The sequence below is a fragment of the Bos indicus x Bos taurus genome, chromosome 18 (assembly GCF_003369695.1).
Source record: "Bos indicus x Bos taurus breed Angus x Brahman F1 hybrid chromosome 18, Bos_hybrid_MaternalHap_v2.0, whole genome shotgun sequence".
Classification (NCBI taxonomy): domain Eukaryota; kingdom Metazoa; phylum Chordata; class Mammalia; order Artiodactyla; family Bovidae; genus Bos; species Bos indicus x Bos taurus.
The window spans coordinates 9,121,457-9,190,215 of NC_040093.1; the positions used below are offsets into that span (position 1 = coordinate 9,121,457).

The 68,759-nt window shown below is 55.2% G+C and overlaps 2 protein-coding genes and 1 long non-coding RNA gene across 7 annotated transcripts in view; 2 read left to right on the forward strand and 1 right to left on the reverse strand.

The window, feature by feature from the left end:
• Nucleotides 1–780: 780 nt before the first annotated feature.
• LOC113876149 lies at nt 781–15,904 on the reverse strand. The gene is made up of 2 exons (XR_003506428.1): nt 15,766–15,904; nt 781–1,025 (listed from the first exon to the last, which is right to left on the reverse strand). It is a non-coding gene; the product is annotated as an uncharacterized LOC113876149 (long non-coding RNA).
• A 433-nt stretch (nt 15,905–16,337) lies between these two features.
• On the forward strand, nt 16,338–59,443 carry LRRC4B (leucine rich repeat containing 4B). 2 transcript variants are annotated; one of them, XM_027515030.1, is made up of 3 exons: nt 16,338–16,601; nt 34,283–34,614; nt 56,876–59,443. In XM_027515030.1, exons 2-3 carry the CDS (start codon nt 34,318–34,320, stop codon nt 58,724–58,726), a joined length of 2,148 nt encoding a protein of 715 aa, XP_027370831.1. In that variant the 5' UTR covers nt 16,338–16,601; nt 34,283–34,317; the 3' UTR covers nt 58,727–59,443. The 2 variants fall into 2 exon arrangements, with proteins under 2 accessions (XP_027370831.1, XP_027370830.1); XM_027515029.1 differs by lacking the exon at nt 16,338–16,601 and adding an exon at nt 31,949–32,127.
• Nucleotides 59,444–62,424: 2,981 nt separating this feature from the next.
• Nucleotides 62,425–68,759, forward strand: part of ASPDH (aspartate dehydrogenase domain containing) — a 7,149-nt gene continuing 814 nt past the window's right edge. Inside the window, exons 1-9 of one of the 4 annotated variants that reach the window (XM_027515032.1) lie at nt 62,466–62,715; nt 63,091–63,235; nt 63,490–63,574; nt 63,663–63,812; nt 63,895–64,115; nt 64,185–64,339; nt 66,092–66,251; nt 67,460; nt 67,791–67,915. In XM_027515032.1, the coding sequence (XP_027370833.1) occupies nt 62,661–62,715; nt 63,091–63,235; nt 63,490–63,574; nt 63,663–63,812; nt 63,895–64,115; nt 64,185–64,339; nt 66,092–66,251; nt 67,460; nt 67,791–67,915 (1,097 nt within the window). In that variant the 5' untranslated portion in view covers nt 62,466–62,660. Of the gene's footprint in view, nt 62,716–63,090; nt 63,236–63,489; nt 63,575–63,662; nt 63,813–63,894; nt 64,116–64,184; nt 64,340–64,772; nt 65,483–66,088; nt 66,252–67,459; nt 67,461–67,790; nt 67,916–68,759 lie in introns of those variants that run through there. The other 3 variants (XR_003506429.1, XR_003506431.1, XR_003506430.1) reach the window with 3 other exon arrangements.

Genomic DNA, 68,759 nt, shown 5'->3' on the forward strand with positions numbered 1-68,759 from the left:
TATGAAATACTTTGGGACTTTCCAGGCAGTCCAGTGGTGAAGACTGCATGCCTCCAGTGCAGGGAGTGAGGGTTTGTTCGACCCCTCGTCAGTCAAGGAACTAAGATTTCATGTGCTAGGTGGCCTGACCAAAAACAAAAAAGACGTGGTATTTGAAAAAGTAGAACCTTAGGTTTATATTCACAGTATACCATGTACATATATTCACATATATTTCTTCCCTTTTAGAAAATTATTTATTTTTTCAAATGCACAAGTAATGTATAGAGTGTCCTTGCTTTTTAAAAACTGTGTAATAGATCAAGCTAAAATGCCCTTAGATCACCTCTCTGTAATTGCAGTTTCTTCCCTGGAGGTAACCTTTGTTATCCATTTATGGTGGGTCCTTCTAGATCTTTGTCTATAAGTGTGTGCATATATCTAGTAATATAGTGTGTGCATAGTATTGTATAGTAAATGAGTAGTATTGTTTTGAGCAAGCATGTGAGTGTGTTTTAACATAAATGGGATCATACTGTACATATTGTTCTGCAGCTTGCTTTTTTAACTCAACAATATGTCTTGGAAATCCATCCAGCTTTATTTAAATAGCTCTGTACCGTTTCTTTCAAGAGCTGCAGTGGTGTTCCAAAAAACTCATGTTTCTTTATCCGTTCTCCTGTTGCTGGACATTTGGGTTATTTTTGGTTTCTTTGCTCTTACACTGTTGCTGTGAACATCTATTTTCTCAGGTACATGTATGTTGCCTCTGGGTCAATAAGGACAGGCAGAATCATCAGGTTATGTGAGTATATTCATTTTAATGTTAATAAACACTTTCTATAACTTCCAACTACTGCCATATAGTGAGTATCAAAAGCTCAGGAACTTCAAATAATAATTCTGTGATGGTTGATGGTTGATGGAGTCTGGCTTATCTAGGGCTGGTCTGCAGTGGGCTGCAGGTCCGGCTGGCTCAGGTCTGCTCCAAGTATCTCATTATAGGGCCCAGGCCAAGAAGGGTTCACAACTACAGCAGGCATCTCCTGGCCAGAGAAGAGTCACAGAGAATTAATGGCAGCAAGCTAAGCCAATCACGTCCTAGATTTACACACCACTGTTCCCACCCACAAGCCATTGGCCAAAGCAAGTCACGTGACTGCACGCGGCGCTAAGGGACGGGGATGATGTCATGGCGAGGGCTTGGAGACAGTGTGACAGCAGTTTTCACTTCTGCAAGCCTAGGACAGAGGGCTTTCCACATCCTATCAACACTTACACACCAGTCAACTAAGTTTTGGCCAGCCCTGTGGGAGAAATGTGTGTTGACTTTCTTTTTCCCAAAACGCCTTTATGGCTGCTCCCAGCCAAGGGGCTGCACAAAAGCATCAAGTAGAGGGGCTTCCCTGATGACGCAGTGGGTAAGAGGGCGCCAACCTGGGTACCCGGGCTCAGTCCCTGGTCTGGGGAGACTCCCCGTACTACAGAACGACTAAGCCCGTGCACCATAACTGTTGAAGCCTAAGCTGTAGAGACCAAGCGCCATAGCTACTGAGCCCGTGCGCCTAGAGCCTGTGGGCTGCAGCCAGAGAAGCCACTGCAGTGATAAGCCCGCGAACCACAACAGAGACTCAGAGCAGCCCCCTCAAAAAATCACTGGGTGAAGGTCAAAAGAGCCTGCCACTACCCTAGATGGACGGGGAGTTTGGAGGAGAATGGATATCTGTATATGGATGGCTGAGTCCCTTTGCTGTCCACCTGAAACCATCACAACATTGTTCATTGGCTATACTCCAAAACAAAAATAAAAAGTTTTTTTTTTAAATGGTGCCATGCAGATTTCTCTATTGTGTAGGTACCTTTTTTCCTTTGTCAATAAGAACTTCTCATTTAAATGAGAAAGAAAAAAAAGAGAGCCTGCCACTAATTAATCTTCTTGCCATTCCCTGTGATTTTAAAGTTGCTTCCTTTGTACCGATCTCAGCTTCCACACCTGTCAGTGGGACACAGGACTTGGAGCCGTATAGCCCAAGGTCTGAATCCCAGGAGTTGTGTGTGCCTGTTTTATGTGATTTTGAACAATCGCTTAATCGCCCCCAGCTGCCATTATTTCAGCAGTGTGGAGTGAGGTCGATAAACTCTGCCTTCCCTAGTTCCTCTGCAACAAGATTCCTCTCAAGTCGAGTATATATGATCAGCATTGAAACACGAAGAGCCACTGATTAGACTCTTCCATTTTATTTATTTATTGACCGCACCACACAGCATGTGGGATCTTAGTTCCCCAGCCAAGGATCGAATCCATGCCCCCTGCAGTGGAAGCTCAGGGTCCTAACCACTAGACCACCGGGGAAGTCCCAGCTCTTCATTTCAGAGTTAAGTAAGCTGACAACCCATGGAGGGGAAATGAGAGCATGCTGAGCTGTATGAGAAAAGATAGCAGGAAGTCCCTCACAATACCCATCACTTCTGTCACACTTGAAAGTAACAGAACCTCAGTGGAAAATGGTTTAAGCAATAAAATAAAATGGAAAGAATGTGTATTTCTTGGTTCACATAACTGGAAAGTTCAAGACTAGTTCCAGCATCAGGAATGGCTGGATCAGGCACTCAGACATCACTGTTGGGAGCATGACTCCCCGTTTCTCCCATCTGCTTTCCTCTCTGTGGCCTTCATTCTCAGGCAGCTTCCTCTCCATTAGGGCAGCATCACCAGGTGTCGTATGGGAAAATTACAACACAACAACAGCAACAATAAAAGGCTCCTGGGATGGACAGATTACCAAAAAGCCACTAACTCTGGGTAGGTCATTTCAAAACGGCAGCCCTTCCATCCGGCTGGCACAGTCCTGAAACCAGGACATAGGTTTGGCAAGAGAAGCAGAGACTGAACATGTGCAGAGCTCAGATTGCCCAAGCATGTGCAGCAAACCCAAGGGAAGCAGGATGGTCATTGGCACTTTCGGATTTCATTTCTACCAGCTAACCCATCCCAGGATCAAGGCAAGTAACCCCAAAAAAGGTCTCGGGATTGGGAGTCACCAGACCTAGGTCATCCATGCGCCTGTGCTCAGTCGCTTCAGCCATGCCCGACTCTGTGACCCTATGGAGGAGGCCGCCAGGCTCCTCTGTCCATGGGATTCTCCAGACAAGAATACTGGAGTGGCTTGCCATTTCCTTCTCCGGGAGATCTTCCCCACCCAGGCAATGAACCTGGGTCTCCTGCATTGCAGATTCTTGACCATCTGAGCCACCAAGGAAGCCCCTAGGTCATGCACCTTTTCCTAATACCTAGGATGGGTTCATGCCACTGAAATCCCATAGAATGAATGTAGAACAAGGGAGAGTTCCCAGCGGAAATTACATTGCTATTACTAGAAAGAGGAGGAACTCCTTGCCAGGCTGACAAGACAGCAGAGACCCACTACACTCCCTCAAGGAACCTGCAGTCTAGCCTGGGGAGTAATAAACAAGCAGATTAACTAGAGGCTTGGAAGTTGGGTTTGTAAGAGCACAGATGGTCTCTATTCCAACTTCAGTGAAGTAGGTTCCTCACCTCGACAACACTGTAAGCTTCACAAGGGCAGCTTTTTGTTCCCCGATCTTTGGTTCATCACTGTATCCCCAGTCGGCAGCACAGACCTTAGTCCACATATGAGATGAATGAATGAATGATTAATAAATAGATAGGGCAAGAGTGATTCAGAAAGAAAACAACAGGATGCACGTACAGCAGCATCCCCAGGATCACACATCCTCCACTAATTTTTAACATTTAAGCTTTCAAATTTGGCTTTTACAAATGATGCTATGATACACATCTTTGCACGAATATTTTTGTCTCTGATTATTTCTTCTTTTTTTTTAAAGTCTTTTGTTTTATTTTTAATTGGAGGATAATTACTTTGCAAGATTGTGATGGTTTCTGCCATACATCAACATGAATCAGCCATAGGTATACACATGTCCCCTCCCTCTTAAACCTGCTTCCCTGATTATTTCTTTAATATAAGTCCCTAGGAGTTGAATTACTGGGTGATTAAGAAAACTGAAGCAAAAGGCAAAATAACTTTTCACATTAACTGTTTTGTTTTGTTCTTCTGATAAAACCCAAGGGCATAGCTTTAAAACAACTTTGTGGGTCGTTATTTTTTGCCCATCAGATGAGCAAAACAAATTTTTAAGGTTCTCCTGAATGCTGGTGAGCGTACAGCAAAACAGATATTCATGCCCATACTCCTTGGTGTCGGAATGTAAATTGCCACCACCCTTTTGGAAAGCAAGTTGGCACTAGATGTCAGTTCAGGAAAAATGTTCACACTCTCACAGCCTGAGGATCCACCTGCAAGTCAAGAGACTCATATACAAAGAGGTTCATCATGATGTTGTTTATAATGGTATTTTTAAAATGAAATTACCAGCATACCCAACTAGACGGAAACGGTTAACTCTCTGCCGCATCCGCTCGATAGAATATTACACAGCCATTTAAAATGACATTTAGAAGAATATGTATTAGCATGGAAATGCTGGTGAGGTAATGTTCACTGAACAAAAGCAGAATGCTCACATTTTATGTGAAGTATGAAGATAACTATGCTTTTAAAGACTAAGTGCAAATGCACCAAACTGTTAAGCAGTGATTTGGATGGTGGACATTTTTTTATATATATATAATTCTCTGTTTTCCACCCGTGCTCTCATGCTCATTATGGCAGACGGTATAAAGATGCCCATGTCCTAATCCCTGGATTTATGTAGCAAAAGGGACTTTGCAGATATGATGAAGTCGTGCTCAGTTGTTCAGTCATGTTTGACTCTTTGTGACCCCATGGACTGTAGCCCGCCAGGCTCCTCTGTCCCTGGAATTTACCTGGCAAGAATGTTGGCGTGGGTTGCCATTTCCTACTCCAATAATGAAGTTAAGGATCTTGAAAAAGAGAAAGGGACTTCGCTAGTGGTCCAGTGGCTAAAATTCCATATTCCCAATGCAGGGGGCCCCGGGTTCGATCCCTGGTCAGGGAATTAGATCCCACATGATGCAACTCAGAGTTCGCATGCCCCACCTAAAGATCCCACATGCCACAGCTAGGACCTGGTGCAGCCAAATCAATGAATACATAGTAGAAAAGGAGAGGATATCCTAGGTTATCCAGTGGGGCCCAGTGTGGTCACAAGGGAGCTTGTAAGAGGAAGCTGGAGCATCAGAGTCACAGAAGGCGATGTGACAATGGAAGCCGAGGGTGGGGTCACAAGCCAAGGGATGCAGACGCCTCTGGAAGCTGGAAAGATTCTCCCTTTAGCCTCCAGAAGGAACACACCTTGATTCTAGCCCAGCGAGACCGATTTGAAACTTCTGGTCTCCAGAACTGTGAGAGAATAAATCTGTGTCTTTTAAGCCACTAAGTTTATGGTAGTTTATTACAGCCGCAATAGAAGACTCATACAGTCATGAGTTACTTTACTTTGAAAAGTAAATCTTTTAAATATATGTAACATAGGGTTTCCCTGGTGGCTCAGTGGTGAAGAATCTGCCTGCCAATGTTCGATCCCTGGTCCGGGAAGGTCCCACATGCCACGGAGCAACTAAGCTGTTGTGCCACGACTACTGAGTCTGTGCCCTGGAGCCCAGGAGCTACAACTAACGAAGCCCAAGTGTCCTAGAGCCTGTGATCAGCAACAAGGGAAGCAATGCAGTGAGAAGCCCGTGTCCCATGCTAGAGAAAGCCAGAGCAGCAACAAAGACCCAGCACAGCCAAAAATACAATAAATAAATAATACTATTTAAAAAGCAAACCTTTTAAATATATGTAGTATACACAGAGAAAAAGACATAAGTGACACGTGTCCAGCTTGGTAAATTTCTGCAAGGTGCACACGTCCGTGTGCTCAGCTGCCAGATTAAGGAAGAGCACTTGCAGGCCCCCAGAAGCCCCCTCACACTCCGGGCCAGGCACCACCCACCCTCAAAGGGCACTCGCTATCCTAACCTCAAACCCATAGGTTCTTTTTGCCTCTTCCCTGGTGCTCCAGCGGCTAAGGCTCCACACTCCCAGTGAAGAGGGACCCGGGTTCAATCTCTGGTCAGGGAACTAGATCCCATATGCCACAGCTAAGACCTGACATGGCCAAATAAGCAACAAAAATAAAATAAATACGCTTTTAAAGAGTAACTCAGTATACTGACATGTGGTATTAAAAAATAAAATTTGAAATAAGCTATTTTGTTTCACCTCTTAGGTTCACATGTATAACCAGTCTAGATTTAATTTTTGTAAATTATATGAGATAGAAGCCAAAGAATTATTTATATATATTTTTATTGAAGCATAGTTGATTTACAATGTTGTGTTAGTTTTGGGGGTACAGTAACAGTTATAGATCTATAGATGGGTAGATTCTTTTTCAGATTCTTTCTCCTTGTTGTAGTTTAGTCACTAAGTCATGTCTGACTCTTTACCACCCCACAGACTATAGCCCACCAGGCTCCTCTGTCCATGGGATTTCCCAGGCAAGAATACTTGGATGGGTTGGTTGCCATTTCCTTCTCCAGGGGATCTTCCCAACCCAGGGATCGAACCCTCATCTTCTGCATTGGCAGATGGATTCTCTACTGCTGAGCCACCGGGGAAGCCCATACGTTAGGTCCTTGTTGATTATCTATTCTATACCAGTTATTGTCATTTTATATCAATCATTTGGAGGAACAGTTTACATACAGTGAAATGCACAGATACTAAGTTTACAATTTCATGAGTTTTGACAAATCTGTACACACATAACCAACACCTCATTCAGAACAACAGAACTTTTCCATCAACCCAGAAAATTCCCTTCCAAGGAATCCCCAACCCCCATAGGGAACTAGTATTCTGACTTCTACTACTAAAGAGTAATTTTGCCTTTCCCTGAACTCCAAACAAATAGAATCATAGCGTATGTACTCTCTGTGTCTGTTTTATTTTTTTCTTGCTCAACATAACATCTATGAGATTCATCCATATTATTGAGTCTGTCAATTCCTTTGTGTTGGTAAAGAGCATTCTATTTTGTGAATACACTACAATTAGCGTATCTGTTCCATTGTTGATAAAAGTTAGGGTTATTTTCAGTTTTATGTATTATTAACAAAGATGCTTCAGACAGATTTATCTAAGCCTTTTTTTTTAAGTTGTTTATTTATTTATTTACTTTGGCCACACCACAAGGCATGAAGGATCTTAGTTCTCTGACCAGAGATGGAATCTATCTACACTTTCTTCAGTGGAGGCGTGGAGTCTTAACCACGAGACCGCCAGGGAAGTCCCTTATCTGAGCTTTGAGTGGAATGTATGGATCCGTATTTTCATTTCTTTGGGCTGAGTACCTAAGAGTGAAATTATCTTGTTATAGCAGAGGTTATAGGACCAGAGTTCTCTTCCCATCTGTTCAATGCCTGAGAATGCTGTTGTTCAGTCGCTCAGTTGTGTCTGACTTTGCGACCACATGGACCGCAGCAGGCTTCCCTGCCCTTCTCTATCTTCCAGAGCCTGCTCAAATTCAAGTCCATTGAGTCGGTGATGCCCGAACATAGTGGCCTCACATGTTTTGTCCAGTTTTGTCATGGGAGGGCCGTTCTGGTACCAGTTAACCCATCATGGCCATAGGCAGGAATTCCCAGTGTATCAGATTTATAATGAAAAGAAACTGTGATTCAGTCAAGTCCCAGACAACATGGCAGAGGGGGAAGAACGTGGGCTTTGGATTCAAAAAGAGCAGACTTGGAGTCCAACTCTAACACTTCTTTGTTGTGGGGTCTTGCATCAGTGTTCACCTCTATGAACTTGAATCTTCTCTGTAAAATGTGGGGGAGAGATAATAGCATCTTCCTTGAGTGATTCGGGGAAGGATTATGGAAGTGATAACGTAAGTGCCTGTCTAATGCATAGTAGACGCCACAAACACAGTTCATGTTTTATTATGTTGAGGGATGGTTTTGTTTCAAGAAAATCATTTGTGTAGTACTCAGAAGACTGGATGGATTGTGTATTATATTCAACAAATGTAATGAAAATAGACCCTTCTTCTGACATGTTTTAGACACTGGGGATATAATGGTCACTGAGGATAGACTGGGTCTCTGTCCTCAAGGAGTCTACCTACTAGGGAAGGAAGACAATCAGTGAATGGTAGGTAAACAAACAATGAAGAAAAGTTCAGTTATGAATGCATTCTATGAAGAAAATAGACAAGGGGGCATTGTAGACTGCAAGTTTAACTCGAAGCAGGGTGCAAAGTCTGCAGAGTGTCAAGCTGAGGGTACCATGATCTAATTTATACTTTAACAAGATCACTCTGTGGAGAAGAGGTTGTAGGGAGGCAGGAGTGGCCACAATCAGGCTAGTGAAGAGGCCTGGAGCCTGGCATGAGAGAGGGGATGCTGGTTTTGGTACCATGCTGGCAGAAGAGATGGAAAGAAGGGACTGTCTGCAGCCTCTTTAGAGGAAGAGCCACAGGACTGGATGGGTTGGGTTTACGGGTGAAGAAAAGAGCCCCACTGAGAACAATTTTTACATTCTTTTTAAAAAAATCTGTATTTATTTATTTTGGCTGCTCCGGGTCTTGGGTGTGGCATGTGGAATCTAGTTGCCTGACCAGGGATTGAACCCAGGCCCCCTTGCATTGGGAGCTCAGAGTCTTAGCCACTGGACCACCAAGAAAGTTCCCTCTACATTCTTTTTTCAACAACTCAGTGGAGGGTAATACAATTTGCTGAGATAAGGAAGATGGGAAGCAAAGCAGGTGTGTGGGGTGGGGTGGGAGTGGAAAGCTGCATTGGAGAAGTCAGTGGTCCTCTGTGAGCTTGTCTGATGAGAGTCAGGGCTGGAGACCCATGGGGGCAGTCACCAGCTGACTGGGTTTAAAGCTGAGAACTGGATGAGATCACCCCGGGAGAGAACAGAGCTCAGAGCCTGGCCCCCCGAAACTCTCCTCCCAAATCCTGAGACCCGCAAAGGAGTCTGGTGGGGAAAAGAAAATGGAGGGTGTGGCTAAGGCCACACTCGGGCCAAAAGAAGAAGTGGTTTCAAGGAGGTGCTGTGTTAAGTGCTGCTAAATGGATGCATAAGATGTGGGTCTAGAAGGAGCCCACGGATTTGCAACATGGAGGTCTTTGGTGACCTTGACAAGGGCAGCTTAGCCGTGCTGGGTGGAGGCGGGCAGAAACCCAGCCGTGTTTGAAGAGAGAACAGGAAGAAGTGGAGACAGTGAGTTCTTCCCATCATCTCAGAGAGTGAAAGTGTTAGTCTCTTGGTTGTGTCCAACTTTTAGCAACCCCATGGACTGTAGCCCATCAGGCTCCTCTGTCCATGGAACTTCCCCAAGCAAGAATATTGGAGTGGGTTGCCATTCCCTTCTCTAGGGGCTCTTCCTGACCCAGGGATGGAACCCAGGTCTCCTGTATTGCAGGCAGATATCTTCTTTACCATCTGAACCACAAGGGAAGCCCACAATTTTCTCAGGAGTTTTGCTGAAAAGAACAAAAAATGAGGTGCAGGGAGATGTGTTCTCAAAGGTGGAAACTTTGGGAGTTCAGGGGGTTTTGGCTTTGTTTTTTAGTATTTACTTGGCGTTGTTGGGTCTTAGTTGGGGCAGACAGGATCTTGGCTGCCTTTTGTAGGATCTTTGTGTTTTGGCATGTGGGCTCAGTAGTTTCGGTGCTCAGGCTTAGTTGCTCCATGGCATGTGGAATCTCAGTTTTTCTACCAGGAATCGAACTCGTGTCCCTTGTATTGCAAGGTGAATTCTTAACCTCTAGACCACCAGGGAAGTCCCAGGAGTTCAGGTTTTCTGAGAGCAGATTACCCGTCCCGTGCTTGGCCCTGCAATAAAGCTTTCTGTGCTCAAAAAAAGGAAAGAAAGAAAGAGGAAAGAAAAAAAAAGGCACTTTGGGGTGATGTTTATTTGAGATGAGAGATATCTTGAATGTGGAGGCAAAAATTATTAATATTTATGCAGGAGGGGAGAGGGGTTCATAGCAAATAACAACCACCCTAAATGTTACTTCTATCAGTGGACTGCCCCCTCCTGATTTTGTATGAAAAATGTCAAATATATAGAAAATTGAAAAGCAAATTTCAATGAGCATTCACACACCCATCATTTCAGTTCCACAATTGTTAACATTTCAAATGTCGACTTTTTAAAAGTTAAGTTGCAGGTGTAAATATTCCAGCATGAATCTCCTAAGAGTAAAAACATTCTCCTACATAATCACAATATCATATTATCACCCTAGAGAAGACTAACATTAATTCCCTAACGTTTTTAAGATCAGCTTTAAGTTCCATTTTCCCAATTGCCCATAGACTGTCTTTCAAACCAGGATCCAAGCAAGCTCTATGCAATTGCATCCGGTTTGGGGGTGTCCCCCATGGCTCAGCAGTGAAGAATCCGCCTGCAATGCAGAAGATGCAGGAGATGCAGGTTTGGTCCCTGGGTTGGAAAGATCCACTGGAAGAGGGCATGACAACCCACTCCAGTATTCTTGCCTGGAGCATCCCATGGACAGAGGAGCCTAGGAGGCTACAGTTCACAGGGCCACAAAGAGTCAGACATGACTCAAGGGATTGAGCACAGGTTGTGTCTCATTAATAAGTTTTAATCTAAAGCTGCTACTCCACCCTTTTTTTGCTCCCTTGTGACACTGACTTTTTAAAGAGACCAGGCCAATAACCTTATCAGATTCTCTTACCTTCTGGATTTGTCTGATTGTTTCTTCATAGTGTCTTTTGACTTGTTCCTCTATCCTTTTTCTCTATAGGATGGAAATTAAGTCTGGAGCAGAGGTTCTGCAATATCCTCATTGCACAGTACCTTTAGTGCCTCAATAATTGTTTTCATGGTATTCCTCAAGCCCCTAAAGGAATAACTAACTCTTCCATTTATTAAGTAGTTAGGTCCTTGCGATGTAAGAGTTAGCACCAATGGAAAAAGTAATGCACATAAATCAAAAGAATAAACATTTTGTTTCATCCTAACTACTCACTAGCAGGATTGTGTGCAACTGTTGGGCGCTGCACAACCTCTCAAGCTCCAGAATCAGGTTAGACACCACGACCCTCATTTCCAGTTCCACAAAGACTTTCAGGGCAGTGCTGGCTTTTAAGCACAGCACTGCCAAAACCCCAGCTTCACATAGATACGTCAACTCAAAAAAACATAGCACAAATCTAATGTTGAAACTGTGAACTACTTCATACACACACACATTACCAACATCACGTCATTCCTCCAACTTCTGCCAATGAGAACCCCTTCAAGTTGGCTCCTGGTCCCTTTGCACTGGCCTCACTAGTACTTCAGTACTGTCCCAGGCTTACTTTGTAATTGTCCTGCCCCACACCCAGAAGCAGCTACTTTCCCGAGGAGTCTGGTTCCTTTTAGGGGGAGCAATATCTAGAAACCAAGACCAGGGTGGTTCAGTTTATTTCAGCCAAACATTCAACCACCGACGGATGTAGACGGTTTGAGATTGCCTGTCTAATATAAAGAACTAGAGTGTCATGTCCCGTGTCTGTGACTGTGGCCGTTACCTATTGCTGTACAGCAAATCACCCCCAGTAATTAGCGATTTGAGGCAACAAAGTAATTTTATTATCTCTTCAGGTCTCTGCAAGTCAAGAATTTAGGAAACAGTCAGCTGGCAGTTCTGGCTCTAAAGCGGACACAGTGAAACTGCGGCTACGGCTGTCACGGAAGGAGAGCTAACACAGCCACGTGCTGCTCGGGCCTTCTTCCCTCTTCAGGTAGCGTCAGGGCGCCTCTGTGTGGCCTCTCCCTGGATAGGACAGTTTGAGCTTCCTCCCAGCACAGCAGCCTCAGTGCCCTCAGCTTATGAAGCCGCCATAGGCTCAAGAGCCAGTATTCCAGCAAGCAAAGCAGGAGGTGCATCTCTTTTATGACCTAACTTTGGAAGTCACGTGGTGTTGCTTCTGCCACTCCATTGGTCTAAAAGGTCATAAAAGCCCTCGCAGTTCTGAGGGTCATGCACATGGAGGAGGACCAGAGTGTGCGGGATGGGAGTGCAGGGGGTGTCGCAGCCACCTTTGGGAAACATGGCCAGCCACACTGACTCAGGATAAACACAGATGTGTTAGAAACTGGACAAGCGAGCTCACAGGGACATTGCTCTGCATCTAATTCTGTGTTCCTTGGTCAGCAGTTGCCATCTTTCTGAAGAATTAGGGATTAGGTTGGAGGCACAGTGAAAGTCAGGGCTTCCCAGGTGGCTCAGCGGTAAAGAACCTGCCTGCCAATGCAGGAGATGCAGGCTCGATCTCTGGGTCAGGAAGATCCCCTTGAGGAGGAAATGGCAACCCACTCCAGTATTCTTGCCTGGGAAATCCCATGGACAGAGGAGCCTGGTGGGCTATAGTCCATGGTGTCGCAAAAGAGTTGGACACAACTGTGCTGCACACATTATGCTTTTTATTCATTTACATGTTTAGGGCTGGTCTGGTGCTGGAGAAGACTCTTGAGAGTCCCTTAGACTGCAAGGAGATCAAACCAGTCAATCCTAAAGGAAATTGACCCTGAATATCCATTGGAAGGACTGATGCTGAAGCTGAAACTCTAATACTTAGACCACCTGATGCAAAGAGCAGACTCATTAGAAAAGACCCTGATGGTAGGAAAGATTGAAGGCAGGAGGAGAAGGGGAGACAGAGGATGAGATGGTTGGATGGCATCACTGACTCAATGGACGTGAATTTGAGCAAACGCTGGGAGATAGTGAAGGACAGGGAAGCCTTGCATGCTGCAGTCCATGGGTTGCAGAGTCAGACGTGACTTAGTAACTGAACAACAACAAATAGTGAAGGTCAAAACTGGAGGCTAGATCAGAGCTTACCTGAGCACCCACTGTGACATTCTCCCACTCCTAGTACTCTCTGAGTCAGTGACGATCTTGTTTATGACTTGTTTATCCACAGTAGCTGTTCAATGCAAGTGTATTGAACAAAATACAGGAACACAGCCGGGGTGGGGGTGTATGTGATGCCTCTAGCCGTTATCTCCCATGGATCCCACTTTGAAAGAGTTTTCTGGGAAAACCAAACTACTTAAAGTGAAAATTTCCTTTCTTGGCCCATATTTTATTTATCAAAGGTAAACCTAACTGTCCATGAGAACTCTGATCAGGGTGAGATGACCAGTTAACACACAGAGTGGATTTAAAAAAAAAAATTTTTTTTTACAGCCTGAAGCAGAGAAATTTGATTTTGGGTTAGCCTCTGAAATGCTATCCCAAAGGAAATGTATACTTTACATTTGATTTTTTTTTTAATAGTAAACATACCTTTTGACTGTCCATTACTATGTGGGGGAGGGGGAGGTCCTGGGGTCACTGCCACTCCTTCTTAGGTAATAGAGTCCATCATAAGCCCCACTCAGTGTTGAAACGTGCATTAAAAAAATGGGGATCGGGGTTTAGGTTGCTCAGGACTGTCGCTAGAGTTCAGCTTTTGGGCCAAGTTCAGGGGACAGACAGTCGCCTGGGCTTGGTTTTGTGTTTGCACTAATCTGGGGTTCTTCTTCCTCCCTTTCTGCTCTCCCTGTGTCTGCTCTGTTTCTGCCACACCTGTCCTATCTCCTCTCTCAAACAGGACAAACCTGCAGCCAGCCCCATGCCTCTGCTTGCCATACTTCCTCAGCCCTTGGACTCTCAGCCCAGGCGGCTGCTTCCTTATCATTTAAATCTCAGCTCAAATGCCACTTCCTCCTAGAGGCATCCTCATCACCTGCAGCCTGCCGCCCCACCCACCTCTGTCTTCCTAGTGGTTTTTTGCTGCATCGGACCTTAGTTGCATTACTGGAGATCTTTCGTGACGGCGCACGATTCTCTACTTGCGGTGCACAGGCTTAGCTGCTCCACAGTGTGTGGCAAGTAGGATCTTAGTTTCCCGACCAGGAACTGAACCCACATCCCCTGCATTGCAAGGCAGAGTCTCTTAACCACTACACCACCAGCGAAGTCCTGTCCTAGTGCTCTTCTATTTCTCTGAAATAGGTTCAGACCAGGCCAGGAAGGCTTGGGAGCTGGTAAGATGTGGAAATTCTTTTGTACTTCCCCATTCTGGCCTCTCACCAGCAAGCCTCCAGGAACTGAAGGGTTAACTCTGGGCACAGCAGGGGCCCCCCAGATCCTGCTCAGCCTGTGTCCACCAGTGCCCAAGCATCCCTGAAAGTCCAGCTGGGGCTGGTTGTGAGGAATCATCTAGATGTTCATGCAGTACTCAGCACAGTGTCCAAGTCTGACCGAAGCCAGGAAACGCTGGCTGTTATTACTATTACTGTTTTATCACCATTATCACCACTGACCTTGAGCCTGTACTATGCTGCGCTCTAGGGTGGCTGTGTTCACACCTCCCATCTCCTAAACCCGGTTTCCTAGCAGCACCAAGGTGGGGACCCAGTGCTCCATGACCCACTTGGGGCTCCCAGGCCCCGGCCCATCTCTCTCTCCTTCCTCAGTTTCCCTTCTCTGTAGTGCTCACATCTCATTAACCAGTCACAACCCACAGCCACTTCTTACGCACCCAAAGGTGACCCACTTTCCCTCCCTGCCTCCCAGCCCCCCTCTTTCCCCAGGCAGGCTTCCACTTCACCCGATTTCTGCCTGTGGGGAAGAAGGGGATATATCGGCCCCTCCTGAGGCTCTCAGAAAAAAGAGAGGAGTCAGTCTCTCTGGGGACCTTGCCACTGAGGGAACTTGTATCTCTCTTTGTCCAAAGTTAGTAGCTGGACTTTGGGTGGGGTGGGACAAAGAAGAGGTGAATTTCCTGCCTGGGAGGAAATTCAGTGTCGGGAACAGGGACTGCCTCCTTCCAGCCCCCTTCTGAATTTCTTTGCCTCCTAATCCCCCATGCCTCCCATCCTTGGTCCCTGAGCCTTTGGGGGCAGCAGATGGCGGGGCTGGGTCGGGGGGAGTTGATGAGGCAGGAGGAGGAGGAGGTGACCTCTCAGAGGCCCCTGAGGCCTCTCCCCACCTCCCTGCACCCAAGGTGCAGAGCGGGTTCACAGCTCTAAATGTATCCCCAGCACCCGCAGCCAACACCTGGGGAGGTGAGAGAACGCGGTGGGGGGTCGGGGTGGGTGTGGGCCCATCCTCTGCCCTGCCACCCGACAGATCTGGGCCAGGGGCTCCTTGCCAGGGCCGGACCTCCTCTTTGCTCCTCCAAGATACTCCGTGCAGAGCCCGGACTCCGCGCTGAGATGCTGCCACCCTGGTCCCCCGAAGAGCCCAGTGTCCTCATCCGGAAAGTGGGTATGAGGATCCTCTCTCAGGTGCTGAGTCGGGAAGGGGTGACGAGGCGGGCAGCCCGTGGGGGTTCAAGTCCTGCCCAGGCCCCTGCCCTGCCTCGGCCAGCCTGCCTTCACGGCTCTAGCTGCCAGGCTCCTTCCTCCGCTGCCCTGGACCTCCCCTCTCCCCCGACCCCTCCCTCGGTCTCCGTCCTCTCATCTCGGTCCGCTTGGTTTCCCCGGGGCTCCCTCCCTGTCCCCACATTCCGCCCGCCCCGCTCAAAGCTCCCTGACCTTTCCTCCCGCCCTCTCCCACCTCTCCCCTTCCTCCTCCCTTCCTCCACTTGCCAGCTCCCGGGGCTCCTCCAGGCCCCCGACCATCTCTCCCCTCGCGGTCCCGGTCCTGTCCTCTGCCTGCCCCCTTCCTTCTCCCCAGCTCCGCTTCCTCTCCACCCCTTCGCTCTGGCCCTGCCGTGCCCTCCCGCATTCGCCCCTGCAAATATTTACCAAAGGTGCGCTAGGAGTTGCTCCTCTCCCAGCCTCCCATCCCGGGCAGGACAGGCTCGCCTCCCTCTCCTCTTCCCTCCATCCTTCCTGGCTCGTCCCCGGGTCCCTCTGTCTCTTCCCGGTCTCTGTCTCCCCCCGCTTCACCCCACCCCTCCCCCCTCGGCCACCCCCCTCCCCCCTCGGCCCTCCCCCCCCGTTTCCTCCCTCCCTTCCTCCCCCCCCTCTTCCTCTCCTCCCTCCTCTCCCCCCTCTGCTCCTTCCCGGGCAGCCTTCCCCCTCCCGGCGCCCTCCCTCCCCTCCCTCCCGCTCCCCCTCCATCATCAGTATTCCGCTCCCGTCCCTGCCGCTCTCGGCTGCTCCCGGTCGCTGCCGCACCGTCCGAGGCGGGGGCCGGGGCCGGGGCCGGGGCCTGGGGGGGGTGGGGTGGGGGGAGAGCGGCGCCGGCGGCCCGAGGAGGGAGGGAGGGAAGCAGGCAGGAAGGCTGGAAGGAAGGAAGCGAGGAAAGAAAGAAGGGAAGAAAGGAAGGCAAGAAGGAAGGCGGGCCGGCGGACCAGGGAGCCGGGCCGGGCGGCGGGCGGGCAGGCGGGCGGGCGAGGAGGCAGAGCGGCCCCCCACCCCCTGCCGAACGCCACCGCTGCCGCTGCGGAAGCCCCCTCCCCATCCAAGAGCCGGGGAGGGGGGCGCAGAACGCCAGAGCCCCGGGCCCGGCCGCAGCCCCGCCCCCCCGCGCCTCCCCGCAGCGGGCCTCGCACCCCAGATCCCGGTGCCTCATTGGGGGGGTCCTCCCCCCGCGGGCCGGGCATGCTGCCCCCCCGGAAGAAGCCCCTTTCCTCGCTGTGAGTAGCCGCCGAAGGGCCCGGGCGGGGGCGGGAGGCGGAACCGCGGGGGGGCTGGGGGTGGGTGGGGGGGGCATTCTCTAATTAGGGGACCGTGGTCTCAGGCCTCCTCCAGGATGGGGGGGGGGCGGCAGAGGACAATGGGCGGGGCCTGCTGGAGAGCAGAAGCCGGTGGGAGAGACGGTCGGGTGGGGGTTCTTAGTTCTGTGTGGGGGGTCGCCGCCGCCGAGGGATGGGGGGTGGAAATGCACGTCTGGCGGTCGCTGCGTATCCAGCTGTGGGGCTGAGGATGGAGGCTGGCGGGGAGGGGGGCGCCTCGCTGGATGTAGGTTTGGGCCCCCTCTCTGGGTCGGGAGTCCGAGTTCTCCCCCCCAATTGCCCCTCCCACCTTCCACACCGCTGCTGCTTGGGGTGGGGGGGGCACTCCAGTGATGGGGAGGGGGGAAGAGGCGGGCACGGGGTTTCCTTGGTGACCGCGCCTGGCAGGAGCGGTTGCCGTGGCAACCGGGGAGAACCGGGGAGTTTGGGAAGTGAGAATGGGAAAAAACGGAGGGGTGACTGGGGAATGAAACACCCCCCTCCCCAACCTGCAGCCTTTCTCCCTCTGGGGTCCCCCAACCCCGACTGCGGGGCCACCGAACCCCGGTCCCTCCCTCTTCTCAAGACCCCCTTCCTTGACCCCATTCTGCTTCGTGGGGCCTTGCATCCCCAGGCACGTGTCTCTCTGGGACCACTACCTGCCCCTCACCGTCCTTAGCCTTCTCCGCTTGGGGCCCTCCCCTCCCCCACTTGCTGCCCTCCCAGGCCTTCCCTCCCTCATACCTGCTCTTCTAGGACCTTCCAACTGCTCTTCATCTTCCCCTCAGGATCCACTCATCTCTCCCCTCGCACCCCCTACCCCCGTCTCTCACTCTCTCCCCGATATCCCCCCTTGATCCCCTCTCCAGGAGACCCCAACTTTAGCATCTTTCTCCTCTAGCCCCCAGTCCCTACCTTGTTCCCCTCAGGACCCTTATCACTTCCCCTCTCTGTTTAGGACCCTCACCTGGGCAGGGGTCTGGAGCTCCTTTCCAGCACTCCCAGACTCTTTCGCTCCATCCTGCTCTGTCTGGGACCCCGTTCTGTGACCTTTCTTCACTCAGGGCCTCCATCCTCGCCTCCTCACTTCAAGGGCTCCCCTAGTCCCCGTCCTCCGGTCCTAGGGGCCTCCTCTCTGGAACCTCTCCTCGGACCCTCGGGTTTTCCCGACTCCCCTTCAGTCCCTGGGAGCCCGAGACCCAGGCTCTGTCCTGGGTTCCTCTGTCCAGGGTTCCGCCCACGTTTTCAAGCCCCCACATCCGCAGGCTTCTCCTTCTCTCAGGCCAGGGGTCCAGCCACTCTCTCTGCAGGCCTCGGGGTCCTGAGGCCCAGGATGCCCCCTCGCCCGCTCACCCTTAACCGGTCTCTCGGGCACTCCCATCTTCCGTCTCCCTCCCCACCCCCACCTCCTCCGAAGCCCCGGGCCCTTCTTCCCGCCGCGCTCCTAGCAGCCTCAGACCGGGCTTTCTGGAAGAGACTTTCTCAGGGTGAGGAAATCCCCTGGGGAGAGCCCAGCTGGGAAGGGGAGGGGGGAGGGAGTCTCAGGGCCGCCCCTCGGCCCCCTCCCCACCCCCTCCCCAGCTGGGAGCTGCAGTCGAGCCTCCGCAGCGCCCCATTGCTATGCGCCTCACATCCCGAGTTCCCGGCCGCGCAGCCGCCAGACAGGAACTCGGGCTCCGGCGGCAGCTGGGAGTAGCCTTCGTCGCTCCCTCCTGGTCCAGGCCGCGGGCATCATCCTTTCCCCGCTTAAAAAACTCCCCGCCCCGCACCCCCGACCTGGGCCAGGATCGGCCCCCTTCCCTCTTCCTGTCTCTTCGCTCCTTCTCACCTGCACCTCCTTTTCCCCTCCCCACCGCCCTTCTTCCCTGGGGTCTCCTCTGATCCTAGCACCGGAGCATTCGAAAGCACACTCAGGAAAGAGGGACAGAGAGCAGAGCGGGAAGGATTCAGACGAGGCAGGGAAGGGAGGGAGACAGAAGAGACAGAGAGGCACAGCCAGAGTGAGACAGGGGGACCCGACTCCCAAACACACACACACACACACACACACACAACTAGGGCGCATCACCACGGAGCCAAACATACACGGAGTTAATTTCCAAAAGAAAGGAGAGTCGGGGAGAGAAGGGAACACACACCATCCTCACAGTCAGGGAGCAGGCGAGGCAGAGACACAGGGAGCCACAGACTCTGGGAGCATGGGGACAGACCCGGGCACAGGTGACAGGGAGTCCAGGGGCACCCCAACACCAGAAAGGTGCAGGGGCGACTAAGAGGCACAGGGTCCAGCCTGCTGCAGAGAGTCAGCCATCGGTGGAGGGCAAGAGGGAGAGTGTGCGAAAGACAGAGGCGTGTGCAAGCAGAGATGCACATGTGCGTGTGTGCACACACACGCACACACACACAGAGTCATTCACTCGCAGCCAGAGACTCAGATGTGGAATCAGACAGACCCAGTTAACCACTCGGCTTTGGTACCCAGAGCCAGGGAGGAAGACTGGAGGGAGAGACAAGTGGCCAGAAAGAGGCCCTCACACCTGGTAGCCCTGGGACCTCACACTCACAGAGACACAAATGTAGAGGCGCGGAGGCGGTGGCCTCAGAGCTGTGAAGGTGCAACCCCATGTGCTTCTGGTCTAGTCTCAGAGCCCAGCTCGAGGGGCCAGGTGTGTGAGTGTGAGAGTGTGTGTGTGTGTTTGTGTGTGTGTGCGCGCGCGCTGAAGGGACCCAAGCAATCGCCCTCCAACCCACCCTGAAGTTAGGAGAGTGCCCGGGTGCCCCGAGTCAGAGAGCTCCGCGGAATTAAGACATCAGTTACTAGAGGGCCGTTGACGCATCTCTGGAAAATGGAGCCAGGGTCCAGCGCGCGCAAGCACACAGGCACCCAGGCCGGGTGGAGAGAGGCAGGTCTCCTGGCGGAAGCGGAAGCGCGGAAGTTTCAGCGTCTTCCGGTGTCTGCGCCTCCCCTCCCTACCCTCTTGACTCACCTGTCTCCTCTCCTTGGACGGAGGGGCTGGTCTCTATCGCACCCTCCCCCTCCTTCACACCCTCCGTGGCCTCCCTGGCTGCTCATCTGTCCCAAGGTGTCGCCTGGACCTCCTGTCTCCTATCCTGCACCTCCATGTCCCGTCCCTCCCCTCGGCTGACCCTTCACCTCCCCACTCCAGCCTAGGGCCTTCGGGTCCTAGCTCCTCTGTCTACCTTTGCCTCTATTTCCATTTCTCTTCACCCAGGCTTCCTGCACCCTTCTTCTTTTTCTTCCATGCACTCGCCCTCCCCACAACCCTGAGCAGTTACACTGGTGTCCTGAAGACCACGAGTCTTAATTCCCCCAGTACTTTCAAAGTGTTGAAAGTGTTGCCAACTTTTTTTTTAAATTAGCGATTTCACATAAAAAACTCATTCTCATCAGGAGAAAAAAAGTGTTTATATGTGGTGACTTGTAACTAGACATTGTGGTGCTTATTTTGCAAATAATGAATTATTATGCTGTGTGTTGTGGTTGTTAGTCGCTAAATCGTCTTTGACTCTTGCTACACCACGGACTGTAGTCTGCTAGGGTCCTCTGTCCCTGGGATTTCCCAGGCAAGGATACTGGGGTGGGTTGCCATTCCCTTCTCAAAGAGATCTTTCTGACCCAGAGATCGAACCCGTGTCTCCTGCTTGTCAGGTGGATTCTTTACCACTGAGCCACCTGGGAAGTCCATTGTGCTATACACTTAAAGCTAATATAATATAATATTCAATTATACCTCAAAAAGAAATAGCCAACTTATCAGGTTCTTTTGAATATTTCTCCCCCACCTCCTACCTCTGGGTATCAGTGGGCTGTGTTTGGGTGCCCTGAGGGCCAGCCCTCCCTACTCTTTTCTAATCTGCTTCATCCATCTGTCTTCGATGCTGCTGCTAAGTTGCTTCAGTCGTGTCCGACTCTGTGCGACCCCATAGACGGCAGCCCACCAGGCTCCCCCGTCCCTGGGATTCTCCAGGCAAGAACACTGGAGTGGGTTGCCATTTCCTTCTCCAGTGCATGAAAGTGAAAAGTGAAAGTGTAGTCGCTCAGTTGGGTCTGACTCTTAGCGACCCCATGGACTGCAGCCTACCAGGCTCCTCCGTCCATGGGATTTGCCAGGCAAGAGTACTGGAGTGGGGTGCCATTGCCTTCTCCATCTGTCTTCCCTACCCAGTGCTACAGTCAGCTGAGTTCTCCACCTCTGCTATTTTCTCTTCTCTCCCTCCAAGTGGCTCTTACCACCACCCCCCACATGCACTGTCTACACTTCTTCCCTTGGTTTTCTTCCAGAATTGGGGCTCTCTCTGCCTGTTCCTCTTGCTCCATCATTCTTTGGGGCAGTTTTGCCCCAGCTCTGAGCCTCCTTGGAGCCAGGGCCTGCCTCCCTGCCACACCAAGGGAGGGAAGACTCATAAGGCCACCAGGCTGCAGAGTACACACAAGTTCTCCATGGCCACAGCCCCTTGAGGTGTCTAGAGCCAGTGCTGCATGAAGCCACTGTGTTACAGCCCGTCCTTGGCTTACTGACAGCCAGGGTGGGCCCCAGACCCTACCCGTGTCCCCCGTGAGTCAGGTTGCAGCCCAAAGGCAGGGGTGGGCGTCCCTGTGTGTTGAAGGAAGGGCAGGTACACACTTGGAAGCTCACCGGTGCCAGTGCAGGTCTCAGAGGACATGAGGCTCGGTTCCAGGGGAGGAGGGGCTTCACTTGGCCTCATCTTGGAGTCAGGGTGACATGAGGTCCCCTTGGTGCCGTGACCGTGCCCAGCCCCACCATCAGTTGCTCCATCATCACCCTCGTCAGGGTGAAGGGAGAATGACCGTGTTTCCTCTCTGGCACGGTGTAGGAAGCCTCTTCATCTCTGACTTTAGAAACCCCCTCCTCTTTGCTAGGGAGAACCTCCTTTCCCTTCCCTTCCCAGTCCCTGAGAGTGGGGTGGCTCTGCCAGAGAGGGGGGTGGCGGGAGAGTTAACAGAGTGGCAGAATGCCCCCTTGTTGCCTGGAAACCTACATGCAACTGTTGTCAGGCAGGTGGAGGGGACAGGCTGCATCTGACACCTGAGAGATGGGCTGGTAGGGGCTTTGCAGGCGGCAGTCCATCCCAGGGGACAGCTGGGTTCCCCAAGAGAGCTGCAGAGAGTGAGAACACTGGGTCCTGGTCTGTGTGTGTGGAAGGGGGATTTGAGAAGCCTATGTGTGACTCAGATGGGGAGGAGAGAGGGAGCGAGGTGGGGCTGGTGCAGCGACCCAGGCAACCCCCTTCCTGTCTCCAATTGGGTCCCCCTGAACCCCTCAGCCCATACTCCTGTCAAAGTATTGAGCTTACACCCCAGAGCTCTTGTTCAAACACTGTGACAAGGGTCAGAAAGCAGTGGCAGCCCCAGCTCTCCCAGAGGGCCAACCCCAGGCAGTAAGTGTGGAGATCTGCCATCCACTTGTCTGGAACCCTCAAACACAGGGCTGGAGATAGTGATAAGAGCTGACATTCATTAGAACTTACTCTGGGCCAGGATCTGTGTGGGTCATTCCATGCGGATTCGTCCTGTTATCTCCTCTTGGGAGTCCTGGGAGGGAGGCATGATCATTGTCCCTAGTTTGACAAAAGGCTGTCAGAACTGAGGCTGGGAGAGATGAGGTCCTGTGCCCAAGATCACCAAGCCAACAATGGCAGGGCTGGGACCGCAAACCCAGGCGCTGGCCACCCTGTGGCTTGCCTGTCCCAGCTGAGACACTGCTTTCCAGGGGGGGAAACTGAGACCCAGAGAGGGCAACATGCTGGCCCATCAGGCCCCTGAGTGGCAATTAGGATTGTTAATAATAACGATAATGAGATTGTTAATAATAATCAATTCAAAAGGTTAGACTTCAAAGGAGACACTGGAGTTCTGGTAACTCACAGGTTCCTGGCCTCCCAATCTTGTTAATGCCCTTCAAACCCTAGAAGGGATAAGACATATCCTATCCCCTGGGGCCGATTGTCACAGATTACTTCCCTTGCCAAGGTGGGGGCATCCAGCTGAGCCTGGGCAGGGCACAGAGGCCCCTCAGGTGATTCTGTGGGCCTCCCAACCCAGTGATAAGAGGACATTTTTGATCCATTTAGAAATGCTGGATATACATATGGGGGGGTGGGTAGGGGATGGAGTCACAGTGAGAAAAAGATTTGTTCTTCTGACCCAGTAAGAATAAACAATAACAGTTATTAATTATTTACTAATAATAATACTGGAAAAGACCCTGAAGCTGGGAAAGATTGAGGACAGGAGGAGAAGGGGGTGACTGAGGGTGAGATGATTGGATGGCATCACTGACTCAATGGACATGAGTCTGAGCAAACTCCCGGAGATGGTGAAGGACAGGGAAGCCTGGTGTGCTGCAGCCCATGGGGTCACAGAGAGTCGGACACGACTGAGCGACTGAACAACAATGATGATTGTTACCACTACCACTGTGCCCAGCACTAGACAGGTCACCCTGAGTCCCCACCTGGGGGGCCGGAGGGGAACATGGCGAGAAAGCAGCGAGTCAGCGTAGACCCAGGCCTCCCTGACAGCCATGCTCTTCCCACTCTGACAGTGCGACGCTATCTAGGAGGAGAAGGATGGTCAGTCACAGAAGAGCTTTATTGAGACCTTTCTATGTGTCGGGCACTGCGCTCAGCCCATCACAGATACCATCACAGATATGGGACCACAGATTCCCCACCATCCAAGGAAGCTGATTAGCTATTTTTCCTCATCGTTAGCTATTTTCCTAAGTTCTAATGAAATAGCTCATTTCATGAGCTATTTTCCTCATCTTACAGAGAGCAAACTGAGGCCCTGAGAGGCAATGTCCCCTTTCCAAGGTCCCATGTCTAGTAAGTGTGACAATCGAGGTGCTAACCCAGATGTGCACCGCCCCCCACCCCCAGCACACCCTTAAACAGGGCAGGGGCAGCGGGAGGGTTCCTGTCCCATCCGGAAATGGAATGTGGGAGGGGACTGCACGTTTAGGGGGCCCTTGAGTACTTGCTGCAGGACCAGCATCCCTGGGAGATGCGGGATCTCCACCTCATCTTGGACCCACCGAATCAGAACGCACACTTTCACAAAGTCCCCAGTGGATCTGGATGCACTGATGTCTAAGGAATGTGCTCCTGCTCAAGGAGTTTTCAACTTCTGGTTACTGTTAGTAGAACCACCTCTTCTCTCTCCTCTTTTTTTAAAAAATGTAGTAGTTCTGCACACCCTGAGATGGAAAACAGAGGGCAACATCAGCCTTCCAGGGGACAGCAAGGGAAGCAAAGGGGAGGGAGGTCACACGCAGGCTGGCTCACACCAGGGCCCTCCCCACCTGCAAACTCACCCCCATGCACCCCTACGAAGCCTTGGCAGTGGCCACTGTTTTGAAAGCCATCAGTACCAGGCTAGGTCCTAGTTCTCTCCTGGGTAGATTCAATTCAACAGTGGTGTTAGCTCCTCCCCACCCCAACATCCAGAGTCACGGAGAGTATAGGGGGCCTGGAGGTTCGGCTTCCTTCCCTCTCTGGGCTCCTACCCAGGACCAGGCGGGGTCACGGGTACATTGAGGACTTGGGAATCTCACGGCGCCTCAGTATGCTCTTCTGTGAAGTGGGCCTCAGCAGAAGCCTGGCATGGAGTATAACAGGTGGAGCCAGCCTGGCTTGGGTGCCCTGCTCTCAATTAAGTTAGTTTCTCCAGCTTTGATCTTCTTCAGAGTCCTTCCAGAGCGCTGTGAGGCTGTCGGGCAAGGTGTCTGAGCAGGCCCAAGTCCTGGGGACTCAGAACTGGTTTCAAGTGAGACTGAGGCTGAACTGGGAGACACTGGGATGGCCGTACCACGCCGCCCAACACAGGAACCACCACGGTCACAGTCACGTGTGGCCATCGACATTTAGATTAATTTAAAGTGGGACTTCCTTGGTGATCCAGTGGTTAGGACTCCGCCCTTCCACTGCAAGGGTATGGGTTCGATCCTTGGAAGAGCTAGATCCCACATGCCACAGGATGCAGCCAAGAGAAAATTTTTTTCTAGATAAATTTTAAGTAAATCAGCAGTTCAATTCCTCAGTTGCACTCACCACGTGGCAAGTGCTCGAAGCCACACGTGCTGGTGACCACACCCAACAGCACAGAGAGAAGGTGCTGGGGGACAGTGACCCATTCAAATACTGAACTGGTCCCACACTGGCTGGCAAACAGCTGCTGCTCTTTCCTCATCCCCTGCCCTCCCAGCCTTTCTCATATGGTGCATGCTTGCATGCTAAGTCACTTCTGTCATGTCCGACTCTATGAGATCCTATGGACTGCAGCCTGCCAGGCTCCTCTCTCCATGGGGATACTCCAGGCAAGAATACTGGAGTGGGCTGCCATGCCCTCCTCCAGGGGGTATTCCCCACTCCCACCATGAGGGACTGAACCCCTGTATGTTATATCTCCTGCATTGGCAGGCAGGTTCCTTACCAATAGCACCACCTGGGAAGCCCCTGTCATAGGGTTCAGTTCAGATGAGTTCAGTCGCTCAATTGTGTCTGACTCTTTGCAACCCCATGAACCACAGCATGCCAGGTCTCCCTGTCCATCACCAACTCCCAGAGTCTACCCAAACTCATGTCTGTTGAGTCCATGATGCCATCCAACCATCTCATCCACTGTCGTCCCCTTCTCCTCCTGCCTTCAATCCCTCCCAGCATCAGGGTCTTTTCCAATGAGTCAGCTCTTCCCATCAGGTGGCCAAAGTATTGGAGTTTCAGCTTCACCGTCAGTCCTTCCAACGAATATTCAGGACTGATTTCCTTTAGGGTGGACTGGTTGGATCTCCTTGCAGTCCAAGGGACTCTCAAGAGTCTTTTCCAACACCACAGTTCAAAAGCATCAATTCTTCAGTGCTCAGCTTTCATAGGGTACCTGTTTTCAATTCCCATTTCTCAGATGAGGAAACAGAGGTGCAAGGTATGGTTCCCAGCAGAAAATTGGCAGCAGCCTGGGACTGGAGTGGGTTCGCGTCTTTCCCCACGCACCAGCCAGACTATGAGTCCCAGTTGACCCTTGCCCGTCATCTACTGGCCAGACCCCTTCCTGGGCCGCCTTGCTCCAGCTCCAGCTCCGAGCTGCTCTGTCACTGACATCCTGTGTTAGAGGAGGAAATGGGAGCCCAGAGAGGGGGAGGAGCTGGCCCAAGATAGCACAGCCAGCGACACAGAGCAGCCAGGCCCAGGGTCCCTCCACCAGTGCCTCCCGCAGTAAAGATTGGGGTTAGGAGGGTGTCTAGCCACCTCACCATTCTTCTCCCCTCTTCAACCTCTTTCCCTGCCCTCTCCACTTCCCTGGCTCTAAGAATTTGACCCCTGGATGGATCAGAAGACCCAGGCCTCTCCTCCTGCCTCATCAACTGCTTCTGCCACTGTTGCAAACTGGCAGTATCTTTTCCTTCTCCTCCTCTCCATCCCTGTGGTCCCCCTGCCCCAGCCTCATCCTCTCTCCCTGGACCTTTGACCCAGCTCACCCCTAGCCTCCAGTTTCTCCCAAGAGTCCACTCAGAGGGAACTTCCCAACCCAGAGCGGACCCCACGCTCCCCTGTCACAGCCTCCCAACCCCAGCGTCCACACCCCCACCTCTCAGCGGGCAGTGGAGGCAGGACGTCTTTGTAACGGAGCTGGACTCTGCAGATCCCCGGCTCCCACCCGCCTCTCTGGTCCCCAGGGCTTTGTACGAAGGGGGTCCCCACCCCACGCACCCGTCTTCACCCGTGAGCCTTGGCTCCTGCAGCTTTCAGCTTTGCCATCACCTCCTCCCGGCCAGAAGTGGTGCCCCTCAGAGACGCTCCAGGGCCTTCAACCCTGAGCTCATGCTCTCACTCAGCCCTTTGTGGGTCTCCCCTCTGGACCGCTAACTCCCCCAAAACAAAGGCAGGTTCCTCTGCACCTGAGGCCCCGCAGCCGGCAGGGAACCCAGCGGTAGGCAGCGCTCGCTGGCACCTCCATTCTGCGAGTGTGGAGAGGCTCTGTGGGTGCCCGGAGGGTCACAGGCATCCAGGATGCAGCTGGACAGAGGAACCCCCTGCCTGGGGAGCTCACCTCCTAGTGCGCAGACAGGCAATCAGCAGGACCAGTTGTGGTCCATCAGATAAGGGCGGGCCAACCGATGAGGGTTGTGAAGGGAAGGAGGTGAAGTGTAAGGGGTGGGATGGGGGGCGGAGGGCTGAGACACCCTCCCGGAGGTGGCATTGGAACAGGCCGGAATGGAGACAGAGGGAGACACGCAGACCTAAGGAGGCCCGCTTCAGGCAGAGGCAACAACAGGAGCCAAGGCCCAGAGGAGGGAACAAGCCTGGGATGTGGGCGGTACCTCGGGAGGTGGTGCGGAGCAGGAGCAGCCCCTCTGTAAATATCCCTCCAATGAATAGATGAAAGATCAAATAAATGACCCCGCCAGTGCGTCTCTGGGGGTGGGTGTTGGGGGAAGACAGGAAAATATAGGTTCCTTGACCCAGCAAGTCACCCCTCCCTAGCCTACCCCTGCCGAAGGGAGCTTGGGGCAGTCCTGAGCTGAGACCCCAAACTGTCCCCAGCAGCAATCGTGAGGGGTCTGGGCCGCCCTATTTCTAGGGTGATTCTAGCTCAAAAGTTAGGCGACTGTCAACTCCTGAGGCTTTGGGGGTGCTTTTATTTTAAAAGCATTCAGGACACGGACTGGCTCAGAGAGACACGCGTGTGAACTCGTTTCATCCAACTCTGAAGCCTGCCGGCACCCTCCCCCCTCCCCACCTTAACAGCTCTCGGCCCCCAGCAGGACAGACATCCAGAGAGGGAAGAGATCCTCTCTGCCAGGCTTTGATGTCTCTCCACCCTCCTGGCTCCAGGCTCCTCTCCCCCCGCCCCCACCCAGTCCCTCACAGTCGGGAAGTTCTTCTTTAGATCTAACCTCCATTCCTCTTGCTGTGACGGCAGTCAATTTCCTATCTCTTCTCTCACCTTCTGAACTTCCCCCAGGAAAAAAAATGAGTACACCCCGACAGGAATGCTCCCTGCTTCCCTTTTCTCCTTGCCCCGCCTCTCCTGGGCCCCTGAATTTCCCAGCTGCCGTCTGCTTGAATCCTCTTAGGCGCGATGCCCTGAGAGTTCTCAGGACTGGGGCTTGGGAGGATGGGGAAGCTGGTGAGGCCTGTGCCTCCATGCCTCCACTTTCCCCCTGGATCTCAGCTTCCTGTCTAGGTTCCTCTGTTCCCCTTGAAGCCTCTCCCTCTCCTTCCCCTGGTGCCTCAGACGGTAGAGAGTCCACCTGCAATGCAGGAGACCTGGGTTCGATCCCTGAGTCACAAGGAGCCCCTGGAGAGAAGAACGGCAACCCACTCCAGTATTCTTGCCCAGAGAATTCTGTGGACAGAGGAGTCTGGCGGCTACGGTCCATGGGGTTGCAAAGAGTCGAACACAACTGAGCGACTAGCACGTTTTCTGTCTTGCCACCTTGCCTTGGTCTCTGCTTCTCTGCTTCCTCGCTGACTCTGTGTCTGTCCCTTTGTGCTTCTCACACCTCTTCTCTCTGGGCCCTCTCGAAGCTCTGTGTCAGCTTTGTCTCTTGCACCACGTAGCGGTGGAGGATCCTAGTGTCAAGGCTTCTCCGGGGCGCTGGGGTGAGAGAGGCAGCACGGTGACCTGGCCCAGGGCTGGGGCTTGGGTTCCAGTCCCAACTGTCCTGCCTCCGGGCTCCATGACAATCGGCCGGTGCCTGCAGCCCTCAGGATCTGCTTCTCCATCTGGGAAATGGGCACAAGGACAATGACTTCCTCCTAGGGCCACAGGGAGAAGCCAGCAGCTCCAGGGGAGGGGGCCCCCCAGGTGGCACTAGGGGTAAAGAACCTGCCTGCCAGTGCAGGAGACATTAAGAGACGTGGGCTCGATCCCAGGGTCGGGAAGATCCTCTGGAGGAGGAAATGGCAACCCACTCCAGTATTCTTGCCTGGAGAATCCCCATGGACAGAGGAGCCTGGTGGGCTACAGTCCATAGGGTCGAAAAGAGTCGGACACAACTGAGTGGCTTAGCACACACACACCAGGTGACGGCGGGCAGCACTCAGTTGGCGCTGGGCCCATAGTGAAAGCTCACTGGAGCTCCCCGTCACTGTCACGGGTGCACCCTGGCCGTAGGGGACACAGAAGGCAGGTCACCTTTGAGCAGGTCCCCCAGGAGAATTGTCCCTGCTATCAGGACAAACTGGAAAGTCTGGAGCCCCTCAGCTCTGGGGAGGCTGACAGGGAGGGGCCCCGTCCCAGCTGTGTCTTTGGCCTTGAACAGGCGACTTTGCTTCTCTCTGCCTCACTTTTCCTGTCTGTGAAATGGGGGTAAGAGCAGTCCCCTGTCAGAGGGCCAATGGGAGAGCAATGGTAAATGCTAGCCAACCTGCCAGCACGGAGCCCAGTCCCTCTAATACTGACAGCTGACCAGAGCTGGGGTGTGAAGGTCTGGAACAAATGCAGGGAAGAACTGTCTTTAAAAGGAGCGAGGTGTTTGGCCCGAGGAGCCTGGGGGAAGCGGCTGGGAGAAATGAAGAAAACCCCAAGAAGTTGAGGTAAAGGGTAAGGGAGGGGCTGGAGAGCCGCTGGGACCCAGGGAAAGCCAGAGGGAGCCCTGGTGGGGAAGGCTGCAGGAAGGGCTTTGAGGGGGTCGCTAGGGCAACTGCTGCACTGAGGGGTCCCAACCTCAGTGACAAGCCACTGGGATCAACGGGTAGAGATCTTGCTGGGCCAGATACATGGCGGACATTCGTGCATGGTGGTGGCATTATTCAAGGAGATGCTGTGAGTCAGGCGTGTACCTCAGCCCTGAAGAGGGTTAGCCAGCACTCCTGTTGGCTGGTTTGGAGGGATGTATCTGGGGCCAGGTGTCCCCTTGGTGCACAGCGGTGTAGCCCACACAGGTGGCATCGGAGATGTGGCTCCCCTCAGATTGGCCTGTGTTTGGTGGGTGAACACAGCTGCCCTGGGGACCTTGGGTAGAGTATCTGGGAGCCGATCAGCCAGGTGGCACCACGGCGTGGGCACGGATGTCCAGCTGAAGGCGGTTGTGTTCATGGTATATGGATGTGCTGCCTCCACCAGGCTGGCCTCCCGGGATGGGAGGGAACGTAGGGATTCAGGACGTGTAGGGGATGAGCCTGAGATGTGCAGCTGGGAGTGCGTATCTGGGCTGAGTGTGCAGAGAGGGGCATCTCTGGGTGACGGTAGGAGGGAAGGCGTCTAAATGAGTCGGATAACTTACCTGCTGATGCCTCCACTCGGGGTTCATTGAGCACCTACCCTGTGCCAGGCGCCATCTAAGTGCCGGGAACCAGAGTGCACACATTAGACGCGGTCCCTGCCCTTGAGGAGCTTACACTCATGGGCTTGTTGTTCAGTCACTGCAGTCGTGTCCAACTCTTTGTGACCCCACGGACTGTAGTCCACCAGGCTCCTCTGTCCATAGGATTCTCCAGATAAGAATACTGGGAGTGGGTTGCCCAGATCCGGAAGCAGCAAGAAGTTACTGTGTCCCGAAGTGGTTGAGTGAGCAGGGGAGCATCAGAGGGTCTGCTTAACCTTGGTCAGGTTACACACACACACACCTACTCCCCGCCCCCCTCGACCCCCTCCACCCACCCAGACAGTATGTGAGGGCCGCTGAGCACTGGAGGGGCGGGACCCCTCAGACCACCTATGGGAATAGTCTGGGAGGGAGGGCGAGAGTCAGAGAGGGGAGACCAGTGAGGAGGCACCTCTGATCACCTAGGGGAGATGGTGGCGGGGATAAGAAGTGGTCAGATCTGCATTTACTGTCAAGAGAGAGCCATTTCCTGAGCCAGTCAGTCCCCCAGTGGCCCCGTGAGATAGATACTATTATTATCCCTGTCTCACCGCGTTTTTCTGCAGCTCAGAAAAATGAAGTCACTGGCCCGAGGTCACACAGCAAGTCCAGGACTCAAACCCAGACCCCCTGGTGCTTGATCTATCGTTTTCTACTACTGCTGCTTGACGGTGGGGCCTGGAGGGTGGCGGTAGCGTTTGTCAACATCTCTAAGGGCGTCTGCACATAGTAGGGACATGGGGGAAAAATCTGTTAGATGGATGGATTCATCGACTGATGGATGAGTAGAATGAACGGAAGAGGCTGCCCTGCCCATTTTGCAGAAGTGTATCAGGAGGCAGGTAGCTGGAAACAGCTGAGGTCCAGCGGGAGGGGACTGCATCTGCGGGTGGGTTTCTTTGTGATATGAGCAGGGGTTGGCCCTCCGGCTGAAGGACTGGGGTGACGTGGGCCCGGTTCGCTGGTATATTGGGGTGGAGGTCTGTGCCCATGTGATGGGGGGAGCGCCTGGGGGAGCTTCTGGGGTGCTGAGGGGAGCGCCTGCCTGCAGAGGAGCCCTAGCTAGGTTGTCTGCACTCTGGGGGGCAGGTGTGGGAGGGGGTGGTGTGGCCAGCGGTGGAGGGGGGCGGCCAGCGCCCGCCCGGCCTGGTTTTGCAGCCCTTGAGGTTGTCTGGACCACGAGGCCGGGCTTGGCACGGCCCAGAGCCCCCTTCCCCCACTTCCCCGGGCAGCCCAGCCTTCAACCTTCCTCCCCCGCTTCCCTCGACCTTCCCCGGCTGCCCAGAACCAATGGGTTAATTAGATAACAGAGCCTTTGATTAGCGGGGGAGGGGGAGGCCTCCGGCGCAAGGAAAGGGTGGGGGGTGGGGGGGCGGGCGAGGAGGAGGGAGGGGAGGCACCCGCCCCGCGCAGGAAGCGAGGAAGAAGATAGCGGGGAGGAGGGAGCCGAGGCGCACAGCTTGGCTCTGCACTGCCGTGTGACTAGAAATTGTAATCGCGGAGAAAGCGAGCGAGAGACAGACGGAGTCCGGCCGAGGGAGACCGAGACGGACGGACCGACGGACAGAGAATCTGACCGAGACGCGCTCCCCGACCGGCCTACGAGCGGGTGATGGGGGCGCAGCGAGAGTGAGGAGATGAGAAGGAGAGGGGGGCCCGGTGGTCCCAAGGGCAGCGAGACAGCGAGGGGGGCGCCTGAGGAGGGGGTTGGAGGGGGGCCCTGAAGAGGTGGACGGGGGACTGGAGGAGGCAGGGGGGTCAGGGAGAGAGCAGGGGGCCGGGGTCCCCAGGGGGAGACGGGAGGCGGACGGAGGTGGGGGCGGGGGTAGCCGACCGGAGGAGGCGAGCCGGGAGGGGAGGAGGAGACGGTTGCTGCAGTGGCCTAGACGAGCCTCCCGGGGAGGGGGGGGTGGGAAGGGCGACAGGTGAGGGGGGGGGCGCAGGGAGACCCAAGAAACCCCTGCGCCCCCCCCACCGCCACAACCTCGACTGGAAACCCTGGAGGACTGGGGAGGCAGAGCCCCCGGCGGCTGGAGGCATGCGGAGGGGGGGGCCTGGGGCGCAGGGAGCGGCCCAGCGGAAGCCGAGCCACTGGGGTGAGTGTCCCTCGCGGTGTGTGTCGGGGGCCGGGGGGCGGGGGCGACAAGCACGGAGAGATGGCGGAGGGCGAGGAAGGAGGGGAAGGAGGCCCAGGCGCCGCAGAAGCGGGTGGGGTGGCTGCGGGCTGGCAGCGGGCGAGATGGGCACCGAGGCGGCGGGGAGAGAGACGCAGCGGCGGTCTGGACCTGGGGTGGGCGCTACTGGGCTCCCACCGTCCGAGGGGCATCACGATCTGGGGGTTCCCCGGCCTTGAATCCTGGCCCCCTCGGGCTGCGCGGCCTCTAGGCTCGGTTCGGGGGCGGGGGGCAACGGAGAGGGAAGGGCGGGGGGCTGGCTTCTCACCAGTCTCGTGAGGTGGGGACGGGCATGGTGGGCGCAGGACGAGGACCGAGCAGGAGGGACGCGAGGACCCCATCGCCCTCGCAGCGCACACAGAGAGAGGCGCTCGCACCCCCCTAGCCCTCCGGGCAGAAAGATGAGTCTGGGGTGTAGACCCAGGACCAGCCCTCCCCCCACCCCACTCCACCCAGCCCCATCTCTATGTGTCTGTGTCTGTATCTCTCCGCTCTGTCTCTCTTGTCTAGCTGTTGCTCTTCCCCTCACACACGCGCGCAGGCACACGGACACACGCACATGCATTTTTTTTTTTTTTTTTTTTGATCCGAGTTACAATGATGTTGGAAACCGCGGGGGGCTGGAGCGTGTGCGCGTGCGTGCGCACGGAGTGCGGGGGTGAGCCGCCCCTGGTCCGCGGGTCTGGGAGCGCGAGGGCGCGCCCCGTCACCGCTGAGGGTGCGCGCGTTTGTGCAGACCGCACCCGCCCCCCATCCCCGGTCCCCCCGGACTCCCCAGCGTGGGAAACTCTCGGGTCAGCCGTGTTGAAGCAGAGCTCGCGGGCGTGGGCGCGCGTGTGTGTGTGTGCGCTTGGGATGGAGAGGCTGCTTGGAAGGGAGGGCCGGGCGCCCCAGGGATAAACCCTAGACCACAGTCCCCTTCTGCCACTACCCAGCCAGCCCCAGGCTCCTCAGTGGCCTCATCCGTCAATTGGGTATCCTCACAGCTTCCTCCCGAGGCTCCGGGGTAGCTTAAACAAGCGTGTGCAGTCTGGCGGAAGAAGGGGCTGACTCACAATTCCCAAGTTATTGTCGTTTTCACTGCGACCATCATGACTAGCCCATCTCCCTCTAGCCCGTCTCTCCTCCTATGGAGATGGGGGTGAGAGGACCTGACCCCACGCCGCCCCCTCCCCTCCCAGAGCTCCGGGTGGGAGTCCCCAGTCACCCAGCCCCTACCCCAGCAGCGGCTCAGCCTCATCCTGCGGCAGCCACTGGCACAGACCCACCAGCCGCCATCGTGGCCTCCAGCGCCTGCCACCCTGGGCCACCTCCTCCCCTGTCATCGCCGCCAGTCCCCTGCCTCCCCGCGGGCTTCCTCCCAGCCTCACCTGCCCACACCTGGCCCTTCTGCCCTTGCCTTGCCTGGCACCTCACCTTCTCCTTCAAGGTCCCCCTTTGAGTCTAACTTCAATCTTTCCAGCTGCTGCCAGGAGGGGCAAGGGAGACAGGAGCCCCGTGTGTGATGGTGGGTGAGGTGTCCGGGTCCCTGGGAAACCTGGCCTCTGCAAGCACTCCCTGGAAGGAGAAGTGGGGTGAGGGGGCATCCAGAGGCGCATGCAGGTGGCGAGGGGACTCTGGTGGATGCCGAGTCGGGCGCCAGATCCCAACTCTGACTTTCTCAGCTTGGCTCATCACCTTTTGCCTGTCACTTGTGTCTCATCTGTCTGTCACTCCATCTCCACCTATTGATATCCCTTTGTGAAATCACACAAGGAGCCAAGTTTTTAACCTGGGCTGCTGTCTCCACCTGTCGGCACATCCTCTCCCCCTAGACTCAGTTTTCTGTTCTGGGAAATGGGCATAAAGTCTTCCCAGCACGGAGATGGTGAGCTGAGGGCCAGCCCCTGCTGTCTGCCTCCCTCGGCCTGTTGGGCCCTCATCACCTGGGACCTGGGGTGGCCTCGCCCCCTTGGGTCCTGAGCCTTGTGTGGCAGTGGCAGCAGAAAGCTGTCTGGACTCAGGGGAGGAGCTGGGCTTCTGGAGCGGGCAGTCCCTTCCCTCACTGAGCCTCTTCTTTTCTTCCCCCATACCACAGCCCCCCGGCGCCCAGGCGGAGCATGAACATTGAGGATGGCGCGCGCCCGCGGCTCCCTGTGCCCCCCACTGCCGCCCGGTAGGATGTCCTGGCCCCATGGGGCCCTGCTGTTCCTCTGGCTCTTCTCCCCGCCCCTGGGGGCCGGTGGGGGCGGCATGGCCGTGACATCCGCTGCCGGAGGGGGCGCCCCGCCGGCCACCTCCTGCCCCGCGGCCTGCTCCTGCAGCAACCAGGCCAGTCGGGTGATCTGCACCAGGAGAGAGCTGGCCGAAGTTCCGGCCAGCATCCCTGTCAACACGCGGTACCTGAACCTGCAGGAGAACGGCATCCAGGTGAGCCAGGCTGCTGCCATCGTGGGGACCCTGGGGCAGGGGCGTGCATGGTGGCCGGGCGGCTGGTCCCTCCTCCCTGAGCCACCAGCTCTTCGAGCCCATCCTTCCGTCCCTTGGGCACTTCTCGGACGCCATGTGCATCCTCGTCCCTTGAGCCGAGGCTGTGTCTTAGGTTTTCTCAGCATGAGGCTCCTCCATGTGTCTGGGCTGCGGCAGAACCGCCTGCCTGCCTCCCACGGGAGCCACAGGTCGTGCTGGGGGTGACCCTTTGCTGAGGCCCCCCATGCCATCTGCACTGCTGTGCCCGCCGCCTGGGCACTGGTCACATGATGCTGGGCCTCAGTTTTTCCATCTGGGAAATGGGGATGATAAGAGCTCTGCCCGCAGGGCGGGTGCGAGGGCTGCTGGACTTCATACTTGTCAAGGGTGTAGACTTGCTCTGGCACGGGTAGCACTCATTCGCTTATGGTTCAGGGCTCCCGGGCCCAGGGAGTCTTTACGAGAGCCAAGCGTTGCCAGGTGCTGGCTCGTGCTGGAATGGGGCAGGTGCCATCCGATTATTATTGTGGTTAAGACAGGCCACCCAGGACGCTTTGGGGGCAGAGCTGCGCTGTTTTGAAGCAGGGTATCTCCTTCTCTGCTCTGTTGACTCTGGGGCTGGATCATCCTTGGTTAGGGGAGTCATCCTTGGTTGGAGGAAGTCATTCTTGGTTGGGGGAAGTCATTCTTGGTTGGGGGAAGTCACTCTTGGTTGGGGGAAGTCATCCTTGGTTGGGGAGTCATCCTTGGTTGGGGGAGTCATCCTTGGTTGGGGAGTCATCCTTGGTTGGGGGAGTCATCCTTGGTTGTGGGGGATCATCCTTGGTTGGGGGAGTCATCGTTGCTTGGAGCGGGGCATCCTGTGGGCTGTAGAATGTGGAGTGGCATCCCTGAGCACCAGAAGCCGGTAGCATCCCACCCTCCCCGCCCCGTCCCAACCATGTCTCCAGATGTCAGACATCCCTGGGGGACGGAGGGAATCCCCTTTGGTTGAGAACCACGGCGGGGGAGGGATTGTGTGGGTGTTTTTTTTTTTTTTGGCCATGAGGCATGTGGGATCTCCTCACCCATGGAACAAACTGTACCTCCTGTGTTGGAAGGCAAAGTCTTAACCCCTGGACCACCAGGGAAGCCCTGAGAACCACTGGGCTTGGTTGGTTTGTTTTTGGCTTTGCCCTGCGGCAGGGCAGGCAGGACCTTCCCCAACCAGGGATCAAACCCACGCCCCCTGGACCACCCGGGAAGTCAGAGACCCTCTCTTTCAAAGGCCTTTGGTCAATCCTCTGTCCCCATGCAGGCCTCTTCTATCCCAGCCTGTAGAGCCATGAGAGAAGAGGGGTCTGAGCTAAACATCTGCTCCCCACTGCACCTCCTGGCCTGACCCCAGGAAGGGGAGGGGGTCAGGGACCACCCCCATCTGACCATGTGAGGACTGGGGCCCCATGTGTGGGGCCAGAGAGCGGAACTCTTGGTGCTGCGGCGGGGTGGTCAGTGTCAAGAGAAATGCCAAAGGCCAGGCTGTCGCTTCCTGGGTGGCTGTGGGGATAGAAACCCCGATGCCAGAGTTGGCCGTCACCCAGCCCTGCTCCCACAGGACTATGTCCTACGCCCCCATCGCCCAGCCCTGCTCCTGCAGGACTGTGACCCCCCAGGCTCCAGGCCGCCTCCCCAGCCGCCTCCCCCAAGAGGTTCCCTTTCCCGCTCCTGATCTTGGAGTCTAGCTTCAGTCTCAGCCGCTCTGTCCAGCTCTCCCTTAAGTGGGTCCTCCATTCTCGCCCTTGTTCCCCTTGCCCCCTTGCCCTGTCCTCCGGCACCCCTGTGATGGCGCACCGATGCTGCCAGGCCCTTTCCTCTCCCTGGGCGGCTTCTACTCCAGGAGGGAAGGAAGGCACAGTCGACTGATGGCAGGCTGGGGGAGCTGGGAACTGGGAGCCTGAAGTGGGGAGGTGAGCACGTCAGGGATCCTGTCTGTGATGGAGCCACGGAGTACACGCCACAGAGGCCTCCCCGTGGTGGGAGCAGATTGCCATGGGGAGCTCGATGAAAAATTCCACCCCTCCAGCAGCTGCTGAGGGCATGTCCCCACCCAGGTGCCCCTACCCCCACCCCGCACAGGGCACTGACCTAGGACAGCCACCGAGCAGCACCATGCCCCAGCCTTGCCAGCTGCTAACTCCGCACACCCCGCCCATCCTCCCAGCAGCCTCCACGCAGGCCTGGCAGTACCCTCTGCCTGCTGTTCAGTTGCCGAGTCGTATCTGACTCTCTGCAACCCTGTGGACTTCAGCACGCCAGGCCTCCCTGGCCATCACCAGCTCCCGGAGCATGCTCAAACTCATGTCCATGGAGGCGGTGATGCCATCCAACCATCTCATCTTCTGTCATCCCCTTCTCCTTCCACCTTCAAGTCTTTCCCAGCATCAGGGTCTTTTCTAGTGAGTCGGCTCTCCGCATCAGGTGGCCACAGTCTTGGAGCCCTCTGCCTAAAATGCTCCAAAACCCCCTGGTCTCTGGAAAGAGTCCAGGCTCTTCTGCAACAACCGGTCACTCTCCCAGCCCTGAGAGGCTGCTCAGACCATCCCCTCGCCTGAACATGCCTCTCTTTGGGCCCTGAGGTCCCCCAGGCGAGCCTTCCCTCTGGATCCACAGCCCCTCAACATCCCTGGCCTTCCCCCTTAACGCTTCCATCATTGACTATCACCTGGTCGTCTTCCACGAGGGAGGCTGTAGTGTAGGTACTTGGGACACATCAGTGAGCAAAACCGACAGCCAGATGCTCCCTCCTAGCACCCGCATTCCAGGCCTCTGTCTAAAAGGAAATGTGTGTGCGTGCGAAGTAGCTTCAGGCATGTCCGATTCTTTGCGACGCCATGGACTGCAGCCTGCCAGGCTCCTCTGTCCATGGGATTCTCCAGGCACAAATACTGGAGTGGGTTGCCAAGCCCTCCTCCAGGGGATCTTCTCAACCCAGGAATCAAACCCACATCTCTTACATCTTCTGCATTGGCAGGCGGTTCTTTACCACTAGTACCACCTAGGAAGCCCAGGAGGAAATGTGCTTTGTGTTAAAGATGTTAAGGGCTGTGGGTAAGGAGGCTGGATGGGGGTGAGGGGGTGGTGGCTGCAGCTTTATAGGCACAGGGGTCAGGGCGGCCTCATGGAGAAGGTGACATTTGAGCAAATGTTTGTTTTCAGTTGTTTTGTTTGGCTGAGCTGTAGGGCTTGTGGGATCTTAGTTCTCTGACCAGGGATGGAACCTGAGCCCCCTCCAGTGGAAGCGTGGTGTCCTAACTGCTGAACCGGCAGGGAATTCCTTGAGCACATGTTTGGAGGAGGTGATGGTGGGAGCCTTGCGGGGGCGTTCTGGGCAGGGAGCAGCAGGTGCAAAGGCCCTGGGGTGGAGCCTACCTGGTGTGTAGGAAAAACAGCCAGGAGACTGGCGTGGCCAGAGCGGAGTGAGCCACAAGAAGAGGGCGGGGGGTGAGGACAGAGAGCGGACAAAGGGGTCGCGTGGTCATGGTGAGCGCTTGGCTCTTCTCTGCCGGAGACAGGAGCCAGGGGAGGCTCTGAGCAGAGGACGTATGGGCCCTGACTTGGGTTTCTCTCTGGCCAAGGTGTGGGGACCCCAGAGGCAAGAGTGATGGCAGGCAGGCCTGTTCCGAGGCTGGTGCAGAGCTCAGGAGAGACAGGTTGGTGGCCCAGCACACTCCTGGACTGGTTGTGGTGGTAGTAGAGAGAAGCGGACAGATGCTGGGTCTGTTTGGAAGGTGGAGACCACAGAATTTTTCAGCCAAGTGGATCTGGGAAAAGCGGGGGAGAGGATGACTTTGTAGGTTTGAGTGGATCCCTTGGTTGGACTTGCCTGCTCACGTGTCTGTCACCCCCTCTCCCAGGCCCTGGCCACCAAACCATGTAACTCACACCCCTGTCAGATTATACATATATGAATTTATTACAAAAGTCATGCAAAGGTCTACAGCATCCATGGATTGCATATATTATAAAGCTTACACAAAAATGGCTACCGTTAAAGGATGGTGTTCATGTGTGCTCAGTCACATCCAACTCTTTTGTGACCCTAGCATGGACTGCAGCCCACCAGGCTCCTCTGTGCATGGGATTCTCCATGCAAGAATACTGGTGTGGGTTGCCATTTCCTTCTCCAGGGGGATCTTCCCAATCCAGGGCTCGAACCCTCACCTCCTGCATTGGCAGGCGGATTCTTTACCACACAGCCACCTGAGAAGCCCATTAAAGGGTGGAAGGCATGTCTGTTTGTTTTTTTTTTTTTTTTTTTGGCTGAGCCATGTGTCATGTGGGATCTTAGTTCCCTGACCAGGGATCGAACCCACACCCCCTGCAGTGGAAGCTTGGAGTCTTAACCACTGGACCACTAGGGAAGTCCCCAAGAATGGCAGGCATGTCTTGAAATCCTAACACTTTCATGTCTCACCCCTGGAGGTTCTTGTACCCCCTGCTCTGAAGAGCACTAACCCCTGACCCCAAACCGCATGTTCCCTGAGGTCAGGAAATGTCCAGTCCACAAAAGCAGATGATTTGAAACGTTTGGTGGAATCGTACACCCTCGGTGGACACAGGCAGATAGCAGGAGAAGTGAGATCACCTTAATTACCAAATAGCTTTTTAATTATTCAGATTTTAAAAACTGAAATAACTCACCCTTAGTCCCACCACCTAGATATAAATAACTACTGTTTACATTTTATTTTAAAGCCTTCCTGGGTCTTTTCTGTGTCTATGTAAATGTGGTTTTAAATTATTTATTCTAGAAGAAACACAAATTAATTTAGGAAAACTAGGAAAGATATCTAAGTAAGAACACAGGGACAAAAGTCAAGTGTCATCCGACAACCACAGGTAACTGCCATTAACACGTGGTGTCTTTTCATTCAGAGGCTCAGCACGTGCCCCTCCCTGCGTAGGACAGGTTCAGGTCTCTAAAGAGAGATTTTGCTCTTATTTTTTAAAAGGAAAAATGGAATCACCCCATTTCATACTGGTTTGCAACTGACTTTGGGCACCTAGGAGTCTAACCCTGAACATCTTTCTCCCTGATTCTGATACTTGTCTACTGTACGTTTGAGTCACGTCCGATTCTTCGACCCCGTGGACTGTAGCCCTCCTGGCTCCTCTGTCTATTACTTGTATTTTAACCACCATATTGGATTCCCATTCGTGGGCACCGGGTTGATTAACTCGTCCCTTCTTACTTCCAATGTTTTAACTGATGTAAGCAACACTGCAGTGAACATCCTCAGTGCTTGCTCTTTGTACCATTCTGGATTCTGCCTTGGGATAAATCCCTAGAAGTGGGATGGTCAGGTCGGAGGCTGTGACCTCCCCAAACACACATGCACACACCCGAGGCCTGGCCCCCTAGAGGTGGCCGGGGTTGGGAGATTCAAGAGCCACCCCCCACCCCCGCTTGTCCGTGGTCACCTGCTTGTCATCTGGGCTCCCAGCCAGATGGTCACCTCCCTGAGGGCAGGGACTTCCCCGGCTCCCTTCTGCTTCCCCAGCACCCAGATCAGAGCCTGGCACACACTAGGTGCTCAGCAGGTGTTTGTCTGAAGATAGAAGGCCAGCCCCAGGGGACCCTCTGTGAGCTGTAGCAAGTCAGTCCTGCAGCCCCCTGCCCTGAGAACTGGGCGCAGCCCTCAGGTCCAGTTACCCGTTCCCACTTGCCCCAGCCTGCGGTCCAGCGAGGGCGAGAACCACACCGGGAGCGCAGTGCCCATGTAGCCAGGCCCTCGGAGATGCTTTTTGGCAAAGCCCTAGGGACTCGCCTTCCCTCAGCCCCGATGCCACTCAGGCCGGGCGCATGCCCACCCTGGCCGGCTCAGGGATACCTCTGCTCCCCCGGATCCTCTTCCAGGTAGAAGCCATGCCTCTGAGTGGAGCTCAGCCAGCTCACCCCTTCCCAGCCCCAGCCGGCGGGGCGGGGGTCCTCCCTGGAACCACTCCCTCAGTCACAGCCTCGACCTCCTCTCCTCATCCCCTCTCTGCTCCCCTCCCCACCCCCACCAGAGCCGACCATCCGCGTGTGTTTACTCTGGATCTTTCTGCTTGTGTACGTTCTTGCAAAATGCTTATTGTTGCTTTGTGTGCATGCGTTGTTAATTTATGTAAATGAAGCTGCGTTATAGACGGCTTCCTTTGTCTCACTGTTTTCACCAGGCCTGGGTGGTTAAGAGCCTTCCACGTCGCTCTGTGTGTGTGTGTGTGTCTCTGTGTGTATACTCGGTTGCTTTAACTGCTGCAGAATTTCCTTGGTGGCCCCCCCAACCATTCCCCCCAGCCCCCAGGAAGCTTCAAGCTGTCCCCACCACAAGCCCTCCCTCAGGAGCCCCTTGGGGGCTGTGGCGGGATCATGTCTTCGGAATGCACGCCAGGGGGATTCAGAGGACATGATGCACTTGACCTCACAGAGTACGCTGACCCGCTCAGGCTTCTGGGGGCTGCCCTGGTCCCTCTGGGGGCCCACCATGAGGTCCTCTGGGCAACGTGTTTGGAGTCACTTGCCTGGGAAATACGCTTCCATCCTAAGGAGACACTCAGAGTTGTGCTGAAGGCTGGGTGGCCCAACAGCCAAAACACAGAAGCAGCCTGGGCTCCCAGTGATCAGACATCAGTTCAGTGAATCACTGAGCATCCTAACGACGGAATATCCACGCACCGATTTAAAATGGAGTTTCAGGGGCTTCCCTGGTGGCCCAGCAGTAAAGAATCCGCCTTGCAAGGCAGAGGACGTGGGTTCGATCCCTGTTCGGGGAACTAAGATCGCATATGCAGTGGAGCAACTAAACGCAAGCGTTGCCACTACTAAAGCCTGCACACTCCAGAGCCTTCACACAACTGCATAGTCCATGTGCCGTATCAGAAGATCCTTCATGCGCAACTAAGACCCAACAGTGAGCTCCTGGAGCTGGTGATGGACAGGGAGGCCCGGCGTGCTGCTACCCATGGGGTCGCAAAGAGTCGGACACGACTGAGCGACTGAACTGAACTGAAGACCCAACAGAGCCACATAAATTAATAAAAGTTTAAAATGGAGTTTCGAAGACTACTGAAGGACACTGGGAAATGCTCAGAAGATCATATTGAACTTTTCAAAGAATGCAAGTAGTATGTCCAGCGTGTCTTTAAAATTTAATTTAAAATTAAAACAAAATCCAGGGACCACCCAGATGTATTAACAGTGCCTGTTTTTTTTTTTTTTTTTGGCCATGCTGCAGCTTGTGAGATCTCAGCTCCCCAAACAGGGAGCGGCCCCGGGCTCACAACTGTAAAAGCACTGAGTCTTAACCACTGGATTGCCAGGGAATCCCTTTAATTTCTTCTTGATGTCTTCTTCATTCTCTAAATTTTCTACAGTGAGGGCATTTAATACTTTTTGTATCCGGGAAAAAAATGAACTTAAAAAATAACAAGTACAGGGCTTTCCTGGTGGTTCAGTGGTTAAGAATCCGCCTGCCCATGCAGGAGACTCGGGTTCGATCCCTGGTCCGGGAAGATCCCACACGCCTTGGAGCAACTAAGCCGGTGCGCCACAACTACTGAGCCTGTGCTCTAGATCCCGGGAGCTGCAACTACTGAGCCCTTCTGCCTAGAGCCCGTGCTCCGCAACAAGAGAAGTCACCGCAAGGAGAAGCCCAAGCACCACACCTGGAATGTAGCCCCCGCTGCCAGCAACTAGAGAAGAATCCAGGCAGCAACCAAGACCCAGCAGAGCCCAAAATATATACAGCTGTTAAAAACAAAAATGAGTAGAAAATGTTGCACAAGCCGAAGTAAAAAGTCTACACTGGGATTTTCTCACCTTTCCCTGAAGAAGGGAGAAAGAACTAGAGTTTGTGGAAGATTTGCCCCAACTTGTTTGTTCCTGTAACAGTGGGATTGCGCCCATCTGATGGGTGCGGGAGCAGGGGCGCGGGCGGCTTGTGCCCCTGCTCGTCCAAGGTCACCCAAATTGTGGTGACCCCGACAGCTTGTCCTGGGTCCCAGGAGTCAGCCCAGAAAAGTGAGGCCCTGCCAGCCAGGCTTTGGTTTCAAGAAAGTCAGTCTGTTGCAGAGAAGAACCCACCGTGGCACGTGACCGAGGCGAGCACCAGAAATGGCTTTGCAGTTACGCACCAGTTTGCAATTTTCTGGGCAGTCAAGTCCTTACCAGCATCAGGAAACACAGGGGGTTTTTGACTGGATGGACTTTTCCCAGCCAGAGCTCTTGAAGGAAGGGAATGGTGAGCAGAGTGGGTGCAGAAGGACCCTCTCTGGAGGTCAGCAAGGGCAGGCTGGTGGGACTCCCCAACCTGGGTCACCGAGGCAGGAAGGGACAGCCAGCCTCAGGGGCCATGCCCAGGCTCCCAGGACTGCATGCCTAACTCAACCTCCCCAGCTTCCATCCTGACTCTCGTTTCCTCCTTCCTTCCCTTGGAAGCGCCCCCCAGAACCCTGGGTCATCCCATCGCCCCCCAGAACCCTGGGTCATCCCGTCGCCCCCCAGAACTCTGGGTCATCCCGTCACCCCCCCAGAACCCTGGGTCATCCCGTCGCCCCCCAGAACCCTGGGTCATCCCATCGCCCCCCAGAACCCTGGGTGTTCCCATCACCCCCCAGAACCCTGGGTCTTCCCGTCGCCCCCCCAGAACCCTGGGTCTTCCCGTTGCCCCCAGAACCCTGGATCACCGCCCGAACCTGGGTCACCCTGTCGCCCCCCCAGCACCCTGGGTCTTCCCGTCGCCCTCTCTGACACTTAGTTTCTGCATCTGTCAAGACAGGACTCTGGAAGCCTTGGAAGTCAGGAAGACTCTTCCTGACTTATTTTCATTTTGACATGTAACACCCACACAAGAAGAACATGGACGTGAATGTCCAGCTCAAAACGATCATCAGAAAGGGAAGGGCTGGGACTTCCCTGGTGGTCCAGTAGCTAAGAATCTGCCTGCCAACGCAGGGGACACGGGTTAGATCCCTGGTCTGGGAAGATCCCACGTGCCTCCGGACAACTAAGCCTGTGTGCCCCAACTACTGGGCCTGAGCTCTGGAGCCCGGGAGCCACAACTACCGAGGCCCGAGTGCCCTAGAGCCCGTGGTCCCAAAAAGAGAAGCCCGAGTACCTGCATCGGAGAGTAACCACCACTCTCTGCAGCTAGAGAGAGCCCGCATGTAGTAATGAAGACCCAGTGCAGCCAGAAATAAATAGATAAGTGGGGAAAAAAAAAAAAAGGCTCTTTGCTTCCACTGCATGGGGTGAGGGTTGATCCCTGGTCGGGGAATGAAGATCCCACATGCTGTGTGGCAGGCCAAAAAGTGAACGTTTTAAAAAAGAGAGAGAGAAGGGCCACATCAATGCCACCAGGACAAGAAACGGAACATAAAAAACCTCTGAATCCTCCCCCAGAGTCCTCACTCCGGGCAGCTACCCTCCTGCACGTCTGGCTGCTTCTGCTCCACCAACCTGCTGAGATGCATCCCTGGGGTTTCCTGTGGCCATGGCTGCTCCCCTTTCCCTTCTGTATTGTTGGGTCATGTTCTATCCATTGCAGATACTTCAGTTCCGCTTTGCATTTCTGTTGATGGGCATTTGGCCACGCCAAGCAGCATGTGGGATCTTAGTTCCCAGACCAGGGATCGAACCCACACCCCCTGCATTGGCAGTGCAGACTCTTAACCACTGGACCACCAGGGAAGTCCTGTTAACGGGCATTTGGATTGTCTCCAGGTTAAGGCTCTCACAGGCTTCCTTGCTGGCTCAGCAGGTAAAGAATCAGCCCGCCAGTGCAGGAGTCATGAGGGGTATGGGTTCACTCCCTGGGTTGAGAGATCCCTTGGAGGAGGGCATAGTAACCCACTCCTGTATTCTTGCCTAGAGAATCCCATGGACGGGGGAGCTTGGTGGGGTCCATGGGGTCGCACAGAGTCGGACACAGCTGAAGCCACTGAGCACACACGCAGAGTGAGAACTCTGCCTGCTTTTAAATTTAGTTTTTCCGAGTGGGTGGATATGTGGGTGGAGCCCCTTCCCCATTTATCCCTTGAGAGTGGGCTGCCTGCCTCAGGCTGGGGTGGGAGGGGCGGCAAAGCTCTCTCAGACTCAGGTGTGTAGGTGAGCAGGCCCAGGAAATGATGCCACACACCTCGGGCCTCACGGGGCAAGTCCTGTGCCAACGAGCTGGTCCACTTCTTTGAACATCGGATGCCCCGGTGTTCCCTCTGGTACCCACCCTGATGGAGGCAGAATCCTTCAGGACTCGGCCCCCACCCATCTCTCCCCTCTCCAGCCTCCTGCATCCTGGGCAGGACACTGGCCCTTCCTGCTCCCTCCTAGCTCAGCACCTTCACATGCGCTGTTCCCTTTCTCTGGAATGCTGTTCCACTCTGCCACTCACTTGGGCAACCCTGGCACTTAGGATGGTGGGGGACTGTTGAGATTTGACTCACGAGTCCTCTGACACATTGTGGAACCCACTGGAGCCTCAGTTTTGTCGTCAGCAAAATGGGGATAATGGTCCATCTTACAGCTGCCAAGAAATTCCATGTCTCTAACCTTTGGACCAGCACGTACTGAGCGCCTCTGTGTGCCGTGCGGTCTTGGGGGCCCTGGACTCAGTGCCTCAGCAGGTCTGATGAGGGAAGAGCGCCTGGTGCCTTAGTATGCACGCACACAGCTGATGAACAGTGTTGTGGTAGTTAGAGGTGAACAGCAAAAGGGCTCAGCCATACATACACGTGTCCATTCTCCCCCAAGCCCCCCGCCTCCCCTCCAGGCTTGGCTCCCTGTGTTCTACAGGAGGTCCCTGATCGACCCCAGAGCTTTATCCACCAGGCTGCAGGGTCGGCCTGTAAGATGGCTGGGCGGGGTCTGTCTGAGCACAGTGGCTGTCCGGGGAGCCGATACGTGGATGTCAGGCTGTCTCCTCTCCCGCCCTGGCCTGAGCACCCCCTGCCGCCCCATGTAGCCGTGGAGGGCCAGCCCAGGGAGCACGTTGAGAGGTTGGTTTCAGCTGCCCTCTCCCATCATGGTTCCTGGGGAACAGCCTCTGCCCCCCTGGAGCCTCTCGGAGCCCCCGTTAGAGCAGTGCCTGGTACGGCCTGGAACCTCCTAGCAGGGACACACTGGTTGGATTTGTCGTTGGCAGTGAGGGAGCGGTGATGGAGAGGATGCTGCGTTCTGGGTGGCCCCTGGGCTGGGCCGTGTTGTTGTGATACGTGTCTGTTCTCGGTCCTCAGGGCCCGTGTCCCCATGTTCCAGAGGGGACTCGGGCCCCAGAAGGCCGAGTCTTAGGCCTGGGGGAGCTCAGTGAGCAAGATGAGAGCCCTCAGCAGCCCACACGCTTGCCCAGCTCTGGCCACATCCTCGCAGTCAGACAAATCCACACTGAAAATGGGAAGCATGAGTCCCTGACCTCAGAGAAGTCGTCATAAAAGCAGTGGATACAGGAAAAAAGAAACAATTGAAAAAAAAAAAAAAAAACCTGTGAATGTGGACTTCCCTGGCAGTCCAGTGGTTAAGACTCTGCGCTTCCGACACGGAGGGGTGCAAGTTCGATCCCTGGTTGGGAAACTAAGATCCCGCATGCCGTGGGGCAACTAGGCTCAAGTGCCCCAGCTACTGAGCCCGAGGGCCTCAACTAAGACCCAACGCAGCCCAAGGGGGGAAAAAAGTGAACCTAAAATAATTAACGAGAAAAAAACCCGGGAAGCTTACTAAATTTTTGTTTGCGGTTCATTACATTCAAAACCTATAAAAGCGATTTATCTTCATGGTGTTCAGATGAACAATTCGTCTCATGATTCTCCAACCACAGTTAAATTTTTAATAAGGGATTTCTTGACAGTCTATTTTCTTAAAAATCCCAAAAGAATACGGTGGTTTTTTTTTTTTCCTCCCCAACGTTAATAGCATTTATCTACCACTACTGAAGTGGAAAGTCCCCTAATTTATAGGCGAGGTTACAGGATGGAAGGAGCCGGGGGAAAAGTCCCCAGCGGGGAGGGAGGTGGTCAAGGATGAGACCACGTTCCCAGGCTGGCCTGACCACTGTTTGCATCCGTGACAGCACAGAGCCAGGCTCACGGGTTGTGGGGTGGGGGGCGGGGGGCAGGAGGGCTTGGCAGGATGTCAGCGTTCCCTTGAGCCAGAGACGTCAGACTCGGAGAGCAGGGGGATTTGCCTGCTCTGAGAAGCCAGTCCCCACCTTGTTCATCCCACTGTGTGTCAGTGGACACAAGGGTGAGCCGGCCCTTAGCATCAGAGAGGGTTTGGGGAGGGGTTTCAGATGGTGCTGGGTGAAGGGGCCGCAGGCCTGCCTCTCCCCTGCAGCCAGGGCACCTCCCAAGATCTGTTTACACCATCACCACTTAAATGATCATTTGCATAATTAGTATGTTGGGTGTCTCAGGTCCCCTCTCAAGGTCGGGCTCTGGGAAGTCGGCTGTGGCTGTGTCTTCTCCCTGCTGGATTCCCAGAGCCCTGCACGGTGCTTGACACATAGCAGGCACTCAGAGTATCTTCCAAATGAGCAAGTCAGCATGTGGGTAACGTGAACAATGGATGGGCTCTGCAGCTCAGCGAATTGCGTTGGAACCCACAGAAGCCCAGCCCTCTCGGTTTAGGTGTGGGCGTGGCGGAGACCCGGTGTTTCCATTCAGGAGAAGCAGACACTGAGTCCTTGTTCTGCTACTCTGGAGCTGTGAGACTGAGGGCAAATGACTACCTCAATGAACCTCCATGTCCTTAGCTGTAAACCGCCAAATGTGCAGAGAGAAGGCAAGGGCATGTGGTTGGTCATCTTCATGTGACAAGATTTCCACAAGGATCAAAGCAGATGACAACCTGAGTGCTTAGCACAGGGTCTGCTAAATGCAAAAGTGAAAGTGAAGTTGCTCAGTTGTGTCCGACTCTTTGCGACCCCATGGACTGTATCCCACCAGGCTCCTCCCTCCATGGGATTCTCCAGGCAAGAGTACTGGAGTGGGTTGCCATTTTCCTTCTCCAGGGGATCTTCCTGACTCAGGGATCAAACCTGGATCTCCCGCATTCCAGGAGACACTTTACCTCTAAGCCACTCAACAAATACTAGTTTCTCCGTTTGACTTGTTAGGAACCTGCTTTGGATGGTCCTTTGTTAGAGTCAGAGATGGGGTCAGCCTTGTATTCTCTGGAAGAGGAGAGGAGTTGACTGGCTTTGATCTTTAGGTTGTTGTTCAGTCGCTCAGCTGTGTCTGACTCTGTGCCCCATGGACTGCAGCATGCCAGGCTTCCCTGTCTTTCACTATCTCTGGGAGTTTGCTCAAACTCATATCCATTGAATTGGTGATGCCATCCAACCATCTCATCCTCTGTTGTTCCCTTCTCCTGCACTCAATCTTTCCCAGCATCAGGGCCTTTTCCAATGAGTTGGCTCTTCCTATCAGGTGGCCAAAGTATTGCAGCTTCAGCTTTAGCTTCAGTCCTTCCAATGAATATTCAGGGTTGATTTCCTTTAGGATTGACTGATTTGATCTCCTTGCTGCCCAAGGGACTCTTATGAGTCTTCTCCAGCACCACAGTTTGAAGGCATCGATTCTTTGACACTCAGCCTTTTTTATGGTCCAACTCTCACATCCATACATGACTACTGGAAAAACCATAGCTTTGACTCACACCATGGATGCTCTCCAAATGAGCCTTGTCCATTCTAAGCCTTGACTAAGGCTTGAACTGGGTGCAGAGAAGGCAGAAATGATTCAGATGGAGTTTACTCATGAAGACTCACAGCCCAGACAAGGAGACACATGCACTGAACCAGCATGATAAGGGTCTGCTAAGAGAATGCCTGTGATGAGTCAGTGAGCACAAGCCAAAGAGAGACTCCTGGCAGAAGGCGATTGGAATGTCCCAGGGAACTAGAAGCCCAGGTGGCGTTAATGGTAAAGAACCTGCCTGCCAGTGCAGGAGACATAAGAGACATAGATAGGTTCGATCCCTGGATGAGGAAGATGCCCTGGAAGAGGGCACGGCAACCCACTGCAGTATTCTTGCCTGGAGAATTCCACGGACAGAGGAGCCTGGCAGGCTGCAGTCCTTGGGGTCGCCAAGAGTTGGACATGACTGAAGCGACTGAGCAACCGTGGCAGGCATACCAGGTGGAGGGCACAGCCTGTGCGAAGGCAAAGAGGCCGGGCAAAGCATGGTGAGCATATAGAACCCCATATGTCTCCCTGTGGCCAGAGCAGGGGGGAGGCCAGTGGGGCAGGTCCAGAGCCTCTGATACCAGGCTGAGGGTCACAGGGAGCCGTGGGAGGGCTGTGAGCAGGGATGTGGCAGGATGTGAACTGCACTTTAGACAGTTCTGGCAGCAGATGTAGAGAAAACGGACAGGGAAGAAGCCGGAAGCCCGGAGGTATGACAGTTGTTAACGGTCATCATCAGCCCATCAACAATTTAAAAATATGTATTACTGCCTGCTTGCCATGTCCCGGGCACTGCCTATCTTGTCCGAGCCTCACAACGCTGCAGGACCTGCAAGGAAAATGGTCTCAGAGACGTTAGGACACCTGGGCAATCGCATACCGCTGCTGCTGCTGCTAGGTCGCGTCAGTCGTGTCCAACTCTGTGCGACCCCATAAACGGCAGCCCAACAGGCTCCTCTGTCCCTGGGATTCTCCAGGCAAGAACACTGGAGTGGGTTGCCATTTCCTTCTCCAATAGCACGCACCGCTGGTCAGCAGCAAAGCCAAGATTCGAACCAGCCAGCGCTGACTCCCACCCACAGCCCCCAGTCACCCTGCAGAGAAGAGGAGGGAGAAAAGACTGGAATCCCGTTACAAATAAAGGGACTCACTATTTAAAGCAAGCCTACAGTGCCTCCTCAGTAAACCCGGGCTTCCCTTCTCTGCCACACCCCCGGCCTGCAGCCTGCTTATTCCCGATGCTGCTGCTGAGTCGCTTCAGTCGTGTCCGACTCTGTGCCACCCCATAGACGGCAGCCCACTAGGCTCCTCTGTCCCTGGGATTCTCCAGGCAAGAACACTGGAGTGGGTTGCCATTTCCTTCTCCAATGCATGAAAGTGAAAAGTGAAAGTGAAGTCGCTCAGTCGTGCCCGACTCTTAGCGACTCCATGGACTGCAGCCCACCAGGCCCCTCGGTCCATGGGATTTTCCAGCCAAGAGTACTGGAGTGGGTTGCCCTTGAGTGCATCATTAAAGGGACTGGCGGGGAGACCCCCCCCAGCCCCGCCTGGGGAGTGCCCCTGCAGCTCCCGTCACACACCCCCTTCCCAGCACGAAGGGGACAAAGCACGTGGACCCGGAGCAGCCGCAGCCCTGGGCGGAGCCGGACGCACCTTTTGGACATGATGTGGTTTCAGTTGCTTTGTGCAGAGAACCAGGGAAACCTGGGCACACCTACCAGCTGTGGGCTTCCCCCAGGCCTGGTGAGCAGCCCTGCTGAGTCACTCGACCTTGCTGCGCTAACAGCATCAGCCCCACCGGGCTGGGCAGGACAAGCCGGGCTGGTGGCTGGGGGTGCCCAGCCCAGAGCCTGGCACTCATCACTGCAGCTCAGATGCTGCCTGCGCGTGCCAAGCCTTGTACTGAGCGAATCTCACCGAGCACCTCATGTCCTCCAGCCAGCTCTGCAGGCCTAGTGTTGAAGGTGCCCTTCCATGGAGAATGGTCCTCCTCCATTTGCTCCTTCAGAATTGCCCTATCCTGGCTCAATAAATAGGCAAAGGATGGATGAATGAATGAGAGACATTTGGGCTGGGTTCAAGAGGGTGGACCAGAAAGAGGGCTGATGAATGTGGAAGAATTGATGCTTTTGAACTGTGGTGCTGGAGAAGACATTGGAGAGTCCCTTGGACTGCAAGGAGATCAAACCAGTCCATCCTAAAGGAAACCAATCATTGGAAGGACTGATGCTGAAACTGAAGCTCCAGTCCTTTGGCTACCTGATGGGAAGAGCCAACTCATTGGAAGAGACCCTGATGCTGGGAAAGATTGAGGGCAAGTGGAGAAGGGGACGACAGAGGATGAGATGGTTGGATGGCATCACCAATTCAATGGACATGAACTTGGGTGAACTCGGGGAGATGGTGAGGAACAGGGAGGCCTGGCATGCTGCAGTCCATTGGGGTCGCAAAGAGTCAGACACGACTGAGTGACTGAACAAGAAGAACAAGAGGGTCAGTTCAGTTCAGTCACTCAGTCGTGTATGACTCTTTGTGACCCCATGGACTGTAGCACAAGAGGGTGGGCAGGAGTTTTCTAGGTGGATGAAAAGGGAAGGGCATTCTGAGCAGGGTAAGAGTGTATGCAAAGGTGGAGTGCCTGTGAGATAGTTTTAGAAGTTGATACTGGCTGAAATGCAGCTGGAGTGATGGCTGCAGGTGAGGGGGCCAAGCCAGGCTTCCAAGGCAGGCTGAATCTCCCGGAGGGCACTGGGGAGCCATGGAGGGCTCTAGAGGAAGGCAGAGGCTGGGTCAGGTCCAGGTGTCGCAAGGCCCTGCAGATGGACTCAAAGGGAAGAGATTGGAGGCTGGGAAGGTTGAGACATAAGCTGGGCCATGGGAACAGAGGAGGCAAGAGACATTCAAAAGGGACAGAACTGGCTGGCTTGCTGGTTGACCAGCCCTAACATGGGAGGCTGTGGGCAATGCGGGGTGCAAAGCTACATTCCTGCTTTTGACTGGGAAGGCGGGCTAGAGGGGCCCTGCTGAGGATGGGGACCCCGGAAGGAATGGGGACAGGGTGGGGCATGTGGACAGATTTGCTGGGAACTAGGGAGGACCACAGGGCGTTGTGTGACTCAGACAGGGTGAGGGGGCGATGGGGCGGCTCCTAGAAATTCTTTTCATATACTTATTGGTTGGTTTGGTTGGCTGCACCTGGTCTTAGCTTCGGCACACGAACTCTTAGTTACAGCGTGAGGGATCTAGTTCCCCGAGCAGGGGTGGAACCCGGCCCCCGGCACTGGGAGCATGGAGTCTTCGCCCCTGGACCACCAGGGAAGGCCTCCCAGGGGATCTTGCCGGCACCTGGGCCAGCAACCCGTGTTCTCAGTTTCTCAGTCTAAGCCCCCAAGTCTGACCTTTGACGAGTCCACCTCATTCTCTGCCTAGTGATTAGTAATGACTGCATATTACTGTTATTATTATTGTTGCTATTAATGGAAACAGCGACTAAAAGGCCTGCTTGGGGCTTTGCCAGCGTTTCCCGGGGCGATGAGGAAAGACAGCCTGTGAGAAGGGTTCTGTGGCTTTTATATTTGGGAAACTCAGAGTCGTTGAGCAAAGCAAAGGGCCAGCCAGTTTGATCGGGAAAGCTTTTTGTCATGCTGCTGTTTGGAAGCTCGCAGGATGGGCTGGCGAGAGAACACACTGGGCTCTTTCTGGGACGGCTTAGGGAAGGAAACCCAGGCTCCCCGCGGCCCAAGTAGCAGGGCTGGGGCTCCAGGGCCCCCGAGAGCTGCCAGGCCAAGGCTTTCGGGCCCCTCTTCTTCTCAGCCCCGACTGCAGACACAGACCTGGCGGGCTGCAGGGTCCCCAGGCCAGCCCTCCCTAGCTGAGTCCAGGTCTAAAGGTGAGCCTGTTCACTGCAGGAAATGAGACGAGGCAGGAGCAGACGAGGCAGGAAAAGAAAAAACTGACCTTGTCAATTCTATCTCTGAAAGCAGGCGTAGCCCCAGGAAGAGATTCTAGGTGGGCACAGAAGTCAGGTTTTAGAAGCATATTCATGACGTTGGGAAGGCTCACGATATCCTATTATTGAGGGGAAAGGCAGGAACCAGCTGCTAAGGGCGTGACCTGTCAAACACACATCAGACCTCAAAGACTTAGTGTGGAAAGAGTGTAAAATAGGGGCTTCCCTGGTGGGTCAGTGGTAAAAGACCCCACCTGCCAATGCCGGAGACACAAGTTCGATCCCTGGTCCCGGAAGATCCCACATGTGGCGGAACAGCTAAGCCCATGGGCCACAACCATTGAGCCCGTGACCTAGAGCCTGTGCTCAACACCAAGAGACGCTACCACAATGAGAAGCTGGAGCATCGCAACTAGAGAGTAGCCCCCACTTTCTGCAACTAGAGAAAAAGCCCATGCAGCAATGAAGACCCAGCTCAGTAAAAATAAATTTTAAAAAAAGATTGTAAAACATCTCATGTGTAAGTTCTCCCCTGGATTACATGTTGAAATCATAACGTTGCTGTTCAGTCACCAGTGAGTGTACGAAAGTTGCTCAGCCGTGTCCAACTCTTTGAGACCCTGTGGACTATACAGTCCATGGAATTCCCCAGGCCACAATACTGGAGTGGGTGGCCGTTCCCTTCTCCAGGGGATCTTCCCAACCCAGGGATCGAACCCAGGTCTCCTGCATTGCAAGCAGATTCTTACCAGCTGAGCTACCAGGGAATCCACTTCAGTTGCTAAGTCGTGTCCAACTCTTTTCGACCCCATGGACTGCAGCACGCCAGGCTTCCTTGTCCTTCACCATCTCCAGGAGCTTGCTCAAACTCATGTCCATTGAGTCAGTTATGCCATCCAACCATCTCATCCTCCATTGCCCCCTTCTATCTTGGAACTATCAAGCTAATCAATCATTAAAATTGATTTCATCTGTCTTGGGTTTGTGGGTTTTTTTTTAATGTGGCCTCTAGGAAACTGACAATTAAACATGTAGCAGGCATCATGTTTCTGTTGGGTCATGCCAGCAGGAATGGTGGCTCTTGTTTTATGATGATAACTGCACCAGGAATGACATTGTTCCTTATACTGGGGTGCCTCCCAGGTTAGAGTCTCTTTTTTTAAGTTTTTAAAGTGTTTTTCTACTTAAAAATAATTTTTCTTCATTAAAGAGAAAGCATAACTTAAGAAAAATAACTTAAGCCCATAATCCCCAGCTGCTGGAGTTCACCACTAAGAAATGGCTAGGGCATGTCCTTTGCAGCCTTTTCCTGCTGTGTATATGCACACACCCGGTCCCTTGGCTGCTTTTTTTTAAGTTCTATGAAGACATAAGCACACTGTCTGCTATTTAGGGTTCTCCATTATCCCCTTAGTATTCAAATGCAAGCATCTCCATGGCAAAACTAGGCTGCAGAAAAGCTGTCTGATGGCTGCGCAGTCTCCCATGCCTTGGTGTAACCAGCACGGTGATTGATGAGGAGAATCTGGTAAGATTAGATTGTGCGTCCCAAGCCCAGCCCTGCACTGCCCCTTCTGTGGTCCATCAACCTCCACCCTAACAGGTGGCAGCCGAGTGCAGGGGTGAAGAGCTGGGACTCTGGAGCCAGACAACCTCAGTCAGATCCCAGATCTGCCAGCCCCTCCTGTGCATCCCTGGGCCAGTCGCTGCGTCTCTCTGTGCTTCCACTTCCTCCCACTTTGCCCTTGTTTTGTCACTCAATCGTTCCCACACTCTGCTACCCCACTGTGGCACACCAGGCCTCCCTGTCCATCACCAGCTCCTGGAGCCTGCTCAAACTCACATCCATCGAGTCGGTGATGCCACCCAACCATCTCATCCTCTGTCGTCCCCTTCTTGTCCTGCCTTCAATCTTTGTCAGCATTGGGGTCTTTTCCAAAGAGTCAGGTAGCCAAAGTATTGGAGCTTTAGCTTCAGCATCAGTCCTTCCAATGAATATTCAGGATTGATTTCCTTTAGGATTGACTGGTTTGATCTTGCAGTCCAAAGGACTCTCAAGAGTCTTCTCCAGCGCCACAGTTCGAAAGCATCAATTCTTCAGCGCTCAGCCTTCTTTAGGGTCCAACTCTCACATCTGCACATGACTACTGGAAAAAATCCATGGCTTTGACTACATGAACCTTTGTGGGCAAAGTGATGTCTCTGCTTTTGAATACGCTGTCTAGGTTAGTCATAGCTTTCTTCCAAGGAACAAGCATCCTTTAATTTCATGGCTGCAGTCACTGTCCACAGTGATTTTGGAGCCCAAGAAAAGAAAATTTGTCACTGTTACCACTTTTTCCCCATCAATTTGCCATGAAGTGATGGGACTGGATGCCATGATCTTAGTTTTTTGCATGTTGGGTTTTAAGCCAGCTTTCCCACTCTCCTCTTTCACCCTCATCTTCCCACTTAGATGGAGATCATTCATAACCCCTCCTGTGACACCCTTGAGGCTGAATGTGTTTGGCCATCTGATATTAGAAAGGTATTCATATACAGCATATAGGTTTACAGCACCCCCAACGATCTCATACTTCTTAAATCTGGAATGTTTCTAGAGTGGAATGTTTGACTAGTCACAAGAAGGGGATCAATAAAAGCTTTAAACAGCTTCACATGAGTTCTGATCAGGTTTTGCCACCAAATGGGGTTTGGTGCCAAAGTTATTGAGAAACCTGGCTTTTGGAGCTCTATGGATTTCATAGTTGTTCTATGGATTTCAGGGCGATTTGTTGGATTAACCGAGTTGTTGGCTGTAAAGCATTTAGAATAGCTTCTGGCACCCAAGAAGTATCTGATGCATGTTAGCTGCTGGCATAACTTTTTTTTTTTTAATCTTTTGGCCATGCCATGCATCATGTGGAACCTTAGTCCCCCAACCAGAGACTGAACCCATGCCCCCTGCGTTGGCAGCACAGAGTCAACAACTGGACCACTAGGGAAGTCCCTAACTTCTTTTAATCTTTATTTTTTAGGCCATGCCACAAAGCTTGTGAAATTTTAGTTCCTTGACCAGGGACCAAACTGGAGCCCTTGGCAGTGAGAGCTTGGAGTTCTAATCACTGGACCACCAGGGAATTTCCTATATTTAATCTTTTTGATTAAATACTTTATATGGGATAAAATGCCTCCCATGTTACGGGTGGGCTTCCCTGGTGGCTAAGCTGGTAAAGAATCCGCCTGCAATGCTGGGGACCTGGGTTCAGTCCCTGAGTAGGGAAGATCCCCTGGAGAAGGAAATGGCAACCCACTTCAGTACTCTTGCCTGGAAAATTCCATGGACAGAGGAGCCTGGTAGGCTACAGTCCATGGGGTCACAGAGAGTCGGACACGACTGAGCGACTTCACTATGTTATGGGTACAGTTTGGGAACTTTTGCCAGTTGCATTCACCTTTGTAGCCCCCACCCCAACTAGGGACATTTCTATCAGCCCAGGAACCCTGTTCCCTCGTGGCCCTTGGCAGACTGTCCTCGCCCTGCCCAGGAACTTACACACACACGTGGAATGAACAGGGTTCTGTGGCACATGCTCCTTTGGGTCTGGCTGCTTTCACCCAACCTGATGCCCATGAAATCCATCCAAGTTGTGTCCAAAGTTTGTTATTTTTCCTTGCTGAGCCATCATGTCCCATCCTGCAGACACAGAGCATGGCTCCATCACCAGGTGATGGGCCCTGGTTCATTTCCAGCTTGGGCTGTAATGAACACAGATGCTGTGAGCACCCATCACAGGCTTTTGGATGGACATCTGCTGTCCTTTCTCATGGGGAAATACTTGGGAACTGGAGGGGCTGGGTCCCAGGTAACTAACTCTCTGTTTCACTTTATAAGAAGAAAGCCTCAAACTACTTTCCCCAGTGACCTCATGGTCTTACAGAAAAGATGGAGACATGGGGAGTCGTCACCCGCGCCAGCACTCAGAGCTCTTTGATCCAGACATAGAGAACAGACTCCTGGTTGCCAAGGGGGAGGTGATGCATTGGGAGTTTGGGATTAGAAGATGCAAATGATTATATATAGAATGGATAAACAATGTTTTACTGTATAGCACAGGGAACTATATTCAATATCCTGTGATAAACCATCATGGAAAAGAATAGAAAAAGAATGTGTGTTGTATATATATGTGTATATATTTTCATGTATATGAATATATACATGTATTTTTCATGTATATATAACTGAATCACTTTGGTTTACAACAGAAATAAACCAACCATGAAAAGTGTTAGTCATTCAGGGTGTTTGACTCTCAGCAACCCCCTGGACTATGTAGCCCACCAGGCTCCTCTGCCCATGGGCTTCTCCAGGCAAGAATACTGGACTGGGTTGCCATGCCCTTCTCCAGGGGATCTTCCCAACCCCGGGATCCAACCCAGGTCTCCAGCATTACAGGCAGATTCTTTACTGTCTGAGCCACCAAGGAAGCCCAAACCAACCATACTTCAATAAAATTAAAAAAAAAAAAAAAATCCTCTGTGGTCCACCCGGTTAGTGTCAGTATCACCGATGGTGTCTCCCCTCCCCCACCTCAGGTGATCCGGACGGACACGTTCAAGCACCTTCGGCACCTAGAGATCCTACAGCTGAGCAAGAACCTGGTTCGCAAGATCGAGGTGGGCGCCTTCAACGGGCTGCCCAGCCTCAACACCCTGGAACTGTTCGACAACCGGCTGACGACGGTGCCCACGCAGGCCTTCGAGTACCTGTCCAAGCTGCGTGAGCTCTGGCTGCGGAACAACCCCATCGAGAGCATCCCGTCGTACGCCTTCAACCGCGTGCCCTCGCTCCGCCGCCTCGACCTGGGCGAGCTCAAGCGGCTGGAGTACATCTCGGAGGCGGCCTTCGAAGGCCTGGTGAACCTGCGCTACCTCAACCTGGGCATGTGCAACCTCAAGGACATCCCCAACCTGACGGCCCTGGTGCGCCTGGAGGAGCTGGAGCTGTCTGGCAACCGGCTGGACCTCATCCGCCCGGGCTCCTTCCAGGGCCTGACCAGCCTGCGCAAGCTGTGGCTGATGCACGCCCAGGTGGCCACCATCGAGCGCAACGCCTTCGACGACCTCAAGTCGCTGGAGGAGCTCAACCTGTCCCACAACAACCTGATGTCGCTGCCCCACGACCTCTTCACGCCCCTGCACCGCCTGGAGCGCGTCCACCTCAACCACAACCCCTGGCACTGCAACTGCGACGTGCTGTGGCTCAGCTGGTGGCTCAAGGAGACGGTGCCCAGCAACACGACGTGCTGCGCGCGCTGCCACGCGCCCGCCGGCCTCAAAGGGCGCTACATCGGTGAGCTGGACCAGTCGCACTTCACCTGCTACGCGCCGGTCATCGTGGAGCCGCCCACGGACCTCAACGTCACCGAGGGCATGGCCGCCGAGCTCAAGTGCCGCACAGGCACGTCCATGACCTCCGTCAACTGGCTGACGCCCAACGGCACCCTCATGACCCACGGCTCGTACCGCGTGCGCATCTCCGTCCTCCACGACGGCACGCTCAACTTCACCAACGTCACTGTGCAGGACACGGGCCAGTATACCTGCATGGTGACGAACTCGGCCGGCAACACCACAGCCTCGGCCACACTCAACGTCTCGGCCGTGGACCCCGTGGCGGCTGGAAGTGCCGGCAGCGCGGGCGGCGGCGGTGGGGGCGGCCCCGGGGGCGGCCCCGGAGGCGGAGGCGGCGGCTACACCTACTTCACCACCGTGACGGTGGAGACCCTGGAGACGCAGCCTGGAGAGGAGGCTCTGCAGCCGCGCGGGACCGAGAAGGAGCCGCCGGGGCCCACGACAGACGGCGTCTGGGGCGGGGGCCGGCCCGGGGAGGGGGCAGGCCAGGCCTCCTCGTCCACCACGGCGCCCGCCCCGCGCTCCTCGAGGCCCACGGAGAAGGCGTTCACCGTGCCCATCACGGACGTGACGGAGAACGCCCTCAAGGACCTGGATGACGTCATGAAGACCACCAAGATCATCATCGGCTGCTTCGTGGCCATCACGTTCATGGCCGCCGTGATGCTCGTGGCCTTCTACAAGCTGCGCAGGCAGCACCAGCTGCACAAGCACCATGGGCCCACGCGCACGGTGGAGATCATCAACGTGGAGGACGAGCTGCCCGCCGCCTCCGCCGTGTCCGTGGCCGCCGCCGCCGCCGTGGCGGGCGGGGGCGGCGTGGGCGGGGACAGCCACCTGGCCCTGCCCGCGCTGGAGCGCGACCACCTCAACCACCACCACTACGTGGCGGCCGCCTTCAAGGCGCACTACAGCAGCAACCCCAGCGGCGGGGGCTGCGGGGGCAAGGGCCCGCCCGGCCTCAACTCCATCCACGAACCTCTGCTCTTCAAGAGCGGCTCCAAGGAGAACGTGCAAGAGACGCAGATCTGAAGCCGGGGTTGGGGGGTTGCGGGGGTTGCGGGGGTGGGCCCCTCCTAGGGGGGAGGGGCTGGGGCCGGACCGGGACCCTCCCCACAGCCCCAGCCCCGCACAGGGGAGGTTGGGGCAGGCAGCTCAAGGCGCCCCCCCGCGTCCGGACCCCAGGGCGGCTCTCCAAGCGAGGACATGGTGGGGCCCCGAAAATGGAGCCCCCCAGCGGTTCCGAGCCTCGCCCCACTCCCTGGCGATGGGAGGGGACGCAGGAGGGGAGTGGCCGGAATCCTCCGCCTTTCCTCCTCGCTCTCCCGACCAACTGCTCCCGGCCCTCCGCCTTCCAGGGGAGAGAGGAGCTTTTTTGAAGGGCGTCCTCTCCTCGCCCCCAACAGCCCTCCTTTTACGGTTCATTTTTTGCAGTTTGACGCCTGTCCCCCACCCCCAGCCCTGCCCTATCCTACCCCTAACCCCCTGGAAACTGAAGAGACAGCCACGCGGTCAGAGCCTCCGGACACCCTGGCCCTGCCCTGGGGGAGTCCACTCCCGGCCCTGGCCTCAGTGGGCCGGGGATGGGGCGGCGTCAGCCCGCCCCCCACCGTTATCCCCAACCCTCTCCTGCCCCACAGACTCTTTTGATACTGAAGGGAGGTTTGCGTCAACGACTACCTGCTCTGTAATTACTTTAAAAAAAAAAAAAAAAACACGGAAAAAGTAAAAAATTTTTTGGTCATGGAAGCATGGAGGAGAGAGAGAAAAGGGAACATGGGTGGGCAGCTGAATGAGGAGATGGAAAACTCCGGGCCCCATCGGGAAGGTCAGCGGGGAGCTGGCGCCTCCAGGCGCTCTTAGACCCTTGCCCTTTCACCCCTACGGCCCCAGAGAAGGGCTGGGTCGCCCAGCGCACCTGGCATTGCGTCTAATCTCCTTGCACCTCTTAGGAGGCATGTTCTGGGGTCCTCTCCCCTCACCTCCCACCTCACAGCAGGAATCCGGGGGAGGGGGTGTTTCCTGCGGCTGCCCTTTCAAGGTACCACAGAGTGGGTGGCTCAGAACTACAGCAATTTAGTGTCTCAGTTCGGAGTCCAAAGTCAAGATAGGGGCAGAGCCATGCTCCCTCGTAGGGAAGGGTCCTTCTCCGCCCCTTCTGGCTTCTGGTGGCCCCAGATGTTCCTTGACTGGTGGCAGTGTCACCCCAGTCTCCACAGGGCATTCTTCCCATTTCTCCACGTCACCTTTCCTCTATATCTGTGCCCAACTCCCCCCTTCTATGAGGTTGTTGTTGTTTAGTCCCTGTGTCGTGTCCAACTGTTTTGTGATCCCATGGACTGTAGCCCTCCAGGCTCCTCTGTCCGTGGGACTTCCCAGGCAAGAATACTGGAGTGGGTTGCCACACGCTCCTGCAGGGGATCTTCCCGACTCAGGGATGGAGCCGGCATCTCCTGCTTGGCAGGCAGGTTCTTTACCACTGAGCCACTTGGGAACCCCTCTTTATGAAGACAGCAGCCAGACTGGATTGGGGACCACAGACTCCAGCATGATCAAGATCATCTGCAAAGATCCTATTTCCTGCTAAGGTCATATTCACAGCTCCTGGAGGCAAGGACACAATTCAGCTCATCACAGAGCCAAACCTGAGAGGGTCCATCTCCACTGCAAACCCATTGGAGACACTGCCTCCGGAGAAAGCCGGCAGGGGAGGGAAGGAGGGGCATGAAGGGTGCTCAAACTGCAGCTGGGGCCTGCTGGGCATGAGGGGTCTGCACTTCTGCCTGGTTAACTCAGAGGCACGAGGCAGAGTCCAGGCCGGGGGAGTAGGCGGGAGCTATGCTGTAGCTTCCCAGGTGGCACTAGTGGTAAAGAATCCGCCTGCCAGTGCAGGAGATGCAAGAGACGTGGGTTGGATCCCTGGTTGAGGAAGATCCCCTGGAGGAGGGCATGGCAACCCACTCCAGTATTCTTGTCTGGAGAAGCCCATGGACAGAGGAGCCTGGCCCGCCAGAACGCATGGGGTCACAAAGAGTCAGACACGATTGAAGTGATTTAGCAGGCTCGGACGCACGCTGTAGCTCAGGAGGGCAGAGGCCGCACACAGAGTCCTCGGAGAGATGAGAGCCAGCCAGTGGGAGCAAACGACAGAGGTTGGCCAGGCCAGCGGGCAGATGCTGGTGGGGCTGGAGGAGGCCAAGGTGCCAGCGTTTCAACCTCCAGTGGGTCCCTCAGGGCAGCTTTTGCATGCTGTGCAGATGAGCAGAGGCCAGTGGAAGCAGGATGAGGCACTGCTCCGGACAGACATCGCTGCGCACACACGGGGCTCGGCCCCAGCACCGGCTCGGGTCTCAGCCGCCTTTCTCCCCTGCGCCCACCCTGGTCCGCGAACAGGACAGGCCTGGCGCATGCGCAAAACGGCCGGGCCCCCGTGGCGTCCACGACTGCACCTGCGGCGTGAGGAGGGCTGGAAGCCCCCGAGACCCCACCCGGGCCCTGTGTGCTCCCAGAGGGCCTGGACTGGGGCCATGCTCTTGGCCCTCCGCCTCCTCCCTGCCTGTTTCTGAGCTACAGAATCTTATCTCTCCCCCACCTTGGGCTCTTAGAGCAAATTCTTCCCTTATCATCTGTGGCAGCCGCCTCTGCTGCAACGTGTCTGGGGTCCCCGGCCCTATTTGTCTAGCCTGTCTGCTGGGTACTCTCCTCTCGAGCGACGCCTGGCTCCCTCGCTCCCTCTTTCAGGCTCTCTTTTTCTCTCCTCTTTTTCTCTCTCTCCTCTTCCAGGGCCCGATCCTGGTTGCTATGGCAACACTGCAGCGGGTACCAGGTGGTGGTTGGGGGCAGGGAGCCGAGAGTGCCGCAGCCTCCGCCATTTCTGATGCCAGGCACCCTCGAGGCGCAGTGGCGGGGGCTCATGGTAGGGGGGCACTCGGGGCCTCCCCAGGCCTCGCAGGTTTCTCCTTGGCCATGGGAGGTGGCGACAGGGGAGGGGTGGGCATGAGAGTGAGGATATAAGGGCATCGTGGCTGGGGGTGGGGAGGATAAAAGGTGAGAAGTCAAGGTGAACAGAAGGATGAGCAGACTGGCAGGAGGCAGGTTTGTAGAGAGCCTGCAGGAATGGACCCCTTCCATGGGAGCTGGGAGTGGGTTGCGGGGTGGGGGTGAGGGGGGGGTCGCTGAAGCTAAGATGAACGCAACTCCAGCTCCTGCTGCCTTGTAGAGAGATGGGCATGACCAGGCCAGGCCTCCCTCAGACTTTGCAGGAGATGAGGGCCTAGCCTAGCTGGGGACAGAATGGTAGCCAGCCCAGAGGAGGCAGGAGTGGGAGCTGGAGGGATGGCGATCCAGGAAAAGGTGGAGAGAGCGATGGGACAGAGAGAGACACGAGATGGAGACAGAGAACCAAGGGAGGAAAATGCTGAGGAGGAACGTTGACAAGAAACCCGGGTGCCAAGGCACCGGTGGTGGCTGGGTTTGCGGCAAGGATGGTGACTAGAAATACAGGAGAAGCAGCAAGGGGACAGACAGAGCCCAGAGTCCAGCGTCACCATCTCCTCTCCCCTGCTCCCAACCCTCTCTACCCCCAACCCAACCAGGATGCAGTTTCCATGACAACCTGGCCGGCCAGAAAGGGGGGCGGGGGACTGCAGAGGAAATTTTCCACATCAGCAGGAAGACAGGAGGATGTGAGGCAGAGAAAGAACAGGCTAGATGGAGGGGGGGGGTGGCACGCACAACGCAGGGTCCTAGAACCCCAAACCATCTTGCCCACTGTCCCCAGGATCCTCCTTCTGCCCCCACGCAGCACCCCCTCACCCCCACCTTTGGGCCACCGCAGGGAAGGGGGAAGGTTCGGGAGAGGACCGAGGGTCAGAGTCCAAAGATCAGCCGCTGCCCAAACCTCTTGTGTGTGGTGAGAGGGGCAGCAGGCAGCAGAATTCAGACGCAGACCACTGAATTCAAGGGCATGGCCCTCGACAGGGTCCCGAGGAAGGTGGGGATAGTGGGCTACGGCCGCCTCGGTGAGTCCTTGACTGTCTGGGGCCTCTCCCCCAGGTCTCTTTCTGGAGCCTCAAAAGCCTGTGTCCTCCACCAACATTCCTTTCATCTCTGTCTTGATCTGTGGCCTGGCTGATTCTGCCTAAGCATGTTCCACTCCCCACCATGGGGCTCCGGTCCCTCAGGGTCTCTGTCCTCCGACTCTTGATTCTCTGCCCTCCACCTGTTTTTGTGTACCCCCACCCCGGGTCCCTGTCCTCCTCTCTGGGTCCCTGTCCCCCTCTCTCTGGGTCCCTGTCCCCATCTCTCTGGGTCTCTGTCCCCTCTCCCTGAGTCCCTGTCCCCCTCTCTCTGGGTAGGTACATGTGCCCCCTCTGAGTCTCTTTGCTTCTCCCCAGGACAGTCCTTGGTCTCCCACTTGCTGACTCAGGGGCCAGAACTGGGCCTAGAACTTGTTTTTGTCTGGAACCGTGATCCAGGACGAATGGCGGGGAGCATACCCCCTTCCCTCCAGCTCCAGAACCTTGCTGCTCTCGGGGAGAGGTCAGTGACCTCGCCAGCAGGACTCTCTTAAACTCTTATTCTGGCCTCCTTTAGGTGCTGTGTGCTCTCAGGCAAGGCCCTTACCCTCTCTGGTCCTCGCTCACCCAAACGTGAAACAGGACAAGCCTCCATCCTACTTCCCCTCCCAGGCCAGAGTGAAACATGACAGGCCTCCACAGACTCAGGGAACCTGGGGACTAGGGGGAGGTCCAATACCTCTTCAAGGCCTTCCCCGCCTCTCTCCTGTCTCCCAGGCACCCTGACCTTGTGGTGGAAGTGGCCCATCCGAAAATAATCCAGGAATCTGGGGCAGAAATCCTGCGCTATGCCAATCTCCTGGTGAGCCCCGCCTCTTCCGCCTTGACGCCACCCAACCCTAAAGTGGGATCCATCTCCTGACCTCAGCTCCCCACTTCATCTGCCCCAGGTGGGGTCCCCCTCAGCCCTGGCTGACCAGGCCACAGAGCGGCAGCTCCTGGAAGCCTCACATCGCTGGGGCCACGCTGTGTTCGTGGCCCGGGGGGCTCTGTGGGGCGCGGAGGACATCACCAGATTGGACGAAGCCGGGGGCCTCCAGGTGAGTGCCCGGGGCACTCCCCGGGAATGAGAGGCGGCCAACAGGCACACCCAGGCTCCCTGACCCCAGCTCTCACTTCCAGAGCCTCCGTGTCACCATGGCCACACACCCTGATGGCTTCCGGCTCGAGGGACCCCTGGCTACAATGCGCAGTACCGGGCCTCGCGCTGTGCTCTATGAAGGCCCTGTTCGCGGGCTTTGCCCCCACGCCCCCCGAAACTCCAACACCATGGCGGCGGCTGCCCTGGCCGCCCCCAGCCTGGGCTTCGACCGTGTGATCGGGGTGCTTGTGGCTGATTTCAGGTGAGCGGAGCTGAGTAGAGGTCTGGGCTGGGGCCAGGCCAGCTAGACTGACCACCCTGCTTGCCCCAGCCTCAAGAACATGCACGTGGTGGATGTGGAGCTGAGCGGACCCCCGGGCCCCACAGGCCAAAGCTTCGCTGTGCACACACACAGAGAGAACCCCGCAGAGCCAGGCGCTGTCACCGGCTCTGCCACCGTCACCACCTTCTGGCGCAGCCTCGTGGGTACGGCCAGGCTCCTCCTGGGCACTAGCGGCCCCTCTCCCCAAGCCCCAGGCGGAGCTTGAGTCTCAGGCTTTCTGAGTCTGCAGTTCTGATTCCGTCTCTGTCGACTGATCTTTATTTCTGAGTCTCCTGAACCTTCTTCTCCACGACGTTGTCTTTATAGATCTCTCTCTCTCTCCAAGTCTCCTCTCCCAGACTCCGTGTCCCTGTCTCTCGGGGACTCTAGCATATATGTGTCTCTCTCCACCTGCCAGGTGTCTATCCCTCTTCCTCTAGGTTTTGGCCCCCCTCTCTGGGTCTCTGTTCCCCTCTGAGTCTCAGTCCCTCCCTCTAGGTCTTTCTCCGTCCCCACAGTGGTCTGTTCCTTCTTCCAGGTGTCTGTCACTCCTCACCTCTCTGTCTTAGCCTTTCATTCCCCGTATCTCCCCCGCAGGCTGCTGCCAGCTCCCCTCCAAGCCGGGGATCCATCTCTGCTGAGAAGCCTCCCCCTTCCCAAGAGGACTTCCTCATCTCATTATTTACCTCCCACCACCACCGACCCACTGCTGCCCTGGCCTCAGTGTCCCCAGACATCCCTCTGGTCTCAGTAAACATTGGAGGCTCTTCTCCCTGCGTGGTCTGGTGTTTGATCACTTTCCCTTCCGTGACATCACGCTGCGTCGTCACGCTAGGCATGACGCCAGCCCAGGGAACGGACGTACAGGGAAGTAACACCCCTAGAAGCTATCGCGAGAGCCTCCTCACTACGTTTCCCAGAAGCTTCGGAGCTGCAGGAGGCGTGGAACTGTGAGAAGGAGAGGACCGATTTAGGGCACATTTCCGAGACTCTTCGAAGGGCCGACGGAAGTTGTAGTCCTGGGTTCTCGGGGCGACAGCGGACTTCCGGGCCACGCTTCCCGGACGTTCCACGAGGAGCTCTCGCTCTCGCCGGAGTCGCCGGGAATCGTAGTCCGGCTCGCGGGGGCCGCCGGGAGCTGTAGTCCGTCCCACCTGCCCAGTCAGCGCGGTGCCGCCCGCCCTGCGCTCTCGGAGCCCGGAGCCGCCGCCCAGGGGGATGCGGGAGCCCCCGGTTTGGGGGAACAGAGAGGCAGGCGGGGTGAGGGGCATTTCCAGGCAGCGGAGCGGGCGAGCGCCATGGTTGGGGTACAGGTCGGGGAGACAGCTCTGTTACTCGGTGTCCGGGGAGGGGGCCCTGTTGCCAGGTGACAGGAGGAGAGAACTCTGTTGGTTGGTGACAGGGGAGGGGAGTCTTCTGTTGCTAGGCGACCAGAAGAGACCCTGTTACCTAGAGACGGGGAGGAGGCTTCCTCTATTGCTAAGTAACCAGAGGAGAGCCTGGTTACCTAGTAGGGGGCTTGGGGGGCGGGGGGAGAGGAGGCTCCTCTGTTGCTAGGTAACCAGAGAGGAGGCCTGTTACCTAGGGACAGGGGAGGGGAGTTCTCTGTTGCTAGGTGACCACCACAGGGACCCATTCACTTAGGGATGTGGCGGGGGCGGGGGCGGGGGCGGGGGCGGGGGTGGGGCGTGGGGGGCGGGGGGGAGTGGTCCTCTGTTGCTAAGCGAGAGAAGAGAGAGCTTTTTTCCTAGAAATAGGGAATGGAGGTACTCTGTTGCCAGGAGATCGCCAGAGTCAGGGGCCCCTCAGGCTGCCCGAGCCCCGACTCAATGACGGTGGCCCTGAGGGCCTGCTGGCAGGTTGGGCTTCCAGATCCCAGACTCCTAAGCACCTTCTCCCCCCACCCCTCCAAGCAGGAGCCGAGGACGGCATGTCCCAGGCCCCAGGAGCTCAGCCAAGCCCGCCCTCCGTGTACCACGAACGGCAACGCCTGGAGCTCTGTGCCGTGCACGCCCTCAACAACGTCCTGCAGCAGCAGCTCTTCAGCCAGGAGGCTGCCGATGAGATCTGCAAGAGGTGACCATCACCCACCCCAACCCCTGGAGAAGCAGGGCTCATGGAGGCGGGGACACCCACCTGGGTCTCGGAGCAAAGCAAGGCCCGGGGCACAGCCCTGCGGCTTTCTGCTGCCCCATCCCCTGCCCGGCTGGACTCCGGGACTCAGAAACCAAGATGTTACCCAGGCGTCTGCTCACCCCGCTGACCTCAGCCCCTGACCAGGCCTCAGCCTTTTACCTAGGCCCTCATCCTCACTCTCTTCCCACCTCCCAGCTTCTGGTTTATCTCCTTCAGTCCCGGCTACACAAGGCTCCAACACTGCACCTGCCCCTCCCCAACTCCCAGGGCTCCCCCAGCACCCCTGGCAGAAGCCGCAGGCTCCGCCCCAGCCTGATAACCAAAACCCTGTGTGCTGTGGTCCCCACCCGTCTCTGCAGCTTCTTATCTCACTGCTTGCTTCCAGACAAATGCCCTCTAGTCTCTGAATGAGCCCCACATGGTGCCTCTGGCCTTTGCACAGGCTGTTCTTTCTGCCTGGCACGGCTCTCTCTTCTTGGCAGCCTGGAGTGTGCTGCCTCACTATTCAGTATTTCAAACATCACTTCTTTGTTATCTCTCTGCCTGAGCCCCTCCTCTCTGGCCCCACTGCCTTCTGGACCCTCCCCTCAGCCTTCAGTCTCTCCCCTCCAGTCAGTCCCCCGTGTGATCCTACGCCCCGAGACGACCCTTTCTCCCCATCTCTTGCTCACAGCCCTCCCATGCCTCCGCCCCTGCCATCCTCAGGCCAGTCCCAGGCCCTCAGACTGATTATTTTAGAATGTATTCATCCCCTCCCATCATTCAGAACAGGAATCAATCAACTCTTTCATAGCTCAGCCATGCTGGAGACTCAGAGATGAGTCCACTGTGAGCCCCTGCCCTAAGGGAAGCCAGGGAAACAGATACACAGAGAAAGAATACACAGCTTTCCCCCTCTCCGGCCCCTCCCCCTGCCTTGCCCCCCAAAGGCCTGGAGACATAACAAAGTTGCCTTTGTCTCAAGGAGGCGGGGCCCAGAGACAAGTGGGCTGGGGGACAGCTGGAGAGAAGGCGGGGGGCAGGAGCACAGGAGATGTGCTGGGTCAGGTGGCTGCAAGGAATGGGGTGGGCATGGAGCCAGGAGGCCAGCAGGGCCCAGATCCTGCCAGGGACGCCTGGGGGCTGGGGTTCTCTCCTGGGGTGACGAGGGTGCCAGGGACGGCTGGGGCAAGGGCAGTGCTGGGTGTAGAAGGAGCCCCAGGAGGGGTGAGATTGGAAGCTGGTGAGGGTCCAGGAGGAGGGCAAGGCCTGAGCAGAGCTGTGGGTGGGGGACAGGGTCTACTTCGCTGAAGACAGGATGAGAGAGTCGGGGGACAGGAGGAACATGGCTGGGGGTAGTGAGTCGGCACAGGGTTGAAGAGAGGGAAGAGTCCCATGGTGGGGTGACTCACGTACCCTGGGACGCTATGGCCCTGTGGTGGAGGGGGAGGCCTTCTCAGGAACCCCCAACTCAGGAGGCCCTGACCACCTCCCACTCAGGTTGGCCCAGACTCCCGGCTGAACCCCCATCGCAGCCTCCTGGGCACCGGCAACTACGACGTCAACGTGATCATGGCTGCCCTGCAGGGGCAGGGCCTGGCTGCCGTGTGGTGGGACCGAAGGAGGTGCGGCCATAATGCTGCGTCATTATGGGGGTGGGTGCGGGGGGACGGTGGCTGCTGGGGCACGAAGCAGGGGGAGGGGACAGTGGATGGGAAGGAGGAAGAAGGGGCAGATGGGTGGAGGGTTTGCAGCGGTTGATAACGGGTGGCTGGCCCACTGAGGGCTCAGGAGGTAGTAGAGGGACAGTCAGGGCGTGAGCTGATGGATAGATGATAGGCAGATTGATGGGTAAGTGGACAGTGAATGGGTAGGTTGGGTGATGGGATATATGAATGCGTGGGTGGTTGAGTGAATGAAAGATAGATAAAGGATGGATCATTGATACGTGTGACGTGCTCAGTCAGCCGTATCCAACTCTGCGACCCCATGGACTGTAGCCTGCCATGCTCCTCTGTTCGTGGAATGTTTCCAGGCAAGAGTAATGGAGTGGGTTGCCATTTCCTGCTCCAGGCCAACCCAGGGATCGAACCCGCATCTCTTGCGTCCCCTGCATTGGCAGGCAGATTCTTTACCCCTGAGCCACCTGGGAAGCCCTCAGTTGATAGGCAGTGGATACCAAACATCCAAGATGGTCGGTTGGATGGACGGATGGAAAGAGCAGATGAAGAGTTGGGTGGGTGGTGGAGGAGATGTTGGGCTGCCAGCTGGCTGGCTGCAGGTTGATTGCATTGGTAGGTGAATGAGTGGGTCAAGGAAGAGCATGGATGGTGGGTGACTGTTCTATGGCTAGGAGGCTTGGATGGGTGGGTGGTGCATAATGAATAGATGATGGGTAGAATCAGCGGTAGATGCGTCAGGAGTGGATGGGGAGAGTGGATGGTAGAGTTGTTGGGCAGGTGGTGCTTG

Excerpts from the sequence above, each read along its gene's own strand:
- LRRC4B (XM_027515030.1), top strand. The coding sequence starts at position 34,318 with ATGGCGCGCGCCCGCGGCTCCCTGTGCCCCCCACTGCCGCCCGGTAGG. Across the intron at positions 34,615-56,875 it reads TGCAGGAGAACGGCATCCAG|GTGATCCGGACGGACACGTT; the intron begins GTGAGCCAGGCT and ends CCCCCACCTCAG.